Source organism: Diadema antillarum, unplaced genomic scaffold (assembly GCF_040938485.1).
Source record: "Diadema antillarum isolate AM-2024a unplaced genomic scaffold, OU_Dant_1.0 seq00001395_RagTag, whole genome shotgun sequence".
In the NCBI taxonomy this organism is placed as follows: Eukaryota; Metazoa; Echinodermata; class Echinoidea; order Diadematoida; family Diadematidae; genus Diadema; species Diadema antillarum.
The window spans coordinates 79,614-150,456 of record NW_027272150.1 but is presented as its reverse complement, the minus strand read 5'-3'; the positions used below and the strand labels follow the sequence as shown (position 1 = coordinate 150,456).

The 70,843-nt window shown below is 38.1% G+C and overlaps 1 protein-coding gene across 1 annotated transcript; it reads right to left on the bottom strand.

The window, feature by feature from the left end:
* Positions 1 to 16,688: 16,688 nt before the first annotated feature.
* LOC139708996 (junctophilin-2-like) lies at positions 16,689 to 56,075 on the bottom strand. Its single transcript, XM_071620963.1, has 2 exons — positions 55,273 to 56,075; positions 16,689 to 16,857 (listed from the first exon to the last, which is right to left on the bottom strand). The coding sequence occupies exons 1-2, from the start codon at positions 56,046 to 56,048 to the stop codon at positions 16,689 to 16,691; spliced, it is 945 nt and encodes a 314-aa protein (XP_071477064.1). The 5' UTR covers positions 56,049 to 56,075.
* Positions 56,076 to 70,843: the final 14,768 nt, after the last annotated feature.

The following is a 70,843-nucleotide window of genomic DNA, read 5'->3' as shown; positions in this document are numbered from 1 at the left end:
ACTTCAGAGCCTCTTTTCTCAGTAAACTTTTCCACAGTATGTGTTTGCTTTTCAATGTTTAGGTGGGTTAAGATAGTCTATTTGACTTGAGTTATACATCACGTTAAAGCTTAAAGTCTGCTCTGTCAGAATCTGTCCTTAGCCAGAAATCCATATCTGGTGACTTTTTGTTGATTCTGTGGTGCCGGGTCACATGTGGAAGAGGGCATTCACTTCTCAAGATACAGAAATAAAGATTTTTTCCCCTTTGACCCTAGTTTGCATAGCCAAGATATCTCTGATCTAGACGTTGTTATTCTATGGAATTATTCATTCAGCATCGTCTGTGTGTAAAATATGGGGATGACAGGACAAATTGCTCCCAAGAAAAAAAAAATGGCAGAAAGGAGAATTAGTAACAGTAAAATGTAAAGATAGGAAGAAATCGGACATGATGCACAGGTGTAAGGTGACGGTAACAAGTCGTCTTAAGGGGGTCATCCTATGAGACCAACACCAACGAGTCATACGGTCCATGAGACCGACATAAAAAATAGGTCCATAAGTCATACAGCCTTCGCTTCCTTATTAGATATCCTACCTGCCTGCTAAGACATTTTAGAGTTCAATTTGTAATTTCTATGTAACTATAATGTGTGACATTCAATGGATGGAAACATTTTATTTTGCAATTCACCTCGATTTGTGGCGTGTGTTTGTAAAATTATTCTCCTAAAAATGTCACATTTTTCATGAAATAGAATTGCTGTTTTCATCAATGCATCTTCCTTTTTCGAATCCTTAATGGTACCTTAAAGACCTAATAAAATGCGTGCAAAATGTTTTAATATGCAAAAGAAATGTAAACTATAGGTCATGATTATCAATGCAAATATATTTTCAGTGTCGTTCCGTCTTTTATTGCTCCTAGAAACTCCCCCAAATATCACATTTTTGGAGGACCTCGTTGCAGTTTTTGCGAAAAAATATGTCACGTGACCAACACCCCTGAACCGACTGATGACGTATAAGCACAGAGTTGTGCTCAGTTAGCAGACGCCGCTCAGCACTAGCACTTAACTAGCTTGGTACACGTGCATACACGTTAGCTAGCCTGGCCAGGCCCGGGCTCGGGATGTGCGCTCCCGGTCGACCCACTGACTGTCGACATGTACGCATTAGTAACATGTACATTATCACTAAGTTAGCTTGCACAACGAGCATAATGTCTTCCCCTATATGGGTAAACTTCGACATTGATGATGATGATGATGAAGACTGCAGCTCTGACGATAGCGGAGAAGAAGAGGAGGCACATGAAGTTGTTGAAGGGGAAGATGGGGAGGGAGAGGCAGTCGATGAACCAGAACGTTATCGTGGAGCTGCACCTTACCGATATGAACCACCTGCATCTCCCCGCTGCCAGTGCAAGAGCGAAATGAACATGGCACCAAGTCCGAGAGTAGACCTCACAGAAACAATCGCCTGGGAAAATACAGAGTGGTATGTGTGGTATGCCCCCATAGTTTAACATTAGAAAGGTATAGGGCCTATTGTATTCTACACAATTGACACTGTAAAGTTGTACTAGTACGGGTAACTGTTTGTCTAGTACTAGTAAGTACATATGTAGTAGCAGAACAGACCCAGCTCGCTCACAAAGTGAGCGGCTACTCCGGCCGCCGCAAGCGGTGAGCGTCCCGGCCGTGGCCTAACCTGTCGGCCAGCGCTAACAAGTTAAACTAGAAGTCCTTTTTGCCGCATTCACGAGTATTATACTGTGGAAGGAAGCCCCACCACCGTGCTTATCTACCGATGAACGCCACATAGTGGGGCTGAATTTAAGAGTATAAACAGGCGGGTCGCAGAAGTATTAGTACAGACACGCAGTGGTGGGGCCTATTTCACGAGTTTGCCTACAAATCTATGAAAGCTTAGCGTTGTCCGAGTGCGAAGTATCCTTTCTCGCCACAGTCTTCATGGTCTTAAAAGTGAAAATAATGGATATTCAAGTGTACCACAGTTGTAATCTGTATTATTGGCAGTATTAAATCCGATACAATTCATTAGATATTCTTTTGTCCAAAGAATTAGCCAATGGCAATAGTGCAGCGCAGTGCTAGCTATGCGCTCGCTAGCTCGCTCCCCCCGCCAGCGCTAGCCGCCGGCCGGTGCTGTCGCTGCGCTGCGCTAGCCTTGCTAGCTCGCTGGCTATGGCTAGGCTGGTCGGACAATCGCTATCGACAACTCCAATCTTTGCGACGTCATCACAATTTAGAAGTGATAGTGCGCCGCATGCGGCGAAAGTATAGAAAGTTTTCCAAAACCGAGGAATATTGCATCCATTATGTTAACAAATATAGAACAAAATTCCAGAACAGTAAAAAACACCCGCACAAACCACAGAATTACTTAGAATTTAACATTTAATATCATTACATCATTAAGAAAACAATGTCTAAACCATTTTATTAGGTCTTTAATAGACGATTACATTATCATCTATGAATTTACACTAAATCAACACCTTTGCAGATGACTACGCCCCCCTCCAGATCATGTAGAAAGCAGGTGTGCATGGCAACATTTGACCATTTTGTGAAATATTTCCATGTAAAACTTCATTTCACAGCTGGGTACTTTTCTAGTTGGTTGATCTGAAAGTCCATATCATTTCTTTTTTTTTTCTTTCTTCTAAGTGAGTGTAAATGTGCTTTGAGGAAAGGGAAACAAGGGTATTTGGGCATTTTTGAATTAATGTGGAAAGATCTGATGCACACTTTTACTGAATTTTGTTAATTTTTTCATAAACACTCAGACACGCAAACACAATTAAAGATCTTGAACCATTTCAGGGATTTAGAGGGAGGGCAACTGACAGGGTAACACCCTAGCAAACTCTCCTTTTCAATCTCTCATTTCTTCCTTATGCCATTATCTGGACACCCTATATGATTAACTGGTCTATAAGTAGCGCTGTTCATCCTGTCGGTCTTGTAAGCCTTCTTTGCCTAGTGTCGGTCTTGTGAGCCTCTTTCATGTAGTGTTGTTCTCGCAAGCTTTGTTTGCGTAGTGTCGGTCTCATGAGCCCTTATTGTGTAGTGTTGGTCTTGTGGGCTTTGTTTGCGTAGTGTCGGTCTCATGAGCCTTTATTGTGTAGTGTTGGTCTGTAACACAAAAAATATCCCTAAATCAAATCCTATGATTCAATTTCAACTAATACTCTAGGTGTGATCCTGATATCATATGAAACAACAGGAAAAAAAATAATTATGAAAGCCAAATGCCAGCTACAACATGGTCAAAAGCTGGGATTCATTCATGCATATGGCACAACGTGCCTGGTTGATACCATTTTCTGACTATTGCTAGTTACCTCCGCCAAACCACAAGGGGTCCGCATCATTTGCCTGTTTTTGTCGTGTGGGTAGGTAGGTGGACCACTTCACCTGGTTAACATCCTGCTTTTTGCAAAGAATGAATAAAGTGGATTCCTTTATGTACAGGAGTTGAACGTGGCTAACTCACACATGGGACCTCCATTTAATGTGGGCTGTGCCCCTTAACTCTTCATGTGCCATGGTGGAAACCCCCTGTTTGCCACATTTTTCTGAGATACCAACGCAGTTATGCTTTGAGAAAACATTCTGCTTTTTAAACTTATGTAACTTTTATACATTTCTGTTAAAACCTCTACATTTAGTTAGCAAAGTTGTAGAGAAAATGCCAAGCCTTGCTTTGACGTAAATTGTGTGGCAAATATATGATTGTATATATGACTGTAAATGCATGACTTTTGCACACAAAGCAGCAACAGAAACTCAAAATTTACACGCTAATTCAGTAGGGAACACTTCTTGCTGGTGAAATAAAGTGCAAGCTATACATGAGAGGAACTCAATCGCGACAAACGCTTTCATTGTACTGTGGTATTTGGCGACTTATCGATCGGTTTGGGCGGCTTTGTGCGTTTGAGCAGAATATGTGAAGTTGGCATGCCGTCGACTGAGTCGGGCGTGCGAATGTGGCACATAAAGAGTTAAAAAATTGTGCTATTCTTGCTACCACGGAATCCATTATTACTTGTGGCTTTCAGTGCATGGTATATTTTTGTTCAATAGGTGACCTGTAAAACACAGTTTACCTTGATCAATGGGCATTAACATGACATTTTCATTTTGACGGACTCATAATCATACAAACTGTGTTAAAAGCTGTACAGCATAACTCCTTGTCATTAATTACATTTTGTTTTGGATAGCAAAGTTTCTTCTTTAATGAATTGAATTCTTGAAATGAATGGTATGTCTTAATTAAACTACAGCAAAAATAAAAAGTTATGCATAGGCTGGCTTTGATGGTCCTGTTGCACTGCTTTCATGTTGGGTGAATTACATTAGGTAAACCACCCTGCTGATGCATACATTTGTCACTGACACACCATGCTGAGCAAATGTGACCCGCTACAACAAAAGGATCCTAAAATCGCTGACGGGCGAGCCACTCGTGGCTCAGAAAAATGCTATTTTCAGGCCTTTCCTTTGATCATTTAGCTTCGAAATTTCGGCAGATGATAGAAGATACATTAGACTACAAAATTATGTTAAAAACAGAAATCCAAACGTTTTGACAGATTTTGGTGATCTGACTTCAAACTCGATTTTCTCGACTCACCCGTCAGCGACTTTAGGATCCTTTTGTTGTAGCGGGTCACAAATGTATGATGCAAAATATGCCAGGGAAATGTGTTAATAACAAAAGAGTGTGTATTCAGCGTGTCATGAAAAGTTATAGTATACCAAGAAAAGTATGGTCATACATGGGACATCATGATGTCCTGTGCATAACCACAAACCTAGTAGGCACACATCTTGTAGCATGGAAGTAAAAAGACTATTTCTGCAACATGAAAGCAGTTGGCCAATATGCATAGACAGATAGTAAGATAAGTGAAGGGATTATTTGACAGAGAGGTAAGAACAAAACAAGCAAAGTATAAAGATAAAATGGGTTCAAATGCATGTAGAATGAGGTTTACACTGTATAAAAAAAAAATCAGATTGTTTAATGACAGGATGGATGGAAAATACAATTCCTGATTCATATTTACACAAAGATTGGTAGGTATGAGAAATTTGCAGAAATTAAGCTACACATCACAGTGAACTGCACTTAGGTAAATGTAGAAAGATATTTTCACATACATAGAAAAAAGGGGTGAAAATAGAAAAAAAAGGATGAATACCTTCCTGGCTACATAGAGGTAGGAAGGTCAATAGAGAGAGGTAGATTGATCAAGTGAAATTTGCAGCTAGAAGTGAGAAAGAGAAAGTAGTTGTAATGTGTGCATGTACAGTAAATTGCACAAAGTAAGCTGATGTAATGAGAGATGATAACAGAGCACAGGAGATAGAAGAAACGGGATGTGCTAGGTTATCTTACCAAGGTTACTCATCATGGACATGCCTGCAAAAAACACAGAAAACTATTGAGAACTTCATGAATAATGCTACACATGAGGCTGGGGGCTCTGTAGAGTGACACAACCCTCACATATCATTATCCTATGACACTGTAAGATGTGCATACAGATGTAGTACTGATGAGTTGTTGCCGTACGTACGCCTCGTGTGGACAACACAAAACTGTGCAGGGTGGACACGGGGTATCTTGTGTTAAAAAAAGATGTGCTCGTGTTTTCTCAAGAGCATTGCGTTTGAATATCATTATCTGTCAGTCAAGTGACGTATACATTGACTGGATGTACTGGACGAAGTGCATCACCAGTGTGATGTGAACAGGGACATAAAAAATATGAAATTATAAGCTTTGTTCCATCATTTTCTGCACAAGAGCAAAACAAACTCAAAAGGGAACATTTTACCAACATGCAACAACTGTCAACTGAAGGGAATGAGCCAGAGGCAGCCAATATGCACAACTGAAAGCAAAACAGATATGGTAATGAGAGTAAAAAATGATTTTATACAGTGTTTTGACTGCCAAATTTACCAAAAAGAGGTAAAATTATAAATAAAACAATACCAACACCAACAAACAATCAAACAAACAAAACATGGGGATAATTGTGACAACAGAAGCTCCCACTGGCCAAAGGAATAGCATTATCCACATATCTGCTTTGGATGGTAAATAATTGGTCCATTTCTTAACTGGAATGCACTGTAATACACACATTTGCAGAACTTATGTAAAATTTCTAGTGACTTTCAAAACTCAAGTCACTCAAACATTTAAAATCAAAGCAATTAATAATTTCTTTTTATCTTATCGAATTTCTAACAGTCTTTAAAAATGTAACCTTGTTACAATTACAAGACACTGTGTTGTTTCATGTGATACTGAACCTACTGAGACACTACGGTACTGTAAGTTGTTCTTTTGCACAAGTAACTTCCTATTTCCAGCATCCTCAGCTCTGCCGAACATGGCTCAATGGTTCCTGGTTGTGCAAATAGTCAGAAGCACTGATTCATGTAACAATCAGATACTGACATTTTCCGTCTCTTTTTTTTCCCATCCTGCTCTATGCAGCTATCATGCAGAGAAGACAAGTAAATGCATACCATATCGTAGACCTGACAAGTTGTCAGTCTGACAAACACTGTAGTAAGTCAGTGACCACAAATTCTCAGCAAATCAAATATCAAGGATTTTACTGAAATTGTCAGAGACTGACAACTTGTCAAGGCTGACAACTTTCATGAAACAGTGCCCTGAACACCAATGATCAATTGCTGACTGATAGTTGCAAACCATACAACTTGTTGGCAATGCTGGTGGGTAACATCACATGTTACATACGTGTATTTAGGGCATTTAAGAGGCAACTTGATGTTTGCAACAGATGACTGCATCCCAATTGCCATCAACTGTGACTGTGCTGTCTTTTGCTTACAGTGCCTCTGACTTGACACATGGTGACAAACTGCGTCTTGCACAACTGCAGTGCAATCTGGGAGCTTATGCCTGGTCTGTGACATTCAGTGTGATGGCAAGCTCGTCATGCAAGCGAGGCCACAAAACACTATTCATGCATATTTTGAGCTATCTGCATGTAATGGCTTGTGTTCTTGTATTGAGTGGGAAGGATGATGGTCTTGTAGCTATTTTGACTTAATGCCACTTATACCAAAATGGTGTCTCTTATTAGCTATCCAACAGTGATTCATTCTGAGATGTAGACCAATGTCTTTACGCCGAAATCTGTCTTTAACGGAAGTTGCCCACATTATAATGCCATGCAAGGCTTACAGTCCTGAACAGAGCGAGCTAATTGTAACTGTTACAGAAACATTCAAAACATGTAGAGAAGGCAAAGCAAATTTCAAGATTTTGTTTTTTCACAGCTAACAATATTGGGCATTATTGATAGAGCTCAGCAATTTGAAATGACATGTCCTTTGAGGCCAAATTCAATGGTAGTTCAGGAGTGAGATTCCACTTGTGGCGGACAATACACAATGTCCCTGTAGAGCTAGGTCAAACATGCTGGCAATTAATATTGCAAGATGGATTAGTTAAGGTTGGTTGCATCTTATCTGATGATGGCTGGGATTTGGATATCCAAGGCAACAATAGTTACGTTCAGACGGGAGCCCTTAACCTCGAAGTTAGGAAACTTCGAGGTTAGAGCTTGTAGTTAAGGACCGTGAAGACGCACTCGTAGTTAGCAAACCTCGAGGTTTGCTCAATGTTTCGAGCCACGAGAAATCTTATGGTTAGCGCTCTAACCACGAGCCGCGGGGGGTCCCCACTCGTAGTTAAGCACCGTGTGGACACAAAAAACAACGAACTCAAAGTTAAGAGTGACCTCGCCGTAAACTCCATCCCCCACAATTTCCCTCTGCTTCCGGGTCAACCTCCCAAACGTACACCACAAATACACTACACGTGAAAAACCTATGACGCACGACACAACATCATCTTTTCTTCCCATGCGCTTGATCTCTGAAACTGAACATGTCGAACTCGCTACTGTATTCTATATTCTTCTCCGACGCTAAAAAAATTTTTTCGACGAATATCTTCATTAAGGCATAAAGTCATCAGTGCAGTGCTATCTCTGCATACCATAACAGAGAAAAAGAGTACCTGTAAGCGAGTCCGACAGGGTTGGACTAAAGAATAAATAGACACCTTGTTAGCAGTGTGGGCTGAAACTTCCGGTTTTGTGGTTTTAACATCGAGTGGGACCCACTCGTAGTTACAGGGGGGGGGGGGGGGGGGGGGGGGGGGGGGCAGAAGCTTAACCTCGAGGTTTCATAACTTCGAGGTTAAGATTTGTCGTGTGGACACACGTTGTAGTTAGGGGGCAAGAGCTACACCTCGAGGTTAGGGCCTGCCGTCTGAACGTAACTAATGTAAAGTAGGAATGATTACATTAAGGTGTTTTTGTAAGATGTCCCAGTAAAATAGCCGACTGGTACACCTCTTAAAATGAATAGGAATTTGTGCTTCAAGTGATCTGCACTGTAAGAGTACAATAGAGAGGTATATCTAGTGGCAGTGATGCTTGGTAATTAAGGCTAATTATTCCAATCCTAAACAATTTTCATACAGCCCCAGGATTTAATATGTACAGTGGCAACATACCTACATGCAGTTCCTGCTAAATCTTTACAAATTGTCTTGATTGCAATGGTCATCACTTCAACAATAAGATCAATCACCACAACTACTCCGACAAGCAAAATTACCTCTATTCTAGTAATCATCAATATAATCAAGAAATAATGCTTATACTCACATGTGTATATCATGGTCATGACTGAACATGTTCTTCTGAAGACTTATTACTTCTATCAATGGAAGATTGGTAAATCGTGAGGTCAACTGCAATTTCCCATTTAGTGTAACGCTGTGACACCCCTTGATCATTCTATCAAAGATCACAAATATGAAGTCAGCAACAACTCAAAGATATTGTTATCACGGAAGACAATCGATGGAAGATTGTGTTATTAGTAAGATAAGCCAATAATGAGAAAAGAACAATGCAGTTGTTGTGAAAAGGAAACAAAGAGTTTCAATTCCTTTGTATACCAGTAGACAACACAATTCACCTCAAACTATCTAAGTTTAGTATTTAACAGTTGATATGAAGCAACTGCATTGTGCTGTTAGCACTCACAGTACATACTAGGCAAAGTAAAAACAGTTTAGAATGACTTAATAGAATGGTATTTTCATCTCCATTTTGACACTATGACACTTATCATTGCTATGCTAGCGACCCTAGACCTAAATATTTTTCAAATTTTGAAGAGCTCATGATTTATGGCATACAACATGTTGTAGAAGAGCTTTCCTCTTTCAGGTATCTTGAAATTGTTTATTGTCCCCCCCCCCCCCAAAAAAAAAAAGTGAGAAGGAAACAAGAGCATCAAGTTTGCTCTAGCCTCTTGCATATCCTTGATGTGGCACCATTCATGCTGAATGTTAGCCACTGAGCAGAACAATCAGAGCATATCAATAGACACAAGCATTGATTGTCAAGACTAACACACCCATGTGGCAGCCACTAAAATCGAAAACACAGCGCATTACAGCTAGGCATCCACTCAAACAGGAGCTACTATGAATGTGCAGTACGTTGCTTAAACTTGCCAATTCTCAGACCAGAATATAAGATAAGCAGCACACATCAACCCTCTCATCCATTCTAATAGGGTCATTTTTCCTGCACAAATGGAATGGGAAATCAAGTCTATTAAATTTAAGGACATGCTTATCAGTGCAAAGCTTTCTAATATATAACTGCTGTTTACTATAGTGCAAAACACTTTCTCATAATCTGGACAAGGTGAATGGTGTTTATATGCAGTATTAGTTTCCATCACTGCACATCAATATCTATACATAACATTCTTGACAGCAAACTACATTGTATCATACAATGCATCATATGCAAAAGAAATGAACAAAATCAAATCATTTCTCAGAAACACAAGTGAATAGGTACACAAATATCAAGAATTATATGTGACGAGAAAAAGAAAAGTAAATTTGTGCATAATTCTATACTGTGCAAATGTGCTTTTAAAATGTGAAATAGCCCTACTGTTTCTTTGCTTGATGTTTTCCTGACCAAGCAAAATCCCCTTAGAAGTTCTTTTTTTTTTTAATCAGTCATACACTGTGAGTTCAGCTAATGACAGAAAATTGACTCTGATAACATGATGTGCAAACTTCTGGAGAGGACACTCTTTTATGATTGCACTGAACATAGTGATTGAATTGCTTGATGTTGCAACGTATTACTATTCTTCCTTTTTTTTTTTCATCACTTCAAAACCCTCAAACTGAAATGGTCATTGCAAAATATGTTTGTACATATCCTTTAATCATAATAAGAATGCAATATGAAAGAATTGTGTCAAAATTTCTTATACCAAAAAGACTTTTGTTTCTGTACTTTGCAACTACAGCAAATGCAATGCAGTGGCTCTCAGCAATCAGACTGCAAAAGAAATATGAAGAATGGTGTGTAATAACTACAATTTAAATAAAAACTTTTATGTTGTAGCACCAACTGTAAAAGTGGTTTCTTTCGCCTACAGATACTTTCGCGGTTTCCATTGGTGCCGACTTTTTCGCGTGTGTTTAAGTTCGCGGTCGGCAAAATCTGTGAATTCACAGTCGGCAAAAACTGTTTCATTTTGCACATGAAAACCCAAACTATTATCAAATTATTCTTTTATTTATCATATAGAAATTAAAATTAAATGCAGGCTTACCTAAAATCCCGTCTCTCGAGTACTTTATAACATGCTTGTACCATTGCGTGGTATCATCGTGTGTGTGTGTTGACCATCAATACACTCAATGCGCGGAATCTTCGTGTGTGCATGTGTGCAATAGTGTTGTAACAAGTGGCAAGTTCAAAACATTTTCGTGTGATGTTAAATTCGGGGTTCAACCTCAAAGTGCAACAAGCGCGAAAATAAAACCACTGCGAAAGAAACCACTTTTACAGTATCATTTTCTGGAATGACAAGAGGGTGAAACTTGCACAAAGAGAAAGAGTAGGAAGAGACAAAAATGTTGAAAAATCACACAAATTCACAAACTTGCAAATCGAAGGAAAGAAAGAACAGTAGGACATTTTCATATGTACATCATTATACATTTTTAGGGAGGGAATAAGATCACATGTAAATGAAATGCATCACAACTACAATTTCCTCCATGACAGAGGAAACCTAAAATCAGATGAATGCATCTGACCATCTGAGGAGCTTGATCAACTGTGATGGGCAAAATGCTATCCAAAATGAAAGAGAAGCTATGGGATTTGTGGTTAAATGTCATGTAAATTAAATGAAAGCTCCCGGCATTTATAGAAATATCATTCCCCCCCCCCTTCAAAATGCCAACCATGGGTGATTGGGAATGCAATAAACTTGATCAGGAGAGCAGTAAAGCCTTTCGTATTTAATGGGCTATATCTTCTTTGAAAAATCCACTGTGGTGGGAGCCATGATTTCTGGCAAGCTGCCTAATTATCTCTTTACTGGTTGAGTCTGTTTTTCAGTGTCATCAAAAACTTGGAAATTAAATTGATTATTCATAAAAATAGATAGATGCCTAATGTGCTAGCTGTGGTCTTAATGCCTGTGACTTAATCTGAGAGATTTGCTCTCATTCTTTTTTTTTTCACAGAAAGAGAGAAACCATCAAGTGACAGACAGATAACCTTAAGTCAGACAGTCAGTCATGGGTTTGCTTATTTTGCTGCTACTTCTATTTTGTGGTATTATCTATATAAAAACTCCTCTAAAAAGTTTGGGCATCTTAGCTCGATCATTTATTCCTCCCTTTACTTAGTAATATTCAATGCATGTTTGGTGTTAACAGGAAGTTATTTCATTCTCTTTACAATATACCCAACTTGTTAAGATTGTGCCATAGGGAAAAGAGCATTGTTTCAAAATATGGGATAAGGTCTAAATATAAAAATGAACATCAATGGTCTTGAAGAGGCAATAAAAAACATGTTCTTTTGTATTGATTTATGTCTGTAGTTCTCAGCTGGTTAGCCATGAATGCCAATTTCAATAGTATTCTGAATTTACAGGACAAATTCATCTTTACATACATGTGGATGGAGAGAATGCAGCAATATCAGTAGAACACATTAGTGAAAGTTTGAAGAAAAGAGCATTGTTTCAAAATGTTTGAAAATAATCAGACAATCCATTCAAAAATTATGAACTTTTGAAGTTTTGGTGGCACCATTGTTGGATGAGAAGACTACTACAGTTTGTGATGTCACATACATATGATATAAAGAATACAAAGAAAATTCAACATACTTTCACTTTTCTCACATAATACAAGAGCATCTGACTTGCTTCTTTCAGAAGGCAGGGGAAATAATATTACACTTGTAATCTGTATCTGTAACAAACAGAGGTAAACTGTACTTTTTACAAAAAAATGAAAATTTGTGGAATTCTCTTTATATTTTCCCTTATATTTTGTCAGTCTCCCCCTCCACCCACCCCACCTCAGGTATTGTGGTCCAGGTAGCCCCCCCCCCCGAATGGTGCCCATTTGTACACATGTTACCTTATATCTCAAAACCAACAACAAGTTGCACGCTAGATTTTATGTGAGTGACTCAAAATAGGTAAAACGGGTCACCCTAGTCAATTTTTAGTTTTTCATATTTTCTGAAAGAGCAATTCTTCTTCATAATTCTAAAGCTGGGGATCATAAAATGAATAGGAGATATATTTTTTTAAACAGTTCTTCTTGAACATACATATACACATATATATATATCTATATATATATACAGTCAACCTCGCGTAAGTCGACATAATCGGGACTGAGAAAAACACATCGACTTACGCGAAAGTCGACTTACGCGTAAGTCGACATTTTGTCGACTTATAAATGAAAACTAATTTCCCCTATACAAAGTAAGATCACGATGCGGATCGCCACCCAGATCTTACTCCTTTTGCCGCCAAAACATACCTACTGACATTAGCAACAGTTATGTTTTAGTTCATGCATAAATCTCGCGCGAATTAGTAACGACAACGCACAATTTCCAAATTTCTTGAGAGATTTTGAGGGAGCGGGATCGGAAACCTGGGCCCGTTTCGAGATACTGTACGTTTTATATTTGATTTGAAAAATCAAGCGCATATTCCTCAAATTGCATGCAACGTTGCGATTTAAATTGAAGTGCGTTGCTGCGAAGATATGCGTGTGAATTAATATGATTCTGTCGAGATAATTTTTCAGTGCCGACTGAGTTGAATAGGATGTGTGATTTTCCCTCCCTAAGTCGCCATATATGTTTTGCTTAAATTTCTATTGCCATACTCTGAAAATGAATTGTTCTCGCTCTCCGATTCGCAACATTACCGCTCTGTACGGCGCGGGCCAGTCTAAAATAAAAAGAAGAAAAGTTTGTTAATCCAAAAACGACATGTTTACTAACCTTCGTAAAAACAAATCTCTTTCCATCGTCGGACTAATTTAACTTTGGACTGAAATTTAAACCTTCGGCATCGCGAACTGTAACAATAATTTGCTACTATTTTTTCATTGACATTTCTTGAAGTAGCATGCGTTTCGGTAGTTTGAAAAGTTTAAATGTTGCGATGTCTTTCCCCTGCTAGTGCAGACTAAGTTAGGTCACGGCGAAAGCTCCGCTACGAAATAGAAAATAATGCAAGTCTTTTCAACAATAACACACTTTCGTATAGATTTTTATGCGTTTAAACGCAGTTTCTAGTTTCGTACAAAAACCGCAAGTCTTTTCTGAAAAGCTCTTGCGTTTTAAATACAGCGTTGCTTGTGATTTGATGAACTTGCATTTGATTTTTAGAATTGCGTTTAAACGCAATTGAGTTTAAGTTTCTTACAATTTTCTAGTTTCGGATGATTATCAAACGCAAGTCTTTTCAGCGTTCCGTGTGATTTGATGGACTTGCATTTGAGTTTCGGGGTTGCGTTCAATTTTTAATTTTGCGTACGAAATAAGAAATAATGCAAGTCTTTTGAAAAATAACGCACTTCCGTAGATGTTTAGAGATGCATTTAAACGCAGTTTCTATCATAGTTTCTTATGAAAACCGCGAGTCCTCTCTGCAAAGCTCTTGCGTTTGAATACAGCGTTGCGCGTTATTTGATGGACTTCATTAAATTTTAGCGTTGCGTTTAAACGCAATTGACTTAAAAAAAAAGTTCCCTACAATTTTCTAGTTTCGTATGATTATCTAACGCAAGTCTTTTCAGCGTTCCATGTGATATGGTGGACTTGCAATTGCATTTGATTTTCAGAGTTGCGTTTAATTTTTGATTTTGCGCACGAAATAAAAAATAATGCAAGACTTTTCAACAATAACGCACATCCGTAGATGTTAAGAGATGCTTTAAAACGCAGTTTCTAGTTTCTTACGAAAACCGCAAGTCTTCTCTGCAACGCTCTTGCGTTTGAATACAGCGTTGCGCGCGTTTTGATGGACTTCATTTGATTTTTAAAGTTGCGTTTAAACGCAATTGAGTTTCAGGTTCGTGCAACCATTTTCTAGTTTCATATGATTATCAAACGCAAGCCTTTTCAGGAACGCACTTGCGTTCATGTGCAAAGTTGCTCTTGATTTGATACACCTGCATTTGATTTTTAGTTGCTTTTAATTACATGTAGTTCATTTTAATTAATTTTCTAAAAATGGGACCAGGTTTCTAATAACGCTTCGGAATAATTAACGTTAGAATATTCGGATAAACGGAAAAACCTATTTCATGTTCTGATAATGATTCTCTACTAGGACCTATAGGTGTACAAAATTTGTGCATTTTGAGAGTAACGAGGAGAAGAAAAAGGGGGAAAGTGAACTGCTTTGGGTACTACATGTAATTCTCCGATGTAAATGAGTGTATGCCCTTTCTATTCCGGCGTACAAGACAATGGACGCATGGCGCGAACCCGTACCCTACCGCGCCGTACACTAGCAAATTACCGAGTAGAAATGCTGCAAATCGGAGCGGGAAAACAATTCTTTTTCAGAGAATGGCGATAAGATTTTGAGCGAAACAAATTATGTCGACTTAGACGAGGGAATTAACACGTATTTCAGCTCAGTTGGTACTAAAAAATCAGGTCGACTTACGCGAGTTGTCGACTTATAAATGTCGACTAAGACGAAGAAATTTTCAAGGAATAACAAAGGCAAAAATCGGGACTTTTTTATCGTGTCGACTTAAGCGAGTTGTCGACTTATGCGATGTCGACTTAAGCGAGGTTTACTGTATATATATATATATATATATATATATATATATATATACACATATTATATACATATTTGCAGAACAGTGTGATTAGGTATGTCTTAGAGGCCCCTTTTCATTTCTTAAAAATCCTTAACACACTCTTCACTTTCAACTCTAATAATCTTTTAAGGATGATGCTACTGCTTTGAAAGTTGGCAGAAGTCATGAGTAGAATGTCTTAATGGAGCACACTCAATTTCAGCTGAATCTGATATAATCCCTTCATTGTTGTTGCAATGGTGTTTTACATCCTGTTTCTTTCTTTCTTTTTTTGTCCTATTCATTGCACTGCTAGCACAGCTTGGTAAGATTAAGCGCTTGAATTGACCCTGCACTTCAGAGCCTCTTTTCTCAGTACACAATTTTCCAGAGTGTGTGCTTTCCAATATTTAGAATCGAGTTGCATCATTTTAAAGCTCAAAATCTGTTCTTTCAGAATCTGCCCTCAACTAAATATATCTATGGCTGGCAACTCTTTGTTGGTTTTATGATGCAAAATATATGCAGTATATTCTATCATACCAGGACAAGTGATAATACCTGCCAAATTTGGTAAAAATTTGAGCATGCATTCTCAAGAAGAAGTTGGAATTGTACAATTTAGGCTCCAATTTGCACTCATATTATCAACTTAGCTCTATCACTTCTGGTTCTAGAGTAGAAGATTTGTAAAAATTCCTTAATTTTGGATTTTTTTATCTTAGTTTATTTATTTATTTTTTTGGGGGGAGGGGCATGTTGCCCATTTGAACAAATTGAGATCCTATAACCCTTGGGATGCTACCTGGAGGTTGGATGAGAGTAATCGCGATAGCTCACATGAGCCTTTGGCTCAGGTGAGCTAAAAAACAATGAAGAGAATATAAAAAAAAACCCAGTAGAGTAGTACATCAAAATAGCAAAATGGAGGTATTGGAATCATCTTTGGCATTTTGAAGCATTTAACTTGAAAACTAATAACTGTCTTGGAGATAAAATTGGTTAAAGCATAGAGTTTGTTAAAAGTTTGTAATTTCCAAAATTTCAAAGTTTTGCAAAACAGTCTCTTCATAAAATTGCTGAAAGTGGTCTCAGGGAAGATGGATGTCATCCTAGATCTACCAGAGGAGGATGGTCAATCATAAAAATTACTTGTACAATGATTGTTTTCATATAATATGTGTTTTCCAATCTTTTCTAATCCTTCCTTATATAAGAAATGCAGGCATGGAAACCTCGTTATTCCCTTAGTATTGTCATAGATCATAAATATCAAGTAGTTACCTACCCTTGACTCTGATGATATTCCCTGTCAATGTGTTGTTCAAATTTATGCCGTGAATAACATCATCAGGAAGTATGTAGTAATGGCAATTTATTTTGCATGGATGATGGGAGAAGGGTGCTCATCAAAGGAACAAGGTAGAAGTAATTTTCAGCGGAGAACAAAGAATGTTACCTCTAGGAGGGAGGGTGGAGGCCAGTTCTTTTGCCCGGCTCCTGGCCTTGATTGACTCTTCCCTGGCTTCTGCTGCAGCTACATCTGCCATCTCGGCTTTCTCTTTGGCATAGGCAGCCCTGTGGTAGGTTTGGGGGAGGTGGAAAGTATCAATATAGTGTAACTCGGGCCTGACACTTCAGCAAGCATTCAGTATACCTGTTTGCTCTCTAAAAAGTAGTTTTACCTCCCATATACATTTCATTAACAACAATAAACCATTCCAATGAAAATATGTAATGAACACAGTCAACAATACATTGATTGAGACAGATCCAATATGTACATGGATAATATCATGAACATTTACAGTTAAAAACATCTAGACTGCACATTTCACTGCCTATACTATATATATCCTCGCTGCCAAGCTTACCAGATATTCTGAGTTGGCAGCAGAATGCTCAGACAAAGTTAGGAAGGTCTTGTGTTTTCTATTTGAGGTTGGCTGTTGCAGCTTTGTGGCTTCCTTGTTGCAGAAGTGGTTTCAAGATTTGGGTTTTTCAAACAGAGAGACTAAGCATGCTTGCAGAGCTGCATCCGAGGTATCGAAGAAGAGTTCTGCATGCATTCGGACCAAGTATGTCCAGAAGCGCAAAGTAACCAGCATTTGAACAATGTTATTTTCCCTTTTTTTTTCTTTCTTCTGTAGCCAGTGGGGAAGGTGGTGCATTGCATTGCTGGAGTATTGTTCATAACGGGCCGAAACTCCCAGTGACTGGTGGAGAAGAACTGCTGATCCCCCTGGTAATGCATGAGGTTTACTAGTATCTCATGTTTATTTAACTTATGTGTGTGTGTGTGTGTGTGTGTGTGTGTGATCCATCCTGTCAAAAGGAGCCACAAGTCTTCAATGTAGGTTTTCTCGCAGTTGGAGAAACAGCTAGGAAATTTGGTACCAGAAAAAATGAACATGAACAAGAGGTGGACGCAGTTACCGCATCCTACTTCACAAGAGGGAAGAGGAAGGAATCCACCTCCTATATGCACAAGTCGGCAATCAGTGACCACATTAGTGGGGTGGCTTAGTGAAATTATCGTGACACGGCGGACAAAAGCATGATTTTTTCACCAAAGGTACTTCATGATGTACCTTTTCAAAAAATAGGGTGCTCCAAGAAAATTGATGCTGGGAAGGAGGTCAGAGGTCAAAGGTCAATGACCTTTATTTGTGAAATAGGTTTTTTGGCTATTTCTCAGGTCAGGAATATCCAATCTGGATAAAACTTGGCAGGAAGAATATTGAGAACAAGTAAAATATTTTGATGGAATTTGGAGTGAATTTTCAAAAGGTCAAAGGTCAATAAACTTTTTCTAAAAATCATGTTTTTGTTTATTTCTCCAGGTAGGAAGATTCAATTTTCACAAAATTTGATATGAACGTTGTATAGAAGGTACCAAGAGTATAAACCAGGGGTCAAATATAATTGTTGATTTGTGCGTTGCCATGGCAACCCAAAACTAGGGTTTTTAATTGAAGTTAGTTTACAGGAGGCTATTTTCCAGTTTGGAAGAGATTCCATTTGAATAGGTACAACTGATCGACGGGATGTATAGAGGTTTGAAATACTTTTCATTAGTGTTAAGTGGTATGTTGCCATGGCAACTACATATATAGATTTTGGTTAAACTTAAAGGAGACTTCAGAACTTATGAATTTGAAGAGATTTCCATCAGGGTTGGTATAATTGATCAACAAAAAAGTCGCCAGACAAAGATTTGTCACCTTTATAGCATGTGGGTTGAGTGAATGCAGCAACAGTAGTAGAACACATCAGTGAGAGTTTGAGGAAAATTGGACAATCCGTTCTAAAGTTATGAATTTTTGAAGTTTCTGCTCATGCAGTCGAGGCTGGATGAGAAGACTACTATACCTTGTAATGTCACATGTGTACAACGATATAAAGAATGAATAAAGAAAATTCAACATAAATTATTTTCGCTTACAAAAGGATACTCGACTTCTCTTTCAGAAGGCAGGGGGATTAATATTACCCTTGACATACGTCAGTAGCAAGTCAAAGAAACTATGTGAACTTTATTCAAAAAGTATGGTTTTGTGAAATTCTCATTTTATTTTCCTTAGAATGTGCGCATGTGACATCATACACTGTAGTAGTCTTTTCATCCAGCCGCGACTGTGCAGATACCTTAAAAATCATAACTTTTGAACGGATTGTACGATTTTTTCCAAGCTTTCTGTGATGTGTCCTACTTATATTGTTGTATTCACTGAATCCACGTGTGCATGAAGGTGGACTTGTCCTTTAAGGACAGATTCTGAAAGAGCAGACTGTAAGCTTTAAAATGATGTATCAAAGGGATTCCCCTAACCTATCTAAATAATATTACCGGTACTGGAAAGAAAGCACACACTCTGTATAAGTATGAACTGAGAAAAGAGGCTGCATTGTCTATTTTAGCGTTAAATCTTTACCAAGCTGTCTCATGTCATTATGTTCATCTTTTCTTCCCCCCTCCAATTTTCATTTGAGTTTGTCATTATTAATTTTTGATGATAAGAACGATGCCACAAGGCATTGTTTCTTAAGAATGCTTCAACTGCTCCTTCAGGTCCAAAATCTACATCAATATATATAATTTTCCTGATCTCCTCAACATTTTCCAAAAATAAAGCATTCCTATACACCTTTTATGCATTGAGTCCTCCTTTTTGTGGATAATTAAAGGCAAAAACTCAAAATTAGTGCTTGAAAATTATTCTTAACCCGTTGAGGATGAGTCCCGAGTATACTCGGGCAAGTGTCTATGGGAAATGCGTGTTGTAGCAAAATCAAACCTTCCTCAACGGGTTAAGTGTGAGTTACGGATAGAAAGAACCTCTGTAAAAAATGAATCTGTATAATCAATGTTAAGCTTTGTTAATAACACAAAATGTGAACAATATTTCTATGATAACATTTTCCAGACTAAACCGTCCGCATTTATGCTTTAATGAGAAAAATACTGATATCTCTTTATGTGTTTGCTTTGATTGCAAAAACTGTATATGGTAGGATGTCTTGTGATACAACAGGGGGGCATTTCATGAAGCAGTTTGGTCAGATATTTTTCTGACAAACTGTTACAAACTACAGAAATCCTTGCATCTGATTGGCAAAGAGCAAATTTGTCCGACAACTTGTCGGACAAAATGCTTCATGAAATGCCCCCAGACCTACACATATTATGCATAAAATGTGATATCCTGACCATTTTTTTCAAGTCACTCTCCCAAATGTGTATATATAGGACCTTCAAGTTTTTCTTGTGTTTGTTCCTGGCAGATTACTAGTACACAAATGCTCCAATCCATGATGACCTAACGGAAATTAAGGAAATTAAAATGAATATACTGAAAACCAAAACTACAGATACTAATAACTTACTTCATTCTTCTCTCCCCACCCCACCCCACCCCTTCTTTTTGGTTTCTTGATATACTAGTAGATCTAGCTGACTTTGATAATTGTCATTATGTAACATCATCTTCAATTGACAAGGCGATAAAACTTAACAATCATTTCATTATGCTGCTGGTGGACTAATGGGGTTAGTTGAACTATATTGTTTTTAATGTACTATACTTTTTCCTCCTATCAATCACAGGTATTTTGGGTGGAATGTATTTTGACATAAAGCATCATAGAATCAACCGCCTTTGGGGTCGGGAATTTGTCTATTATATTGTGATTTAGATCTATGCCGATTTTGTTTTATTTCTATCAACTTTTTAAACTTCCCCATAGACTTTGTTCACCAGCCAACTACATCCCACCCTCTTTGGATAATGTGAACCAATCAAACATTGCTTTTACTTTTTAATAACATGTCTATACATAGCTATCAGACCAAAAATATTCAAACCGCTTTAAGTCTTTATGAGTGAAATTACAAATATCAATATATTTTTAAAAATATTCAAATTGTCTAAATTCAACTTCATCTATGAAAACAGACTTTTAACCTTTTTAAACATTTGAATAACCCCCATAAGAAATAAGAAACATATAGAGAGGGGAAGTGCGGACTATAAAAATCGCTTACGGGAACCAGGTAATCCCTGCGCTAAACCTATGGAATTCACACAATCTTGGAGGAAACGGGTTAAATTTGTTAGGAAATATGTAGGGCAATACCCAAAACCTTAAGTTCTCAATGGAATATGCTGCTCTTCTACTGGTAAACTAGTAGTTCTGGGAGAAAAAAATGAGCTGTGACATAGTCCTACACCTGGCTCAGTCATTGCCCAAGATTTAAAGTATCTGAGCCAGAGTCATATGTCACTCTTTGCCATTTCTCTACAGGAGGTAGACAGTACTAAAAAAAATCCTTTACCAGAAATCATATCAAATTATTTAATGAAAAGGTGCTTAAGAAAACTGGACTATTCCAACACACCTCCCTCAGGTCTGCAACACAGACTAACCACCTGTTACCATAGGAAAACCAGTAAAAATGGTTTATTACTGTAAACATGCACATAATATGTCGTATTATGGGTCTGAATTTTAAGACTAGCAACCATGTAAATTGCATTGCATTGTACAGAAACCTGGCGAATGCCCTGTGTATAGTCTTTGAATTCAGATATTATTGTTATGTACAAATTAAGGGCATTTTCTCATTTTTTCTGTTAGCGGATTTCTTGGAGCACCCCCTAATTTTGATCCTCATATATATACAAATGTCTGAGGAAAAAATGACACTTTTGTCCGGCGTGTCACGATTATGAGTATATTTGTCACTAAGCCACCCCACTACATGGTCAGTGAACATCACCACATCAAGTGGAAAAAGTGTTTCATCCTAGCCAGAAACTCTATAAAAACCTAACGATGGATAGGGGAAGCCATCCACATTCGCAAACAAGGAAAAACTTTCAACCGAGACCTGGGGCAATACTCACTTTCCTCAATATACGATCCCATTCTCTCAGATCGGCGTGCGCCAGCTACATAGGCTAGTGGGAAGACAATCCTCTCACAGCGTTTGATCTGAAGAAGCCTACAGATCCAGTAGGCAAAACTCTCATCAAAAACAGGTAATTTGCAACTGATTGTGACAAAATGAACTTTTATCCAGTTACTTGAACTAGAGCACTCGCAATCAAGCACATGTATCCCCCGAACCCGTCTCCCATACCCCATCTGGATTACTTTTTAGGCCAGGATGTTGTATAATATGGCAACTGTCGCACGATACAATAAAATCTGACAAGAAATGAGGCTAGTACACTGTATATATAGCACATACAAGGAATATGACATGTCATTCTATAAAAGTTTGAACAATGAGAGTGCTGGCAATGAAAACTTTTGTTATCTAGAATAACTCCCCATAAACCTCCATAGCAAGTTTGAATAAAATCCGAAAAGAAATGTGGCTTACAGAGCATATACAAGAAATGTGACATGGCCTCCAAGTCGGAACACTGAGGGCACCGTCACCACAAACTGTTGTGTCCTTCATATAGAATGACCACCAATACACCTCTTTAGCAAGTCTGAGTAAAATCCAGTAACAATCAAGTTATTGCCTAAATAGGGTCTCAGCATGCATTTTAGCAAATTTTGACATGATCAGGGTGACCTTTGACCCTGTAAAAGTGGAACAGTGAGGGCAGCATTATCAATAGGTGTAGGTGTATAGATTTGATTATGATACATTTTCATACCAAATTTGAAAAAAATCGGTCAAGAAACAAGGTCAGCGTCGCACACACAAGCAGACCCTGTTAAATTTACCTTTTCATGTATAAAGACGGAACAAGCGAGGGCACCAGCACCAAAAACAATATAGGCATCTTCATTTAACTATAATGCACCTTTTTGCCAAATTTGAAGAAAATCTGATAAGAAATGTGGCTGATAGAGCACACACAAGTAATGTGCATCAATTCAATTCAATTCAATCATAGTTTATTTCCAATCATCGAAAATCAGAGAACATAGTACAAAGTATACATGTGATGAAATATTGTTCAAACGTTTGCAAAAGATTCATGTAATATATATACGAGACAAATTATAGAACAACATATAACATCGGCATCCAAGTCAGAACACTGAGGGCACCGTCACCACAACCTGTTGTGTCCTTTATGTGGAATGACCACCCATACACCTCCTTAGCAAGTCTGAATAAAATCCATTGAGTAACAATCAAGTTATTGCATAAATAAGCACTTTAGCAAATTTTGACATGATCAGGGTGACCTTTGACCCTGCAAAAGGTGGAACAGTGAAGGCAGCATTATCAATGGGTATAGGTGTATAGATTTAAAGGGGTAAATGATACATTTAGATACCAAATTTGAATAAAATCGGTCTAGAAACAAGGCCAGCGTCGCACACACAAGCAGACCCTTTTAAATTTACCTTTTCATGTATAAAGACGGAACAAGCGAGGACGCCATCACCAAAAACAATAGGCTTCTTTGTCTTACCATAATACACCTTCATGCCAAATTTGAAGATGATCGAAGAAGAACTGCAGCCAGTACAGTGCTCACAAGAAAATCTCTGCGGCGGATGCGGACGCGGCGCAATGAGGCCAAATCCATAGTATCCTCTGAACTCTGTTCGGGGGATACATTAGGGGGATCACATGTACACCAATTAGCAAGATACAAATCTCGAGATTTGCATCACGATCAGTATCTCGAGTTTTTTGCACGTGTGGACAGAAAAAACCCGAAAATTAGCGCGATAAGCATTGCGACGCTAATCCCAAGAAATCTTGCGCTAGTTCCTCAATTAGCGGGATAATTCGCCCCACGCTGGTACGTGTGAACGGTCGGGATTAGAATCTCGAGTTTTTATATCCCATCATGCAATGCACACATCACAACAGCGAGGCCTCTGCGAAGGACAAAAGGAAGTGCGTGCAGGCAGTGATAGAGAAGGGCGCTGTGTGACCCAGTTTGCAGGCTTTGCTGTTATCTCGATCGGCAATTAGCGAGATAATTCTGTACATGTGGAAGGTTGCAAAAAACTCGAGATTTCGAGTGCGATCGCTATCCCTCTAATTTGGAGCATGTGAACGGTTGCAAAAAATCTCGAGATATAGAGTGCGATTGTCATCCCGCTATTTGGGACGTGTGAACCCGGCTAATGATGTGCAGCATCAAATAGCATTCAATGCACTATATAGATAAAAACTTTTGATGGCATTTTACTCCTGTGAATCTTGCACCTAGTGAAATTTGTGAAAGCTTCCTGTAAGCGAAAATTTCTGGTTTTACAGTCACTGTAGTCCCTTTGTAGTGGGTTCACTGAAGTGTCATTTCTTGTTCTTCGTCCCATTCATTTGAACTTACTTTGCCAGGTGGTTTTGACACTTAAATAGATCCTAAGCTTCAAAGCCTCTTTTCTAAGACTCTTTAAAGCATATGCCCTGTTTTAACAAATGTTACTCCAACAATGTCAGGAGAACATCCAGAGAATAAAATTCCTTGCCTCGAGCAAGAAAACCGCAAGAGGGAGTGAGAAGTACTGCTTTAACAGACATGCACTGGAAACCTTCGCCGCGTAGGTTTCTGCGAAGGGGGTGTGTCCACTGATGCGACTACCTCGCCCATTCGCCAGTGCCACCCATTTTTTTCTGGATATTCCACATCTAGATTACCAATTGTGTTAGCAAACAAAATGTGGTTACAATTACTGATCTAAACTACATATAGATCAGTGGCTACAATATATGCACATGATCTGTCCACGGCGTGTCAATCATTCTCTGTTTGCAACATCAAGAGAAGGTTATTGCAGGAACGTTCTAATAGAAGGGTTGTCGGGTAATGTCACGGTAATGTCGAGGTAATGTTGGGGTAATTACCCCAGCTGGCTAGGGTAGAATCTGGCAAAAGTTATTGCAACAACATCAGAGCAACATTTTGCGGGGACCATTTTTACAGGCAGGGTAAAACTAGAAATGTCGCTACAGCGACTGGTGTATGCCTCCGCCATAATGCATGGTTCTCCTTATAGGTCTATAGTACAATGTGTTGACAATGTGTGATGACAGTTTCACACAATTGGCAAAATATTAAAATGACAGGTTTGCCACAAATGTGCTGAATGTTCACTTTCCTAGAAGTAGGTTCAATTGGATGAATGATTAAAATGTCAGAGTGCAGGTATTTGGGGGAACTGATGATTTTTACTTGACTTTTGACCCTTTTTTTAAGTTTATGCATTGAGTAATTTTCAAGGTATTGAGAAAAAGTATAATTTCAGCATCAAATGGTAAAATAGTATTATCTAAACCTGGCCTTTGACCTTTGACCTCACAGTTCCAAAGAGAATCACTGTTAGGTAGAACATGCATAAATATGTAAGTTTCATGATAATACCTTGAGTTACTTTTGAGATATGGAGGAAGAAGTGCAATTTAGCACTTTCACTTGACCTTTGACCTTTTGGCAAGAAACTTCCCACAGAATATATATTGGGTTATACATGCATACATCAAGTTAAAAAAATCCTTCAGGCATTGCATAAATATAAGGAAAGTTGTGATATTTTGAGGAGTTGACCTTGACCTTTGACCCCCTGACCTTTGACCCATGACCCCCAACTTCCCTAGATAATCACTGCCCATCGGTACATGCATATATACTAAGTTCCATGAAGATACCTTGAACCCTTTGCGAGATATGGAGAAAAACATGAAATTTCAACCTTTTTTCACAAAATAACCTGTGACCTTTGACCTTTGACCCAGTGACCCTAAAATCCAAAGAAAGTATCATCCCCCCAGGATATACCCTCATACCAAGTTTGATGCAAAACCACCTCACTGTTCTTGAGATATCGACAAAAGCAAAACGGGACGGACGTACAGACGTACGGACGGACGTACGGACGGACGACCCGAAAACATAATGCCTCCGGCCACTTCGTTGGCGGAGGCATAAAAAAATACCTGGGGGGTGTTTCATAAAGCTGTTTGTAAAGTTACGAACAACTTACGAGCGACTGGTGATCAGTTCTGATGTGCTATACTTATCAGAATTTCCATAATTCAGCACCAGAACTGATCGCCGCTTGCTCATATGTCGTTCGTAACTTTACGTACAGCTTTATGAAACACCCCCCTGGACAATATCCTCACGTTTTTGCGGTAACTCTAGTTGAAAGGCTCTGTTAAAATGGGACTTGAGAGTCTGCTCCTTATTTGCCTTTAACTGAAAATCCATGCCTTGCAACTTCTTGGATATTTCTTAATTTATTTTTTTATATATTTCAATTTTTTTTTTTTGATGGAGGGTCGCATATAAAAATAGAGAAAAGATGAGTTGAAAGGAGTTCTTTCACATCTACTACAGATTCCTTCAGGCAGCATTACTCCTTTTTGGGCATTCCCCCACTCTCTGTGATATCCATTTGCATCCAAAGGGGTCTATACTTTGATCCTTCTGATTGCATTTCATAAAAGATGTTAAAGTAAGATTTATCAAGAAGGCACACCTTTGATACTTTGCAACTATTGAATGACTGTGCATTGGTATTTGATTAAAAATCCTACAAAAAAGCAAAGGCATTTTTTTTGAATGTCTGTGTTTACTCCCCCCCCCATATTGCTGCATAACTTATATTACAGCACATGTTTTGAATGATGTTTTCATACTTTCATAGTTATATCAGTGAATTCATAACAAATAGGAACTTTAATTGATAGCCATATATTTGATGATTTAGGAACAGAATAATTTTAACATTTCTCTTCAAATCTTTACTGCTCACCACAACTATATGATCACTTTGTGAAGAATGGGCTGTTGACAATGTATCCTAAACTTGTTACTCTTCTCACTGTGACTCTGAAATTTGTCATCAAACCATTTCGGTACCTATCTACAGCACAAAATTAATCGGAGTGAGCTTCAAGATTACATGTGCCAGTTCATGCTTTTATCAACAAGCTGTCACAAGTGCTGCTGATCTAATACACTAGCCCAGTAGCGGATCCAGGCAGGGTCACAAGGGGCATGTGCCCCCTTTAATTCTTAAAAACTTACATCTGTATCATTAGTCTTTTTTTTTACTTGTCAAATTGTCTTTGACATAGCACACTTTTTCATAAGTTTTGGGTTTACTTTGCAGTCCCTCACCACAATTTGGCAACTTCTTCTTCTTTTTTGTTTGTTTACAAATCAACTATGATTGGGGACAATATGAACAAATCTAGACCCAAAGCCATATTAGAACGCTGTGAAAATGCTGCATTATGGACCAACACGTGCTTGGTTAATATTAAAATGACAGGTTTGTCACCAATGTGTGCATGTTCACCTTCCTTGAACTACACACTTGTAGGTTGAATTGGATAAATGGCTATATTGTCTAAGAGTACAGGTATTTGGGGATTTGAGGATTTTTACTTGACTTTTGAACCTTTTATAAGTTTAAGAAAGGAGTGAAATTTAGCACTTTCACTTGACCTTTTGACCTTTTGGCAAGAAACGTCTAGGAGAATCTCTATTGGGTAATACATGCATACACTAAGTTTCAAGAAAAATCCTGCAGGCATTTAATAGATAAAAGGGAAATAGTTAAATTTTGAGGAATTGACCCTGACCTTTGACCCCCTTACCTTTGACCCATGACCCCTAAATTCCCTAGATAATTACTGCCAGTCAGTACATGCCTATGTGCAAAGTTCCATGAAGATACCTTGAACCATTTGCGAGTTATGGAGAAAAAAGTGAAATTCTAACATTTTCACTTGACCTTGACTTTTGACCTCACGACCCAAAACTCTCTCTGGAGAATCTTTATTTGGTAGTTCATGTATACACTAAGTTTCAAGAAAATATCTTTATGTATTGCATAGATATGGGGGAAATAGTGAAATTTTGAGCATTTGACCTTGACCTTTTCACCTCGAGCATGTGCGCCCAAAAGTTGATAGGTGCAACTTTGCCCACTCATACATATACATGCTAGTTTACACTAGGATACCTCTAACGGTTTTTTAGATACGCTGTCCACAAAACTGATTACGGACGGAAGGACGGACGGACGGATGAAAGGACTGACGGACGGACAGACGGACAACCCGAAAACATAATGCCTCCGGCGACAATTTGTGGTGGAGGCATAAAAATTGCTTCAATTTGAATACATACAGACGTAGTCCAAATATTGACAACACAATATGTTTAACATTTGGTTCCTCCAATATGTTTATTAGTCCATTTCTGTCCAAATTGATGACTTCAAATGATTTGGTCAAGAGGAATCTGTGAGAATGACAACTGCTCTGTATGATGAATTTGAAACCAGTGCACATGTGCTAGCCCGTAGCAGTGTAGCCTTTTGACCAGGCACTCTTGCTGAGCGACATTGTGTGGCGCTCGATTGCTCTCTGCTGGGCGTGTTTCACTCGCCACTACACAGCGAAAGGGCCTTGTCCAAAGGCTAAAAACATTGCGACTTTCATGTATATTCATATCGCCAATCCGCAATGTGCCACGCAAAGGTTGTTTTTCTAAAAACGAAGGAAGGGACAGGGGTATGGAGATGAACTTGTAGAAAATTGTCTGCAAGACCATGGGATCAATCTGGAAAAGAGCAAGTGTGCAACTGGTATGAATTAGATACGGAACGTATGTACAGTTTTAAAGTAAGCCATTTGCTTGTAAAATAGGACACTTTTAGAGGGGCTTAAATTTGTGTTTCTTTTTTCATCGCGCAGAGACACCACTCTGTTGACTAAAGGCACTCCCACAGTATAACTGTGTAAGGGAGCGCCCCGGGATTATGCTCAAGAATGATATAACTACACTGTAAGTGTGATCTGGCCGATGGTATCAGATCTAGGAATGCTGAGGCTCTATGCTTTTAAATTACCTCTGCGACATAGTCATGCTGTTTCTCCGTTCAGAGAGCTGTAAAGTGCCCGATGTGCCCACAAATACCTTGATTTGACTGCCATTCACAATCAGACTGCCTTATCTGGGAAAAATAGAATTATAACAGCTCTTTGTTTCATAAGTGGAAATTAGACTGATTTCTCATTGCTTGGTTTTGATATCATTGCGTTCATGCCTTGTCTTTTTTCTGTGTATAAAGATTGATTAATTTGTTCGCAAGAACTAGACAGAGTCCTCTTCTTCTTGTTCTGTTAAGATTATTATGTGTTATAGTCTGTATTTCTTGGTTTTCTTGTGTACCTGCTTTGGTTTTCTCTTCCCCTTGGTTTCTTCTTCTTGATATTCTATTTCTGTTTCATCTGCTACTTCTTCAGCCTTGATGAGTGTAGCAAAAACTAGGCAGAGCTGTATCATTATAGACTGCCTTTTCCCCGATTTTCTTCTTCCATCCATTATTTTCATCATGTAAATATCAACTATCTACACCTCATGTACGTGCCAGGGACTGACTCACATATAACGTAAGTGGGAACTGCTGTCTTATCACCATTTTTAATGCCGAGTCGTTCTACTCTGCCAACTCTTGCCTCACTGACACTATGCATTGGTCCCACTGGTGGAAGTTGATGTGTGGTTCTGCCGTGAAATCTGCAGATTCCTGCCACCATGCCGTGCATGCCCACCATCTTGCCCACTACGACTTCTGTACCGTAGTGTATCTTCGTTTTCCCTGTGATCCATAATCAATCGTTATCATGCCTTCAACCAAAAAATCTGCTGATCTATCAATTGCTACTATCATAGACAAACTTCTGGGAAATGATGGATTTCTTGCCAAAATGCATGAGATTATGAAAACAGTTGTCAAGGAGGTCGTAGATGCGATGTCAAAATCATTCTCTAACGACATTGAATAGAACAGCGGCCAGGTACACAATCTACAAGTACAACTGCAGGAGAAAAGAAAGGAGATTGACTCCCTGTCATCCCAGTTGACATCCTGTGTACATGGTCTTTCTTCTGTGGAACATCAGCTACATGACCTGCAGCAGTATTCGAGAGGGAATTCACTTCAAATCTTTGGCCTGAAGGAATCTCGTACTGAAACAACTGAACAGCTGGCCCTTGGTGTATTCCGTGAGCGTTTAGGTCTGGAGATCTCTGCAACAGACATCGACAGATGTTATTGAGTAGGCAAAACGCAGGATGGCAAGCACCGTGGTATCCTTCTGAAATTCTACAGTTACAAGACACGGAGCAAGGTAATTACTGTTAGAAGGAAGCTCAAGGGCAGTGGTATCTCGATCAAAGAGGGCCTGACAGCCAGAAATCAAGAGCTCTACACTAAAGTCTACACAAGCAAGTAGGTCGCGAGTGCATGGACAGCTGATGGCAGAATCTTTGCACAACTGAAGACGCAACGGGGTCAGCCATCTCCCAGACCATGTGTAATCTCCTCAGCCAGCGACTGTACTCGTTTACAGTTGTAAGATGCCCTGAATGGTTGACCTTGTACATATTGTATTTTGTGCTCACATGTCACGTCATTACTCTCATTTCTTATATGTATTGATTTATTGTATCAGTAAGGGTCCTGACGTACATGTAGGTCCCCGGTAAGTGTCTTTTTATGCATCGATATTAGCAAATTTTGAACTCTTTTACAAGCTTTGAATAGTAAGCAAAAATCAACGTTGGTGAAGGTGATGGGACAAACTATCACTTCCGAGGCGATCTGGATTTAGCTATCTTTCTGAAGTGCAGCTGATTTTTCTATTTATACTCAGATTATGTAAATGTCATTATTGGATTGATATACAGACCACCTGGCCAGCCTATTCTTGCCTTCAAAGACAGTGTTGATACAATTCTTTTCAAAATTGCAAATGAGTGTAAATCCTGTTTTATGATGGGAGATTTTGATATAAATCATTGTAATCAGGATGATACAAATTCTATAGATTTTATACAATACATGAATTCCTATGCTTTTTTTCCTGTTATTTCTAGGCCAACCAGAGTCATAACTGAATCATCATCTTTATTAGATAATATATTTGTAAATAAACCATGCAATATTGATGTGTCAGGTATAGTCACTTACCCTGTAAGTGATCATATGCCAATTTTTCTTATATCTAATGTGACTTTGCACACACAGAATGTGAATGAGCCATGCTCATCTCTGGTACGACTTATTAATGAGAGTTATATATTGCTGTTTTATGAAGAATTAGCTGTGATTAACTGGGATGACACCATACACAATTTTACAAATGATGTTAATGTGTTATATGATACATTTTTTAGAAAATTTTTTTCATTATACAATACATGTTTTCCAACGGTATTGACCAAGGGTAATAATAGAACAAAAATGAATCCATGGTTTGATAAGAATTTAAGGAAACTCTGTCGAAAAAAAAAGTTTATTATTCATAAATTTGTAAAAAATCCTACATTATATAGAGAGGCTGCTTATAAGAAACAGAGAAATATTGTTGATGATGAAATAAGAAAAGCTAAGCGTGATTTTTATGGTAAGAAATTTTTGGGAGTAAAAAATGATTTGAAGGGTACATGGAATGTTATTAATGGTATTCTGAAAAATAAGAGTAAGACTGACTCCCCATTACTGGTAAAAGATAACACGTGTGTTTCAAATTCTGTGGAGGTGCCAGAGTTATTTAATGAATATTTTGTTTCTGTTGGTGAGAATATTGCTAAAAGTATTTCATCCTCAGTGAAAAGCCCATCTGATTTTCTTATTGGTGATTTCCCAAACTCATTTTTCTTTACAGCCATAACCAACTCTGATGTAATTAATGCCTCATTAAGTCTGAAAGATGGCAAAAGCCCAGGTCATGATGACATTAATACCATGGTTTTGAAAAAGTGTATACATATTATTGCTCCAGTATTGGCCCATATTTTTAATATGTCTTTGCAAACTGGTTGTTTTTCCAAAAAAACTAAAGATAGCTAAAGTTTTGCCCATTTATAAGAAAGGTCATATATCTCAGTGTGAAAATTATAGGCCAATTTCTTTGTTGTCAATTTTTGGAAAGATATTTGAGAAGCTTGTGTATGCTAAGTTAATGTCCTTTATTGATAGATATGATAATTGAAAAAGAGCAGACTCTTAGCTTTAAAATGATGTATAACTCATATCAAATGGACTCTCCTAACCTATCTAAATATTGGAAAGAAAGCACAAACTCAGGAAAAGTGTGAACTGAGAAAAGAGGCTCTGAAGTACAGTGTCTATTCAAGCGCTTAATCTTTACCAAACCGTGCTGGCTGTGTGATGAATGGGACAAAAAACAGGAAGTAAACCACCAGAGTAACAACAATGAAGGGATTATCAAATTAAACTGAAATTAAGCATGCCTCATTAACACATTTTGTCCATAATTAATGCAAACTTTCAAAGCAGTAGCAGTGTCCTTTCAAAATTTATTAGAGTTGAAAGTGAAGAGTGTGGACAAGGTTTTTCAGAAATGAAAAAGGGATTCTAAAGACACACCTAATCACACTATTCTACCAAAAATGTTCAAGATAAACAGCTAAAAAAACACACTTTCCTGCCTGTTTTATGATACCAAATTTTAGCATAATGTAAAAGAAGACCCGCTCTTTCAGAAAATATGAAAAAGTCAAGTAAGGCTAGGTTGACCCATTTAACTTATTTTCAGTCCTCACGCAAAATCAGTGTGTGCGACTTTATGTTCGTTTTGAGGTGCACGGTCACATTATACTGAATAAACAATTCGGATTTCGATCTGGACACTCAACATATATGGCCTTACTTGAATTCATCAATAATCTTAATACAGCTTTTGAAGCTGGTGATGTAGGTGTTGGGATCTTTTTAGATCTGTCGAAAGCAATAATTCTTTTGATATTGCCAATGTCTTTAACTCTTATTTTTCTCAAATAGGTGAAACGCTTGCTCAAGATATCCCGGAAACAGAGCAAAATTTTACTGATTTTTTAGGTCAATGTAATTCTAATTCTATTTTTTTTATTCCATCGAATAGGTATGAAATTATCGATATTGTTTCTTGTTAAAAACAAGCGCAGTTCCGGTTATGATGATATTGATAATTGTATTCTTAACCCTAACTAGGCCGTGGGGGGGGGGGGGGGGGCCTCCGAGGCCCCCCCCCTCGACATTCCGCGTGATGTATCGCAAGCGCAAAAAGCTATCGCCGCGATGTTTCATGACTTTTTTCTTTTGAGTCTCCCGCATCTTTTGACACCAAATTTGCGACGCCCGGGGCGCGGGGTTCCAAAGTTACGCATAAATATGTACATGCATGTCAGACCAAAAATTGCTCAAAAACGTTAATTCGTGTACAATTTCAATGCAAACTGTGCTTACTGGCAAATTTCATAAAAGCATGATTATTTTGGTGTTTTATTGATTAGAATAAATGAATAACATATTTTCTTGTTCAGAGCAATGTTGCGGACAAATTTCATCGAAAAAACAATGAAAAACATAAAGTTGAAAAAACAAAGAAATACATAAAAAATTCAAAAAAACAATAAAATATTTTTTCTGATATCACAAATTTTTTTATTACATTTGCTAAGGACACTAAAAAGAATATTTACACAAAAAATGTGCCTGTTTTGAGCTTTATTTTGTGATTTATACCAAATAGTCTGATTTTATGCATCATCATGCATAAATTAGCATAATTTAGCATAAATGATGATTTTTTTTGAAAAATTAACTTCATGGTATTTTAGATTACATCATAGGCGATGTGTGTGCCAATTTTCGTCGCGATCGCGCGGTCGACGGCCGAGATCTGGAGGGGGGCCTGGGAGGCCCCCCCCCCCCCCCCCCCCCCCCCCGGCTCTATCAACTACCTAAATAGCCCGGCCTAGTTAGGGTTAAAGGAGTTATATCTGCAATTGCAGACCCCTTGACCCATATCTTTAATTTATCAATTTCTCATGGTATATTTCCTGACAAAATGAAATTGGCGAAAGTATTACCAATATATAAGAAGGGGGATAAACTGGATGTCAGTAATTATCGCCCAATTTCTTTATTATCTTCATTGTCTAAAGTTTCAGAAAAAATAATTTATATTAGAATTGTTAAATTTTTTGATTTGCATAAAATTTTCACAAAGTCTCAGTTTGGATTTCGAGAAAAACATAGCACTATTCACGCAATCCTTCATTTCGTTGATAGCGTGGTTAACGCAATTGACAACCACTCTCATTTAATTAGTATTTTTTTGGACTTCTCCAAGGCCTTCAATACAATTAATCATAACATTTTACTTTTATCGCATTATGGAATATGTGGGAAGCCTTGGAGTGGTTTAAGAGTTACTTAGGTAATAGGAAACAGTTTGTTACAATTAAAGATAATAATTCAGTTATAAGAGATGTCAAGTGCGGTGTTCCACAGGGTAGTCTTTTAGGGCCGTTGTTATTCATAGTTTATATCAATGATTTTTCTTCTGTTTCTGAAGTACTTTCTTTCATTCATTTTGCAGATGATACCACTGTTATTATTGCTCACAAAGATGCTGATATTTTAGTCCAAAGAGTTAACACTGAACTGTTAAAAGTTACTAATTGGGTCAGGGCTAACAAATTATCATTGAATGTTGAAAAAACAAAATATATGCTTTTCAGTAACACTGTCGAGGTATTGAATTCTAATATAGTTTTAGATGATTTTAACTTAGAAAGTGTTTCAGACTTTAAATTTCTTGGTATAATTGTTGACAATAAACTCTCTTGGAAAACACATATTGATTATATTTGCAAAATCATTTCACGTAATATAGGTATTTTAAACAGATTCAAATTTTATATTCCTCAAAAGTCATTACTTATGTTATACTCCACTTTGATATTGCCTTATTTGAATTATGGAATTTTAGCTTGGGGAAATACTCACCAGACCCTTTTGAATAGAGTGTTGTTACTGCAGAAAAAGGCCCTCCGTATCATTTGTCATTCTCCTACACGTTCACATACAAATTTACTGTTTGCGGCTAACAAGTTACTAAAAATAAATGAGTTGTTTTTATTCAACTTAGGTCAATTTATGTACATGTTTAACAACAGTTTACTTCCGTCTATTTTTGATTCAATGTTCCTAAAAAACCAATCATTTCACTCCTACCCCACTCGACGTTCAAATGAATTTCACTTACCTCTTTTCCGAACAATTTTAGGGAAAAATTCTTTTACCTACACTGGTCCAAACTATTGGAATTCTCTAAACCACGATATAAAAACAGCTCCCTCTTTGTATTCATTTAAACGGAAATTAAAATCTTTTCTTTTGCAATTTTACAAGAACATCTGTAATGAATCGGATTAGCTTTATAAGTTCTTCATGCTGATACCCCCTTTGTATAATCCGCATAGTTGCTTTACATTGTCGCTCGTACTGGCTGACCATCACCAAGTTCGTGAATAAAGTTTCGGGTTAAATTAGTTAGGATTTCCTTCGAGATCTGCTCTCTATACGCTTATATAATGAGGGAGTTCTTTCCGTCTTGTCCCGTTTTTGTCTAAATTTTGTTTGCCATCGTCCAACCCCATGTATCGTTATCTCTGTTGTGCTAGTCTTGCTTCCTGTCGTATATAGCCTGTCTTTTGCGCTTAACTAGCCTCGTTGATGTCCCTTTGTCGCTTCATGTCTGTTTACATGTTAGTGCTGTCATTATGTGTTTTTTTCCTTTTCTATCTGACTGTGTGGGCTTCCATTTCTATTTTCATTTTGTCTATTTCTATTTTTACTTTGTCAATTGTTTTAAACATTTCTTTTTTTCTCTTTATTATTTTCTGCTGTTGTTGCTTCAGTCATTCTTGTTCTGTTCTGATGCCGTTTGCTACCAATATTATCCACTGATTCTTTCTCTCCCGAGGGGCCCACACTCTACAAGCTCCGTCTTTTTAGTGGGTCCCTCCGTTTTTCGCCTTGTGTACGTTGTATATTCCACTTTATTTCAATTTACTTCAGGCAATGCAATGTATCTTTACTGTAAGTATATTAAGGACTGCTTTACTTTGTTAAACTCACTTTGTTTGTTCCTTTATATGATTCCTATCACTGAAGAATGAGTGATGTATGTCATGTTATTTTTTTTATCGTCGAAAAACAGAATAAATTTGAATTGAATTGAATTGAAAGCCTTTGACACTCAAAAAATATATCTTTATGGCATACGTGGAATTTCTTTGGAGTGGATTCAGAGTTATTGAAGTAATAGACAACAATTTGTTTGTATTGATGGCAATAGCTCCACATTTTTAAGAATTACTACAGGCATTCCCCAGGGATCAATACTAGGCCCTTTATTACTTTTACTGTACATTTGAATGATATACAAAATGTTGGTAGTAATTTGAGTTCATTTTTTTTTTCAGATGATACAAATGTATTTATATCTGGTAGTAACACCACCCATATAACATCATCCTAACAACTGAAATACCCAAACTTGAGCAATGGTTTTTAACAAATACGTTGTTGGTTAATATGAAGAAAACAAATTGCATAGCATTTAAACAGAAAAATAAGAGAATACCAGATGATATAGCTGATGTTGTTATAAATAATCAAAAGGTATTGCGAGTTTTTTTACATCATTTCTTGGTGTTATATCCGACGAACATCTTAATTGGGCGCCTCAAATAGATGATGTTCTACATAAAATATCTTGTGCAACAGGTGTAATCTATAGTATAAGATATTTGTTATCGTTAAGGATTTTATTATATATCTATAATGCCACTATATTGCAGCATTAAACATATCGTTCAATGATCTGGGGCCAATGTGCAAAATCTCTCTTGAATCGTGTGTTCACACTCCAGAAAAGGTCATTATGTGCAATAACAAATTCTTATCCTTCAACACCTTCCCAACCTCTGTTTAAAAGCTCCAGCTTCTTACTGTATTTGACATCATATGTAAATTACAAACCGCCTCATTTATGTATATGAAGAGATTGATAGCAAAACGCAATAAGCGCCAAAATATTGTTTTTGTAGATGTTGCTTTCAATCCGTTGTTCATGGACGTAGGAATATAACTGCATAATTATTTTTTTTTGCAATTCGAATCATATCTCCAGTTTTTAGTATTAAAAAAGTCACTTTTATCGCAGAAGGCGATAAGCGCCACCACTCTTTCACCGCAAAACGCGATACATCCACCCGGCCAATAAGGGTCCTCGATTTGTCCAACATGGCGGCCCCCATGCAGTTACATTACGCGTCACTGCACTGACTAGCTACATATTGATAGCTAGCTGCGCCTTAGGCTGAGCTTCCTACTATAAAGAAACCTTGCTGGCGCTAATTTGTCACTCTCGCCGTAACTGTGCTAGTTAGTTTAGGCCTAAAGCTAAGCCTAAATTAAGGCGTCAGGATCGGACAGAAATAATCATGTCCCCTAACCCAAGAAAACATGGAACCTGCAAGGAAAATCATGAGCGAGAAAGACTCAAGCGAATGCGACATTCATTGTGCGTATGTGTGTATATATGCGTGTGCGTATGTGCATGTGTGTGTGCGCGCGTGTGGGCAAGAGACGGTAAAACACGCGAGTGTGCAGTGCTGTTTTACATGTGTGTACACCTTTCTTTGCTCCTCTGCCCTTATTCTCAATTGTGCAAGTGTGTGTGTTTTTGTGAGTGTATGTGTGTGCATATATGTGTGTGTTTTTGTGTCTGTTGGTGTGAGTGTATGTGAATGAAAGATTAAAGAGCAAGAGAGTGGATAATTTAGCAATGTATAACATAATTTTGTTCCATTGCCCTTATTTTTTTTTTGTATTTCACGTCTGTTTGCATGCAAGTTTGTGTGTGTGTGTGTGTGTGGAGTGTGTGTGTGGGTTTGCATGTTTGTGTCTTTGTAAATGTGTGTGTAATGCATTTACCAGCTGCCTAAAAAAACCTCTAAAAATAACAGACTCCACAAAGAACTTCTCCAAAAGAACTTTGAATGCGTTTGTGCGTGTGTGCTTGTGTGTGTGTTTGTATGTGTGTTTGTGTGTGTGTGTGCTTGTGTTTGTGTGTGTTTGTGTGTTTGTGCATGTGTGCGTGCGTGCGTGTGTGTGTGCGCACACATGGGAGAGAAAGAGTGCAATGAATGTATTTGAAAACCTAGTCTTTCTTCATGCCCGCAATCTGCACTATGCATGCATGCGTGCGTGTGTGTATTTGTGTATGTGTGTGTGTGCGCGCGTGTGTGCGCATAGCTAACTTTATCTATGTCATTAAAAAAGATGTTTGGAATTTGTCTCCATAAGAGAGACCTCGGTATCTAGAGAGAGAAAAAAAAAGGTTTTCGTATAATATTCTGTAAACATTATTGTCAGAATAATACGCACGATATTTCCTTTTTCATCTCAAGGCTAGAACTATCCAGAGACAAGGTTGGGTCATGTCCCTTTTTGGTGCACGGTCGTTAATTCTGAAGTGTATTCATGTTTTCTTTTGACAAAATTATAGAATGTTATAGTCCTGGCATAATCATGAAATATTGTGCAGAATGTAACGTGACAAGTTTCAAGGTTAAAGGTTTGGGGTGTTTTTTTTTGGTGGTAATATCACATTTTGATGAATAAGAGGGCAGACGATGCAGACGAGACACTATTGAAGGTATGAGTGATCAAGAGAATGGTCTGTTATGCCTGTTCTTTTTTTTTCTTTCTTTTGGCAGACGTAAAAGCTGTCTTCAAAATCAGACTACTCCTCTTTTACATCATGAGCATCTGATAAGCAGACAAAAAAGTGAAAAAATTGCCATATAGGAACACCACTGCTTTAAAATATATTCTACTTTGTTCTTCACCTCTGACGTGAAAATTAAGCTAGGATTTATATAATTAGGAAATGTTTTGAATATAGCCTAGGGTGTATAGGAGAGGTTTATCTGCCACATCTTGGTATGTGATTGGGATGATTCTAAAGAGTAGATTTATTCATTGTGGTGCATAAGTTACTTTACCTGAATCATGCACGGACTGTGTCTCACCTTATGCCCTGACAATTTCGCTGTCATTCCTGGAATTAATGTGCATACATCTTTTGTAAGTTATGGGCAAAAATTACTGAGCTTTGTGAATGTGATTTGTAGAAGCTGTGAGATTATTATGTTCATTGACATTTGAAGGGGTTTTGATAAACTTTACAACTTTGCTGCTTTACTCCCCAAACATACAGTGGGTGTGAAGTAGCTCCTCACATGTTATGTTCACAAACCAGATTTTGGTGTCAAGAGTTTGGCAGTTATTCATTCATTACCACATTGCAATACGTGCTCAAATATGCCCATGGTTTGCTATGCATGCAAATTACAATCAAGTCTGTGGGATGAAGTTGGTTATTTTGTATGCGTAATCATGCCCTTTTTTTTATTAAAAAAAAAGGTCAAATTCAAATGGTTCTCTAAGGCTACCTAATTGTGGATGAGAGTTCTGTCTTAAATTTGTGGAATTTTAAGGCCTCTTTTATGCAAATTATATGCAAACTTCTGAGCTTTATGAATGTTGTTGTTGCTCGTAGCAGTTTGTGAAATGGTATGCCCATTTACGTTTAAAGGGGTTTTATAGCCTTAGTTTGCTGCATTATCCCCAGAACATACAGCGAGTGTGAAGTAGCTCCTCACATGCTATATGATTAAGCCAGGTTGGGGCGCCAAAAATGTGGGCAGTCATTCATGCATTACTATAATGCAGTCTGCTCAGACTTGTCCATGTTTTGCTATGCGGGCAAATTAAAATTCATTTGGTAGGTGAAGTTGTTTGGAAATATATTCTGTATGCATAGCCTTTTTTTTTCAGTCAATTTCCAGTGGATCTCCAAGTTCAGCCATATGTGGTAGAGAGTTCCGTCTCAATTTGTGGGTTTCTAATGCCCTTTGATGCTGAAAAGGGCCCTAGCCTGTTTTTTTTTTCTTTTCCTTTTCTTTTCTGCTGTGCAGCGGGTATAAAGCAGCTTCATATATAGCATGTTCACGGAAGAGCTAAATTCTGGCGCCAGAATGTGGGTATTTGTTCAGGTATTACCATCTTGCAGTTAGCTCAGATGTGTTCATGGTTATGCATTTTGTATGCAACTACATTGTACGAGTGAGGACGTGGCGAAAGATGTTTAGACACTTAGACATGCCTAGCTGCTCTGCAGCTGGTGTAAAGCAGCTCAGTACATGGCATGTTCACGGAAGGGCTAAATTCTGGCGCCAGAATGTGGGCAATTGTTCAGGCATTACCATATTGTAGTTAGCTCAGATGTGTTCATGGTTATGCATTTTGTATGCAAACTACATTGTACAGTTGAGGATGTGGTGAAAGATGCTTAGACACTTATAACTTATAGGTTAATTTTTTTTTAAAAGTCAAATTCTTATGGACTTTCAGTTTCACCTATAGCACCGCAGATGGAAGTTCCGTCTCAATTTGTGGAATCTAAATTGCATACTTTTATTTGTATTCCACAAAAGGGAGAAAATAGTTTCTTGGCAGTTGTGCATGACGGGGTTGAATGTTAAAACAGACAGTCCTGTAGTTCTAAACTGGACTGAACCAGTTTCTCGCAGATATTATGCATACCATGCATGTAAATTTTCAGGCTCTGGGGGTGGTGCTTAAGTGTGACACTAAATTCACACAATGTTTGTTGCCCATTGATCTGGGTTTTGGTAGTGTGTTGCACCACACCCAAAATGTACCCGGTACAAATACTTGGTTCAGCAGGTTTCACATCCATCATGCATGATTTGAATAATCTGTTGGTAGTTAATATAGGAAGTCATTATCATCCATCCGGGTCAAATCAGTTCATGCATGTCACGCAGGAAAATTTTTGTAAGTTATGTGGGGGTAAAGTATACAGACTTAGCAGAAACTCATTTTCTGTACGGATATGCATGGTGGAGGGCCGCTTTCAATCATCTCCTTACGTTATGGAAAGTTGGTTAGTTGTCTTGGTTTGGAGGTTTATTTCTGTAGTGTTTGAAGTTGTGTACTGGGTAGGTATATATGTTGTACATGGGTATTAGGCTTCTGTCACCGAATTAGAGATTGGGATAAACTAGGCTGTAATAGGAGGGAGGGATGGGGGTATGTTAGTGTATATGTCAGGGATTGTAAGGTTAAGGGCCTTGGTGTGTTTCGATGTCTGATACGTTGTATGGGGTGTTGTGGTTGTTTCTGCTCGCATTCAGAAGCGTTTATGATATCGGCAGTTTGTTTGGATAAAAACAAGCCCCGTATCGACTGTGAGTGGAGGTGTCCGGTATCAAAGTTAATGTTGTTACAAGATTTTCAAAGGAGATTGTATGCTGTTTGGGCAATAAGGTCACAACATTTGGGAATGATTATTTGTTCAAAATGGCGGGTTTAACTTTAATTTCTGTAAATGTTAGAGGGTTACGGAACAGGAAAAAAAGAAACAGAATTTTTGAATGGGCTAAAAGTAAAGGAGGGGATGTTGTATTGTTACAAGAAACGTATAGTTCACCCGATATCGAAGTTTTGTGGAAACGAGATTGGGGAGGTGAAATGTTTTTTAGTCACGGCTCAAGTCACAGCAGAGGTGCTCTAATTTTAATAGCTCCTGGTGTTAATATTAAAGTTGATCAAATAAAAGTTGATGATATGGGTCGTTATATTTTTTTAAAAGGAAACATTTTTGACTCTCAGTTGTTATTAGGTATGTTTACTTTCCAACAAGAGATAAAACATGGGAACAAACTGAATTTCTGGGAAAGATAGATGCACTTATATCAGATTTTTGTTCTTGTGAATGTTCTCTTATTCTAGGAGGAGATTTTAATGCAATTTTGAATGAAACTTTGGATTATATAGGGCCTAAAACACCCTCAAAGAGTAAATTTATACATAATTTGGAGTTTTTTTCTTAAGAAATATAGTTTAATAGATATATGGAGGAAAAGAAACCCGGGCAGTAAGCAATTTACTTTCAAACAGTTAAACCCTTTAGTACAAACTCGTTTAGATTATTGGTTCATATCAGACCACATGGTGCGATTAGTAAGAAATTGTGAAATTTTGACATCTGTTACTCCTGATCATTCAGGTATCAGACTAGAATTACAATTTGTTCCGGAAAGCTATAACTGTAGGGGCAAATCGTATTGGAAATTTAATAACAGTTTGTGTAATTATAAAGAATTTGTAGAAGGAATGATAATGGATATAGAAAGTATTATGGAAACGTGGGAAGATGCATTTAATGATAAATTAGTTTTTTGGGATTTTTTTAAGAATGAAAATGAGTGAATATGTAAGAAAATATTCGAAAGGAAAAGCAAAGGAAAGGCGAATGAATATTGAAAAGTTAGAAAAGGAATTAAAAATTTTAGAGCAAGATTTATTAATTGCTGCTACTTCTTTAGAAACAAATACACAATATGTTGAAAAGAAAAAAATGTTGAGTGAATTATATGATAGATCATGAGAAGGACTCAAAGTTAGATCACGAGCAGCCTGGTATGAGGACGGGGAAAAGATAAAGAATATTTTGAACAATTATTAAAATCAAATAAAAAGAAAACTACAATATATGAATTATATAGTGAAGATAATTCTGTCATAAAAGATAGAAATGAAATTTTGAAGTCAATTCGAAATTTCTATGAAACATTATATTCAAAGAAGAGGGGTGCAGCAAAAGATGTTTCAAATGAAAGTAAAAAAAAAAGTATTCCAAAGTTAAGTGAGGAAAGTCAACAATTTTGTGAAGGAAAGATTATTATAGATGAATGTTATGAAGTTTTAAAAGAAATGAAAAATAATGAAAGCTCCAGGTAATGATGGGCTTTTGGTTGAATTTTATATCATTTTTTGGCCATATTTAGGCAGGCACTTAGTTGAAGCATTGAATGAAGCGTATGATAGGGGTAATTTATTAGTATCACAGAAGCAAGGGACCATTACATTAATAGAAAAAGATGGTAAAGATCCTCTTTACATTAAGAATTATAGACCGATTACACTTTTGAATGTGGACTATAAAATTCTTTCAAAGGTTTTGGCGAAGAGAATGAAACAAGTTTTGAGTGAGATAATACACATGGATCAAGTGGGATACATGGAAAACAGAAATATTGGGGAAGCTATTCGATTAATAGACGATATGATTTTTCACTGTCTGTCATATAGTATAGGTTGTTATTTAATAGCTGTTGATTGCGAGAAGGCCTTTAACTCGGTATCTCATTCGTTTTTATTAACCGTCTTGAAAAGTTTTGGATTTGGCCCTTCTTTTTGTTCTTGGATAAAGACATGTTGTACTGATATTAGCAGCTGTGTAATGAATGAGGGGTTTTCAACCGGTTATCTTAGAATTGAACGGGGTGTGCGTCAGGGTGACCCATTATCACCTTATTTATTTTTAGTAGTCATTGAAATATTGGCACATGCTTTGAGAAATGAGACTACCTTGAGAGGGATTGATCTTGGTGATCTTGAAGTAAAGCAGATACTGCATGCTGATGATATGACAATTTTTATAAGAGATAAAGAGTCAGTTAGGTTATTACAAAATTTATTTCAGATTTTTTCGGAAGTCAGTGGTTTAAAGGTTAATATGGATAAAACGAAGGTTTTGGTTATTGGTAAGGATGAAGAGAATGTAGCACAATTTCAGTTTGGAAGTATAGTTACAGAAATTAAGATTTTAGGGATTACATTTGCTTTAGAAAGGAAGAGAATGGAGGAAGTTAATTATAAAGAAATATTACATAAAATTAAAAGACTTTTGGGATGGTGGAAGCAAAGAGATCTCACCATCATGGGGAAAATTCATTTACTTAAAACTTATGCTTTATCTAAATTGATTTATGCGGCGTCATCCTCTGTTGTTCCAAAATGGTTATTTGATGAAATTCAAAAAAGTTGTTTTAATTTTGTGTGGAAGGGCAAGGATCGCGTCAAACGAGCCATTATGTATCAGGATTACAAGGACGGTGGATTGAGAACGATGAATTTTGAACTGTTTGTGAAAACTCAAAGGGTGGTGTGGGTAAAAAGACTTTTGTATGGAGAACGAAATATGAGTTGGAAAGTATACTTTGATCACGGTTTTAAAGCAGTAGGAGGTAGAATTTTATTTCTTTGCAATCATGAGACAAAAAAACTTTAACTTTAGGCACCATCGTTTTATTTAGAAATGTTAGCTGCCAGGGAAGATTTATATAACTGCAGAAGTTTTGAAGAAGGGAAAATTAATCCAATTATATTTAATAATAAAGATTTTTTATTGAGAGGGAAAATGACATTTGATGCGGATTTATATGAGCGGAATGTTTATCATTTAGAACAATTACTTGATAAACAATCTATAAGACCAATTAGTTATTTTCAAAGTTTAGGTTTACAAAGTGAAAATATTGCTTATGTATGGAGTCTTTGTGAGTCCATTTTGAAAAGTGGGAAATATGATGGAATTTCATGCAATTGGTATGAAGTAGATGTCGATGATTTTAATATACCTTTAAAGTTTTTTGGACAAATTACAGATTTAAAAAAGATACAATCCAGGAAGATTTATTCACATTTCGTGTCTCTTTTAAAGCAGTCTTACTGTTTAGAAATTAGAGATGGACACCAAAAATTTGTTTTCGCTGATAAAAGTATGAGAGATATTCTTGTAAGGCCGAGAATTTCAACTTTGATTGGAGATTTAAGAGAATTTCAATATAAATCATTACACGGGGCGATTTATACCAAGAAACAGCTCCTAAAATTTGGTTTTGTGGCTGATAATTTATGTTCCTTTTGTGGAAAAAGCTCTGAAACTTACTTGCATTTATTTTGGAACTGTGAAAAAGTTAAATCTTTATGGCATGATTTCATTGAGTACTTTCAGTTAGAAGAGTTACGTAATTTAGTTTGGCGGGATATACATATTGGTTTAGAAGGAACTTCTCACAGAATCAAATTGTACAACACTCTTATTCTTATAGTTAAATACATGTTATATAAAGCGAGGTCACAGTTAATAACACCGACATTGGCAGAATTAAAAAAGACTTTAATGATATGTCGAAAGGAAGAGAATGATATTGCCATTAGAAGAAATAAACCGGGTTTGCATTTGCTGAAATGGGAATGTTTAAATAATTTGTTAAGAATTAGTTTATTTATGCACTCGTACTTCTCCCCTTTTGTGTGTGTTTGATCACTGACTTTTTTTTCTCTAAATATTTTTGAGTTCAGAGATAAGTATTGTGTATATAAAATATATATGCAGGTATGTGGACATGTATATTGTGTGTATAATATGTGTATGTGCATGCATGTATTGTGTGTGTATGTAGCATAATCATAAGCATAATTAGTATAATTATTTATGTTCTGAATGCCAGCAGAAATAATTGTGTGTTGTGCTAAGTGAATGTGTGTGCAGAGGGGGGGGGGGGGGGGGGGGGGGGGGGTGGATGTGTGTCTAAGTGGATGTGTGTGTTTAAGTGGATGTGTGTGCAGGGTGGGTGTGTGAATGGGTGGGTGGATGAGAGGGAGTGTGTCTGTCTCGGGTAACGAGGTGGATGTGGTGTAGAGGGTGGGGAGGTGGTTTAGAGATGAGAGGGACGGTGTCTTTTTTTTTGGGGGGGGGGGGGGTAAAGTAATTAGTTGAAGTTTAGGTATGGTGGAAAGGTGGGAATGAGGGTGGTTTTTGTTGTTGTTGTTATTGTTCTTTCAATATAATAGAAATTTCATTTCCTGTTTTTCTAGTGTTTGGCTAAATTGCCTACAATTGCATATGAATTTTTCTTGTTTGTTTTGTAGTTAAAAAGGAATGATCGGATAATTCATTCTATTTTCTGCCTTAAAATGAATTGAATGATTATTCTTGTTTTATGGATTATAGATTATGTCTCATAATTGGAGGAACATTTATGACAGATGTTATGTAGAATGTGTGTATTTTTTTTTTTGGAATTGTTATATTTTCAAAGGAAATGGAATTAATAAAAAGATCACTGAAAACAAAAAAAAAAAAGTATGTGTGTGTTTCTGTGTGCTTCTGATCTACCTGCTGCCCAAAACAACTCCAAAGTGTTAACTGAAAAAAATACACTTGCATAACGGACAGCTTGGATTTATTGCATTATGCAATAAAAGGACATTATGGATTTATTGCATTTTGATAAAAAATCATTCAAATTCATTGATTTTCCCAGAATTCTTGCATACTTAGATTTTAGCTCGTTGTGTGATTTTGATATTTTCATAGAGCTCAACAATCAAGAAAAAAATCATGGGTTTTATTCTTCAAGAAATATTCGAAATAGAAAATCTTATTTTTCTCAATTCAGTGAAAAAGGATTTATTGCGTTTTGCAATCAAACTCTTCATATGTACACTCACAATTTACTACCCTCTGTCTTTGATAATATGTTCAAATATACGAGAGATCATTTATACAACACTAGACAAACTGGTGACCTATATTTACCTCTTCTCAGATATGTTACATCGCAAAGATCTGTGAAATATCAAGGAGTACATGTTTGGAATTCTGTGCCTGATGAAATGAAGTTATGTCCTTCCCTTGCCTCTTTTAAACGTACACATAATGCATATTTGTTGAATAACTATAATTGAAGTTTTTGCAGTAATTTAATCAAACGTTTATGTGATGCCTGCAATGTATATCTTTGTTATATTTTTTTCACTCATAATTTGCCTGTTTTATCTGTCTTTCTTTCCCTCCTTTTAAGCATATCTTATAATGTACATAAAATCTAAAGTGGGAGTCCAGCCGTAGAAAGTCCAATGGCCTCTGCTGGCTCCTCCATTTTCTCTCTTAGAATTTCCATTTTCACTCTTTTTTTTCTCTTTCTCTCCACTATGTGTGTTTTTTTTTTTTTACTTCTTGTACATGTGTACTGCTACCTAATGTACTGTTATTATTCTCATTTTGCTCTTTGTATTTTTAATGAGAATTTGAAAATAAATGAAATGAACTGAACTTCTTCATCTTCCTATTTGACATTTGCCTAGCTTGAACTGCCTCTTAGTCGACATTTGCCTCTCTTGAGCCGTCTCTTGGCAGACATATTAGTCGCAGCACAACAAGGGTATTTTATTGGCTGCATCAGCGAACACAATTTCTTTTATGGTGGTTAGAGCCATATTCTGTGTAAGTGCAGGAACAGCACAATTGAAACAGAGCATGGGTGTAAATCCGGGCATATTGCATGACATTCTTACGCCTGCCTTCAGAGAATTAACAGAGCTTAACAGTATTCTATCTTTTAGGAATTGTACAGATAGTTTTCTCAAGCACTCGCTCGTGAAAATAGTACTACATGTATCCGCATGATCCAGATGTTGACAACGTTTTAATAATATAGCCCTACATGTATACATGCTATGACACACGGAACTCGGGACCATCTGAAAATTACGTATGATAACAAACAAACTAACAACAAGAACAACAACAAAACTATACCGTTATAATTGAACCCCCCTCCATTTCCTGAATCATTGAGCAAACCATGATGACTCTGATGACTCAATCAGGATATATCTATGGGCACACACAGGGATGATCAGGGACGTTGATCCTACGGGGGGTGCAAAGGGGCATTTGCCCCGCCCCATGGAAATGCTGGGGGTAAGCAAATCATTTGTCCTCCAAACAATTCCCGAGATGAGGACAAATCTCGAACTTTCTTGATGGAAAATTGTTTAAATACCACCAAAGGTGTACAACAGATAGCTCCTCCACAATATTGGGGACAGACATATCATAACATATCATTTTGCTCCTCCTCGTAATTCCCAAGATGTGGATATTTTCTTGCTTTTTGATAGAAAACTGTCTAAATATTTCACCCGAAGATGGCTGAATTTCAATTCTGAAAATACAAAATCTCCCTCGCGTGAGAGGGGGATACGCCTACCCACTTCCATACCCTCCCCTTTCGGTACTTTCTAATCAATACACTTTTAGATTGACAGATTTCCAAATGTTTCATCTAAAGTGTGCACCAGGTCAGTCACTTTGGTTAAAAAATGCAAAAGTTCCATGGGGTGGGTGGGAGGAGATGATAACTATTATCTATAGATACTTTCAATTAACAGAGGGTTCCCCCCCCCCATAGATTTAGTACACTTCTGGGGTTGAAATTTTCCCAGATTCCATCATAAATGTGTTTACGAGATATTTTCATCTTAATTCTAAGATTCAGGCCCCCATTTGGACCTTCCTAACCAACCCCCCCCCCCACCCCTGCCCCCAAGAGGGGCACCCCTGGATCTCCTATGAACAAACTCGAAACTACAGTCATTAATGTACTCACTCATAGTATTATCTTAGCTGTATAACTTCTGATTCTAGAGAAAATTTTTAACGATTCCTTCATTTGGGGGGTTTGGGCCCCCCTGGGGGCCCCCTGGGTGGGACATGGTGCCCATTTTAACAAATTGAGATCCTAACCCCTTAGGGATGCTACCTGCCAAGTTTGGTGAAAATGGGTCATGGGGTTCTAAAAAAGAAGATAAAAATGTACAATTTAGGCCCCATTAGGACCCCTCCTCACCTCCCTCCCCTGGGTCCCAAGGGGGGCACCCCTGATTCTGCCATGAACAAACTTGAAACTGCAGTCATCAATGTACTAACTCATAGTATTAACTTAGCTCCATCACTTCTGGTTCTAGAGAAGAAGATTTTTAAAGATTCCTTAATTTTGGGGGATTTGGGCCCCCTGGGGGTCCCCTGGGGGCCCCCTGGGTGGGGCATGGTGCCCATTTTAACAAATTGAGTTCCTAACCCCCTAGGGATGCTACCTGCCAAGTTTGGTGAAAATGGGTCATGGGGTTCTCAAGAAGAAGATGAAAATGTACAATTTAGGCCCCATTAGAACCCCTCCCCACCCCCCTCCCCTGGGTCCCAAGGGGGGCACCCCTGATTCTGCCATGAACAAACTTGAAACTGCAGTCATCAATGTACTAACTCATAGTATTAACTTAGCTCCATCACTTCTGGTTCTAGAGAAGAAGATTTTTAAAGATTCCTTAATTTTGGGGGATTTGGGCCCCCTGGGGGTCCCCTGGGGGCCCCCTGGGTGGGGCAAGGTGCCCATTTTAACAAATTGAGTTCCTAACCCCCTAGGGATGCTACCTGCCAAGTTTGGTGAAAATGGGTCATGGGGTTCTCAAGAAGAAGATGAAAATGTACAATTAAATGCACAAGCTTCCTCTTATGCAGGGGTTTCGATCCTGGAGGGCTAGGGGGCAAACAGGTAATTTTGTCCCCAATAATTCCTGAAAAGAGGAAAGTTTTCCTGCTTTCAGAAAACTGTCCAAATATTTCACCCATTATGCACCAGATCCTTGACTTTCAATTCTGAAAATGCAAAATCTTGTTCACGTGGGAGGGGGATACCCCTTCCCACATCCTCCCCCATTTCGTTGCCTAATACTAGTACACTTTGGAGAGTTGGGCAAACATGTCATTTTGTTCCCCAATGATTCCCGAAATGAGGAAAATTTCCTCTGTTTTTTGACAGAAAACTGTCCAAATATTCTATCCAAAGTGTGGAACAGATCGCTGAATTTTAATTCTGAAAATGCAAAATCTCTCCAGCCTGGGAGGGGGATACCCTCTCCCACAACCTCCCCCATTCGGTTCTTTCCCTATAGACTTAGTACAGTCTCTCCCACACCCTCCCCCATTCGGTTCTTTCCCTATAGACTTAGTACAATTTTAGATTGACAGATTTCCAAAATGTTTCATCTAAAGTGTGCACCAGGTCTGTCACTTCAGTTTAAAAAAAAAGCAAAAGTTCTGTCAGGTGGGAGGGGATATCTTCTTTCAATTAACCTTTTCCCCGCTTGGCTTCCGTTTAAAAACTTTGGTACACTTTCGGGGCTGACAGCTTTCCGAATTTCATCAAAAATGTGTTTATGAGATATTTTCATTTGTATTTGTATTCTAAAAATGCAAAAGCCCCGCGTATGCAGGGACGTCCATCCTAGAGGACGAGGGGGGAGGAGGGCAGGGCAAACATGGCATTTTATTCCCCAATGATTTCCGAAATGAGGACAATTTTCTCTGATTTTTGACAGAAAACTGTCAAAATATTCTATCCAAAGTGTGCAACAGATTGCTGAATTTCAATTCTGAAAATGCAAAATCTCTCTGGCGTGGGAGGGGGATACCCCCTCCCCCGTTCAGTCCTTTACCTATATGTAGACTTAGAACACATTTAGATTGACAGATTTCCAAATGTTTCATTTAAGTGTGCACCAGATCTATTACTTCAATTCTAATGAATTTAAAAGTTCCCTCTTCCTCTTTCAATTTACCTTTTCCCCGCTCGGTTCCCATCCATTGATTTAGATTCTGCACACTTTGGGGATAGACAATTTTCCAAATATTCCACAAAGGTGTGCATCATTGTCACAAGGATGCTGCTAGGATGCTTCTGATTTAAACTGATCCCTGTATGCTTTGCCACTCTTCCCTGATGTTGAATTGGGATAGATAGGGGTTCAGATCATGATAGTAGAACGGGGACTTAAGTTCATTATTCAAAGTCAGTATTTTTACTGTTAGTCAAAAATAAGAGGTATCTCATTTGTCTTTTTGTGTATATTACAACCAACTTATCCTGGTCTTTTATTCATTAAATAACAATGTTTAAAGTTAATGTCTATCCTCTATCAAAAAGTGCTCTCAATTTTTCAACTTTTAAACATGATTTTTCAAGAAGTCCTTACCTTGGCAGGGGGGGATCCCCCCCTCCCAAACCCTCATCCCGCTCGGTCTTTTGCACTCTCGCTGCTTGCACCCCCCTTCAAAATCCTTGATCTGCCACTGCTAGCATGGAATGTAGCATAGTATATTTAGCTATGACAGCCTCTTCAGTTTCCTGTGTAAAATCAATGAATGATCCATGGATGCAAACTGATTCTTTAATCACCAAAGACAGGTAAGCTAGTTCACAGCATTCATCAAGGATTTTGGACACATTGACACAGATATCCTTTGGCAGCACAATAACAGGGGACCTGCAGAAATGCTGGAAAGTTGAAGGGAATGCATGGTTCTCCCAATAGGTCTACAGCATGTCTTGAAAATGTGTGACAACAGTTTCATATCATTGGCAACAAATTAAAATGACATGTTTGTCACAAATGTGTCGAGAGTTAAAGGGGATGGCTAGTAGCTGATCACTGGGAATCAGTGGGAATGCTGGCGGATAATTGTTCCAATCCTTGTGGGATTCATTTAAGGGTACATTATGTATCTATTGTTGTGTGAAAATTATTTGCTTCAGAATGGTCTCATATTCAAGTAATGTGCAGTTTAATGTTTCCAGGTTAGCATGCCCGTACAGTGACAGGACGATCGTTAACGATCACCCCGTCACTGTACAGGCATTATAGTCCACAAAGTTACTAGTATTAATGATCTGATGGCTCATTCAAACATATCATTTCCATGATCAACTAGAACTATCACTCACTGTGATTAATATACCCCCACCCACAAATGAGGGAATTACTAGCTCAACCAGGATTATATTTTTTTTACTTTTTAATAGAAAAAAATGTTACCATGGCAATGCACTGTTCAACAGTGAATAAATGTATTGCTCACTGTTAGTCACATGTCCCACATCTCAAGGCAAGTGCTCAAAAACTGAGTGGGCAAGATAAATAAACTGACAATTTCTATGGTTTTCATTAAATATTGTGTTACCATGGCAACACAATGTTGGACATTAAGAAAAAATCAAGTTTGCACAACTATACCGTATGTCCAAAAAAAATTACAACGGGGCCCTACGCAATAATATCTTTAAAAATATGGCATCAATCTAAATACAAATTCAGGGTATGAAACTATAACTCATTGCCCACATCTTACAGAAAACCCCACTCGATTTGCTTCAATGGTCAAAGAGAAATGAGGAATTTTGTAGAGGATGTCGGGAATCTCTTTTGTCCAAGTTCTGTCTATTGTTCACACACAAAATCATCGAAGTGCTAAACTTGAAAGAATCAAACTCATGACATGTTTTACTACAATCCCAATTTCTCTGTGACCACTTAACCAAATCAAATAGGGATTTCTGCAAGATAGTGCTAAGATGTTATATTTTAAGACCCTGAAGTAGCATTGTAAAAAAATAATCAGATTGGATGTTATCAATGCGAAAATCTGATTGTAATTACAATCAAATTTTCGAATTGATAACATCCAAAATGATCGACCTGTCTCAGTGCTACTTCGGGGCCTTAAAATATAACATCTTAGCTATATTTTGCAGAAAACCTCATTCAATTTGGTTAAGCGGTCACAGAGAAATGTAAATTGTTGTAAAGCATGTCATGAGCCTAATTTTTCCAATTTTAGCAATTCAATGCTCTTGTGCGTGAATAGAGAGAACTTGGACAAAAGAGATTCCCGACATCCTCTACAAAATTCCTCATTTCTCTTTGACCACTGAAGCAAATCGAATGGGGTTTTCTGTAAGATGTGGGCAATGAGTTATAGTTTCATGCCCTGAGTTCGTATTTAGATTGATTCACTATTTTTAAAGATATCATTGCGGGGGGTCCCGTTGTAATTTTTTTTGGGACATACTGTATATCATAGCTGTCACATGTGCCAAATTTCAAGCCAAATGCTACAAGGCTGAGGGGCTTAGTTGAATTCACAATATTAGAGTATCATTTTCATTCAAAATATAATGTTACCATGGCAACACATTTTCAACATTGACAAAAGACAGTTTTTGCACATCTAGGTAATGTAGAGGTAATGTACCAAATTTGAAGCCAAAATGCTCTAAAACGGAGAGTTACGAGAATCAAAATGTTTGTATAATTTTCAGTCAAAATACACTGTTACCATGGCAACACATCGTTCAACAATGATGAAATATGAATTTTGCGTTTCTCTGTACTAAAGTGGTTGCATGTGCCAAATTTCAAGCCAAATGCTCACAGACTGAAGGAGTTACCTGAATCTACAATATTTGTGTATGATTTTTCATTCAAAATATGCTGTTACCATGGAAACGTATTGAGCAACAATAACAAAAGGTTAAGTTCATACATCTACGTACCATAGTGGTCAGGTGTGCCGAATTTCAAGCTAAATGCTCAAAGACTGAGGGAGTAAGCTGAATCCACAATATCTTTACGAGTATGCTTTTTGGTAAAAAATGCTGTTACCATGACAATGCATTGTTCAACACCAATGAAAAATTAAATTTGCACATCTATATGCTATAGTGGTCACATGTGCCAAATTTCAAGCCAAATGCTCCAAGACTGAGGGAGTTAACTGAATCCACAATATTTTTGTATGATTTTCATTCAAAATATGCTGTTACCATGGCAACACATTCATCAACAATGACGAAAGATTAGGTCTACACGTCTACTTACTATAGTGGTCACTTGTGCCAAATTTCAAGCTAAATGCTCACAGACTGAGGGAGTTACCTGAATCCACAATATTTTTGTATGCTTTTTAGTGAAAAGATGTTGTTACCATGGCAACGCATTGTTCACCACCGACGAAAGATTATTTGCACATCTATATACTATAATGGTCACATGTGCAAAATTTCAAGCCAAATGCTCAAAGACTGAGGGAGTTTGCTGAATCCACAATAGTTTTGTATGCTTTTTAGTGAAAAAATGCTGTTACCACAGCAACGCATTGTTCAACACTGACAAAAAATTAAGTCTGCACATCTATATGCTATAGTGGTCAGATGTGCCGAATTTCAAGCCAAATGCTCAAAGACTGAGGGAGTTAACTGAATCCACAATGTTTTTGTATGATTTTCATTCAAAATAAGCTGTTACCATGGCAACACATTAATCACCATATGACAAAAGATTATGTTTACACATCTATGTACCACAGTGGTCATGTGTGCCGAATTTCAAGCCAAATGCTCAAAGACTAAGGGAGTTAGCTGAATCCGCAATATTTTTGTATGCTCTTTATCTAAAAAAATGCTGTTACCATGGCAACACATTGTTCAACACTGACGAAAGATTAAGTTTGCACATCTAAATACTATAGTGGTCACATGTGCCAAATTTCAAGTCAAATGCTGTAAGACGGAGGGAGTTAACTGAATCCACAATATTTTTGTATGATTTTCATTCAAACTATGCTGTTACCATGGCAACGCATTGATCAACAATGACGAAAGAGTAAGTATGCACATCTACATACCATAGTGGTCACATTTGCCAATTTTCAAGCTAAATGCTTAAAAACTGAAGGAGTTAGATTAATCCACACATTTTTGTATGATTGGTAAAAAAAACTGCTGTTGGCATGGCAACAGATTTATTAACGCACATATCAAAAGTGTTTTGCATAACTACACACATTGATCGCATATCTCAAATTCAAACTGAATTGCTACTGAGAGAGTAGTTCGATCCACAACATTTTGTAAGATTTTTATGAAAATCTGCCGTTGCCATGGCAACACATTATGAAATACTCATGAAAAAGGTGTCTTGCACATCTGCCTGTGATAGCGGTCACACATGCCAAATTTGAAATTAATTGCTCAAAATATGAGAAAGTAGTTCGATCCACAAGTTTTTACGAAAATTTACCGTTGCCATGGCAATGTATTATGCGATATTCACAAAAAAGGCATCTTGCACATCTATCTTTGATAGTGGTCACACATGCCAAATTTGAGGTCAATTGCTCAAAAGATGAGAGAGTAGTTCGATCCACAACATTTTGTAAGATTTTTTAAAAATTTGCTGTTGCCATGGCAACTCATTATGCAATACTAATGAAAAAGGTGTCTTGCACATCTTCCTTTGATAGTGGTCACACATGCTAAATTTGGGGTTAATTGCTCAAAAAATGAGCGAGTACTTCGATCAACAACTTTTAATAAAAATATGCCATTGCCATGGCAACGCATTATGCGATACTAACGAAAAAGGAGTCTTGCACATCTACCTTTGATAGCAGTCACACATGCTAAATTTGGGGTCAATTGCTCAAAAAATGAGAGAGTAGTTCGATCCACAATATTTTGTAAGATTTTTTAAAATTTGCTGTTGCCATGGCAACTCATTATGCGATACTGATGAAAAAGGTGTCATGCACATCTTCCTTTGGTAGTGGTCACACATGCTAAATTTGGGGTTAATTGCTCAAAAAATGAGAGAGTAGTTTGATCCACAAGTTTTTATGAAAATACGCTGTTGCCATGGCAACGCATTATGCGATACTAACGAAAAAGGTGTCTTGCACATCTACCTTTGATAGCGGTCACACATGCCAAATTTGGGGTCAATTGCTCAAACATGAGAGAGGAGTTCGACCAACAAGATTTTGCAACGGACCAACCGAACGGCCATCCAACCTCAGAGTGATTCCTATATACCCCCATACACACTATGTTATGTGTGGGTGGGGGTATAACAAGCATAAAATTGTACAATTTGATTGACAAACTGAATTAGAGGATGAATACAAGAAATTTCCCAGATAAGACTTTTGTTTTGTTTTGTCATGGTTTAGTTTTGGTGAAGGACTACAAAATATATTGCTTTATGTATAAAGCTCTTCCTAACCTTGATATCGCTAGATCAGCCTTCTGCCTGGCTATGTTTGCTGCCTGTCCTGCGAGTTCGACTGCTCTCTCCACTCTGTCGCTGATCTTTTTTGAGCCAATTACAAACAGTTTCTTCTTTCCTGATGCAACCAGCATGTTTTGTTTCCACTTTCCCTCCTCTTTGTGGCCATTGGGGTATGTTAAACAACCATAGCCATGTCGCTTGTTGTTGTGCCACTCGCCTGCATACTGATAGCCATCTGATCGCTGGCTGGTCCCATAGCCTGCCCGCTTATCCTGTTTCCACTCACCCATGTAGACTTCAGTGACATCATGTGATGCTTCCTCTTCCTGCATGTGGCCCATCTCACTTTCAAAGCATGAGGATTGCACGGAGCTTGTGCTCATAGTACTTTCGTTGCTCTTGAGTGAGTCCTGGTGCTTAAGGTTGTGCCTCAGGGAGGCCACACTAGCATTGTCCCCTGACCCTGACCCTGTCCCACTTCTATCTTTCCGCCTCTTGCTGCGAAACCCGCCCATAAGAGTCCGACTTTGGCGCCGGCCTTCATTCCGCCGCATAGTGGTGCTCTTTGTGCTCTCTAAATCTGACGTGCAGTCATCTGAGACATCCAGTGCGAAGCCACCCCGTTGGCCAAAGTTTTCAGGTGAGGTGCTTGCAATGGAGCCATTTTCATGCTCACTCCGTAGCGATGTGAGAGACGTTCGCAAGGAAGGCCTGACGATTGAAGCCATGCCATACGGAACACTGTTACGGATTCCATACCCATGACGCATGCCACCTGTCCACTGGCCCTGGTAAATTCCTGGAATCACAATACACAAAGACATTGTTATTCAAAGAAGAAAGAAAGTTAGCCTTTCATGGCATGTGCTTGGTTAAATCAGAGTGCAGCGCTACTGAGCATTTAGTATAACAAATACTTTACTTTACTATTACTCGCTCCACGTAGTACCAGAAATACTTTCTTCAATTTCATATAATGCATGTGCAGGTATTCAAAAATTAACCATTACCTCAGGTGTGACATTATTTACATTTTTTTTCACAGGGCAATCATAATCTATGGAAAGTGGATGGATTTTTTTTTTACTGATGTAGATAACATGATTCTCACAGATGTGAATCTGAAGAGTTGACAAGCAAAGCATGCCACAGACAAAGCTAGAAAAAGATGTTTATATATATATACATATATATATATATATATATATATATATATATATATATATATATAATATATATCAATTTATAAAGCGCAGAACCTATAGACATATATTCTTCTGCCCTGCATATCTGGAGATTTCATGCAAAAACCAGTGTTTTCTCCAGTGCCGTAAAGTAAAATACTTAAGATTCACCTTGTTTTGTTCATGGAAAGAATATCCAGAGGCTAGTCCTTTGTTTTGGATTTTATAAGTGTCATCAATTAATCTGTTAAATTCTGACACTTGGAATCAACCAGCAACACTCATATGTTACAAGTCATTCCACTGAGCCAAATCATCCCCTTTCCTACTCTCAGGTGTTGATTACGAGGACCAGTAATGATCATCTTATCTCTTACATGTGCCTTTACATTGCATTATCCTTTAATGCTGCCTTCAGTCTCGCAAAATAAAGAATGAGAAAGCAAAGAAGGCCCCACTCAACCCAAACCCCACTCACTACTGCCCAATAAAAGCTGCCTGACAGCAGACATGCTTCCTCTTCCTTTTGCACGCATCTACCAAAGTCCAAGCAAAAGGGGAAAGGAGGGAGGGTCTGTTCTCACAGGTAAGAGTTTATCACTTACAGATAAGATGATCATTACTGATCATCCTAATCTGCCTCTTGATAAACTCTTACCTGTGTCTTTATAATGCAGAATAGCACAGACCCCCACAGGCTGTAATGGAAATACAGCAGTCAGTCCGCAGCCCGAGCGAAAACGCACGTATTTATTCAAGTCGTATGCACGACTGAGCGGTGCTTGCATACGTAATAAGCAGATACATGGTCATGAATAAATCCATGTAGAACGAGTATTTCTTGTCAGTTTTCGACACTTTTAGTATCGACTGAAAGAGAAAACATTACCAAATATGCTCATGATCAAAATAAAATGGAAAAGAAAAATATAGAATATCAAAATCTCTCTCGAAGTTCGGTACTGTATTCAAAAATATTCCTTCACGTTTGACGCCAAAAAACTAACCTGAAATCTTTCATGCCCCTCTAAAATATGGTGACAACTACGTCCGCTAAAGTATATAGTATCACAATAAGGGCACGTTTTCTCATCTTCATTTCAATACGGGTCAGGAACTAGCAAAATTCAGAGACATGTCTAGCGTCGAGTTTAAAAAGATTATCCTCGCGTTCGCACCGGAATTCCGGGTCTGTGATTGGTCGAAATCTGTCGCAAGATGCGGCGTGTCGCATTGCGTAGTATCCATTGGCTGCTGACTCAATGCTGTGAGTTCAAAAACTATGTATCAGATAAAAGTGTCATTGATATGAGTAATAGCTGAATAGTGTACAATTGAGTTGGAGGTAATTTGAAAATGAAAGCCTATATTAGTTTCATTAAATCCATGATTTTTTTAAATGTTAGGTTCCAGATTGTGATCGAATTTTCACTCACTATGCAAAACTTGAACTTTACACAGGAACCAATGATGTGTATGTGAGTGTGCACTCACAATGACCTTGAACAATGGACCTGGCTGCCACCTGTCCCAAGCTCTGCTGCAAGGCACATGAATGCTTTATCAATTATTCATGTGGATTGCCCTGAGCACTGCTAGTCTGAATTCTTGACACAGGGTGAAATGCATGCACATGAAAGAAGTAAGCACATGTTTCCATGTGCTTGCACACACCACAAGGCTGCGGAACTGAAAGAGGCTTCATGTGCTACCACAGGAATCATATAAAAAGAATGAACTTGGAGGAGCCTAAAGGGTAGCCAGCTTGAATTGGTCTAAGAGGGCCCTGAAAAACAAAGGGGCCCAAAGAGAGCTGGTTTGATTGAGGCACCAGTTCAAGGCCAGCACAGGCTCGGCACCTAGTCCTCTACAATTACGAAGAAGGTGGGACGGCCAGAAGGAAGACCTCGACTGGGCCCATAGAGGCTGTCTGATTCTTCACCAAGAAGGGCGCCCATGGGGACCACGTGAGTGCCTGCATTTTCCTAGCACAAAAGCCTGGAACAGCAGATTTAGAGCATGGATCAAGCTTCAAGCTGCAACACGATGTTGCAGCTCGATCCATGCTCACCTGGACTAAAGTTGAGAGCTTAAAGGAACACTGACTTGTGCATCTCCTACCCATGCGAGGAGGTCAACGTCTATGGTGCAGTAACATGGAAGGCGATGCATCAGGGGACATGAATAAGGTTCACCTGTGGAAGAGTAAATGCCCCCCAAAAAACTTGTAAGCACCGATAACAGGGGCGATCATTGCACAGAGAGGTAGTTACTCCTGGGTAACAAGTCTGCGATCACAAATCATTCTCTTGGAAAGAGAGAGGATAAGTGCAAAGTGGAAATTACACAAAGCCACACTAAAAGGTCAAGGGTCAGCCGGCAGAGTACAATTGCAGGGAGTTGAGGGGTCCAAAACATTCTGAACAGACCCCCCATCCCCACCAAGGTGCATCTGACTAGAGTAGGGAAGGCAGGAGGGCTTGAGAACGACAGACTCATAACAACAGTTCTCGAGATGACCATGGTCATCACAATGACATGGACCTGAAGTGCTGGGACTTGGAGAAAAGCTGGAAAGAGGGATGTCTACCTGGCGAAAAGTAAAAGAAGCTGCTGTAGATGCAGGAAGCTGTAACAAAGTACCATCAGGTCCCCAAGGCTGGTAAGGAGGCACAGGAAAAGACCGTAACCTTGGCCCCCCTGTAAGGGCAGAGAAGGGAGGAAAAGCTGCCATAGCAAGCCTGCGGGTGGCAAAAGCAAATACCAGTTGCTGTAGGGTCATGAATTAAAGGGACTGTACAGTCCCGGTTGAAGTCAGGATTCAGCTTGTAACATTTTGCGAGATATTTAGTACCACTCTATGAAATGTTAAAGACCATACAATTCTAAGGGGAATCAAAAGTTTATTTGATGAAAATTGGTTTTAAAATGACTGAGATATCTAAAAACAAGGTTAAAAAAAAGAGATCCTAATAAAAATTGTGGCCTGTCAATTTTATTAGGATTGCTTTTTTGGATATCTCAGCCATTTCAAGTCCAATTTTCATCAAATAAACATTGAATCCTTCTTGAAATTACATGCTCTTTCATATTTCATAAGAGGCTTCTCATTATCTCACCAAAAAAACATTATAAACCTGAATCTTCATGTCAACCAGTTCTGTACAGTCCCTTTAATGCACGCTGGTCAGAGGGAAAACCCCCTGGACTAGGGCATGCAAAGGGTAGCTAGATCTCAACCTAAGTCCCTTTTAGGGTGGCAAAGGCAGGAAATGCTGCCATTGCGAGCCTATGGGTTGCGAGGGCAGAAACCAGTTGTTGGAAGGTCATGATTTGATGCTCTGAAGGACCTTGGAAGTAAGCAGTGTACTATACAGACACTACCAGTAGATTGGCCAATGTGGTCTCTGAGCAGGTGACAGGAAGCTGAAAGGGTCCCCAAGACACAATGGAATAGAGATGTAGCCAAGGAGAAATCTCCACAAGGCTAAAATTCCACTGATTACATGAAACGAAGAGCCTCTCGCAGCTGAGAGCACAGCAACACCTTGGATCTTACTACAACACTAATCACTACAGTACAACCAGTGGAGGAGTTAATCCATTATCGAATGTCATATCGCCAGACGAAAAATACGAGGATGGCTATAAAGATGGCCAGTCTTCACTGTGGGCATTAAATGGCCCCAATGATCCAGCACTTCCCATGTGTTGGCATTAAGTTGTCATTATGAGATATCTTTTTCACTTTTCTCTGTTTTGCTGAGGGGCGGAGTCCACTGCAAAATACACAGGATGTCAATATCCAAAAATCCCTGTCACCAGTGTTGTGTTTGTATGAATAAAGATAACCTAACGGTTGCACGCTATATAACCCTCAGGTAGAAAGTACATGTTCACTCAATAGCTTCAGGAGTAGGACTGATTTTATTCAGTTTGCATAGCCACAGTAATACACAGCAACATTCAGGCTTCCAGAGATTGGAATGTGGTAATATAAACATGGATATAAAAGAGCCCTTGTTTTAACTAGAGGAGGGAGAGAGGAGCTGGGCTTAGAGGGTGTTTCTATTATCAAAGTGATAAAAATTCAAGGTGTTGCGAGGCGATGCGAGGTGATTTGCGGTGATGTGCGGTGATGCGCCGTAACACCTCAAATTTTTTCCTCAGTAGAAACATACTGAGTAGTATAGGGATAACTTGTCACAAAAGTGTCCTTTATTCTTTCAAACTTACAGCTCAAATAGTGAAAAGTAAAGTTTTACAAAGGAAACGATGAGCTTAGAGCAGTAGTTTCAGAATTTCTAAGGCGGTATGTGATCATAATGAACAAACAGCTCAAAGTTTACTTGATATTTTACGCTTGTATTCCCTCAAATTATATAATTACAGCTAAATACTGAAAACCAAGTTCCTTTCAGGAAATGTATGGGTTAGTATACTTTTGACTGATTGCATTTGACAAGGAAAATGCCATTTTCACAATAATTTTTGTTTTTCAAACCAATGATGTGACCTTTTTAAACTAAAAAACAGCTCCAGATCCAACTCTATATGTGTGGCGCTCTGACAAAATGAGTCATAAGTCGCTGACCAAGTTAGCTGACCAAGACTATTTAGTGCATGACCGTGCAGCTGACATGTGAGAGGTCAAGTCTGCAAAGAATTTGGCTAACAGCTTTGCGAAGTAGCAATGCTAATTACCTATTTGAATGGTGTATTCTGAGGAATTCTGAATAAAAGAAATCAGAAGACACTGTTTAAGCCTTGTATCCGAGTAAACCCCGCATCAACGAAACCTCGAACAATGAAAGGTAAACTTCCTGCTATCAAGGGGTGGATGATAAAAGTATTTTTTCTTCACCATTGATAGCAGACTCAGCGACGTAACGGAGCACAGTGTTGGAGAATCAGCAGTATGTCTGCTAATTTGTAAAAGAATTTTTCAGTCCCCTTTTATGTTCATGTTTTGTCGAGACAATAGAACCACAGTCACGGACGCTAACTTACTCTATCTCCTACAAGCTATCCTTACTATATAAAAGGTGAATTTTATGAAAGGTTGATCCCGATTCAGCTGTTCTTACCACAGCCGTTTATATAATAGCTTATCAAGGAGGTTCTAGAGCTGGAGTTCCAACTGGCCATAATTATTCAAACAGTTGTCAGATTTCTAAGGATGCACAAAAGAATTCCACAGGTGCACAGATATTGTACCTTTGACGTTCGATGTTTGAAGCCGCCATCATTCTGGGCAATTAGAAGAAGGATGTTGAACTCTAACATTATATCGGGTATATCTTGCTTGTTTATTCATTAAATTACATTAAATTTGTCCTTCTGATAAAACACTTAGAACAAAGGTCAAACTCGTCCAGTAATACCTGCAAAAGCGTAAATCGGAGCTGTATGTTGTGAAAGTATTTGGAAGTACACCCTCTTTGAATGCCGATTTTAACATTTTTCCGCTAAATTCCGCCAAATGAAAATGATATGGAATAATTTTCAACAATAGTTCTTTATAAATCAATATGTCAGATTTGTGCCCAGACATGCCCATGTCCAGTAAACTTGATTTTCATTTCATTAATTTCTTTGTGATTTCTATCCGCACATCCCCTGCCGATACCTTTTTGTATTGCTCATGTTCCATAAGTAGGGATGGTGAAAAGTTATTACCATCATAAAGACATATCTTTCCTAGAAGGTAGCTGGTCGTTATGCAATGACACATGAATCAATTGTCTTCCTATCTGTGGGGCAGTTCCAGTTTGGTACACACTTCAAATATTTTTGAGTGGCGGCTTCGAACATGGTTTCAAAGGGAATATAAGAGTTGTGACTCCATTCTCTTGAACCTCCTTGAGCACACCTAGCTTTTAACCGTTTACCTGTACTGGATAGGCAGGAATACAATCTTATCGCAATCATAGCAATTTGATACCAGAGTGATACACTTAACTTTTTCATCGTTTCCCCGATCAAGACCACAGTCATTAGAAAAACAAACAAACAAACAGACAGACAAGCAGTTTCATATCACAACTTACAGATTATGTGTTTCATGTATGCATAGGTCATCCCTTGATGGAGACCCTATATAGGCATTTGTTGATATTTTCTGTAGCGTTTCTTAATAAGTGCTCTCCATTGTGTTCTGATTTTGAATAGTGTTATATACATATTATTCTGTGACTGAAAGCCAAATAATAATGATAACAAGTATACCTTTAATGAAATGTTGATCAAGGAGGGAAGGGAACTTCAATTTAAAGTTAACATAGTTTATAGAAACTAGAAATTGGTGCTCGGCGGGTGGTGCGGCGGGTGGTGCAGCCGAGCACATGTATCCCCCGAACCCACAGCATCATACATCATCGCAATATATAGAGCTCACACAGAAATTCCATAAATAAATACAGTTATCATGGCAACAATGATCCTGTCCACATTTTGCCTCTGGGTACCAAATTTGATGACAATAATATGATGCAGCGGTGTAACTCTGCAGAATCTAAAGTATCCTCTGGTAGTACCTGTGAGGGAATACAATTATAGAGTAATCTGGATGCATTGTAAACCTAACCCTTTTCCAATCTGCGATTTTGATGAATTTGGGATAAAAATGTATAATATGGCAATAGGTGACAACAGGTATCAATGCAGACAATCTTTTTTGGGGGGTTTTGTTTCCACTTCTGATATTTCATTGTTTAGTTAACTGACAAAGCGGGTTCCATGACAAATGCTGTGATGACAAATACTCCAGCAAGGAATCTTAGTGTTGAAGCGCACATAAAGCTTAACGCTTAACCTAATCCAAATCTTTAGTCCGCCTTGAACCTAACACCCAATCATACCCACGATTGGAGAAAAGAAACGCAGCCGGTAAAGCGCTCACAAGGAAATCTCTGCTATTCCCACAAAAATTCTCGTTACCATGGCAAAGATGTCTCCGCCCATATCAAAAACAATAGGCGTCTTCTTCTTACCATAATACACCTTCATGCCAAAGTTGAAGATGATCGAAGAAGACCTGCAGCCAGTAGAGTGCTCACAAGCAGACCCTATTGGATTTACCTTTTCATGTATAAAGACAGAACAAGCAAGGGCGCCATCATCAAAAACCATAGGCATCTTTGTCTTATCATAATACACCTTCATGCCAAATTTGAAGATGATCGAAGAAAAACTGCAGCCAGTAGAGCGCTCACAAGCAGACCGTATTGAATTTACCTTTTCATGTATAAAGACAGAACAAGCGAGGGCGCCATCACCAAAAACAATACGCCTCTTCATATTACCAAAATACACCTTCATGCCAAATTTGAAGATGATCGAAGAAGAACTGCAGCCAGTAGAGCGCACACAAGCAGACCCTATTGGATTTACCTTTTCATGTATAAAGACGGAACAAGCAAGGGCGCCATCATCAAAAACCATAGGCATCTTTGTCTTATCATAATACACCTTCATGCCAAATTTGAAGATGATCGAAGAAGAACTGCAGCCAGTAGAGCGCTCACAAGCAGACCCTATTGAATTTACCTTTTCATGTATAAAGACGGAACAAGCAAGGGCGCCATCACCAAAAACAATAGGCCTCTTCATCTTACCATAATACACCTTCATGCCAAATTTGAAGATGATCGAAGAAGGACTGCAGCCAGTAGAGCGCTCACAAGCAGACCCTATTGGATTTACCTTTTCATGTATAAAGACAGAACAAGCGAGGGCGCCATCACCAAAAACAATAGGCGTCTTCGTCTAACCATAATACACCTTCATGCCAAATTTGAAGATAATCGAAGAAGAACTGCAGCCAGTAGAGCGCTCACAAGCAGACCCTATTGGATTTACCTTTCATGTATAAAGATGGAACAAGTGAGGGCGCCATCACCAAAAACAATAGGCGTCTTCGTCTAACCATAATACACCTTCATGCCAAATTTGAAGATGATCGGAAAAGAAACGCAGCTGGTAGAGCACTCACAAGGAAATCTCTGCGGCGGCGGTGGCGGCAGCGGACGCGGCGCGAGGAGGCCAAATCCATAGTATCCTCTGAACTCTGTTCGGGGGATACAATTAAATGGCATTTACATGAGGCAATCATAACATTCGCACTGCTAATTGTCAGCTCTTACTTTGGATATTACACACAATCACCTGCAAATATGCTTTTAATATTTTCTAATTTCTTGAACCTTGCTTTTTCATTTTTTAAACAACTATTGCTTGTAGCATTTAAAAAGCGTAAAACAGTCTGCTATCGCGCAATTAACATAGTGTTGCCTTTTGCTTCGTCACTTAAAAATTGGTAGGGTGACGCTAAATGCTAAAATATGCGATGATACATGACATTTCGTTTGTTGGTTTTCGTCTTTTCACTCCAAAACATTTTGACTACAATTGCAGAGGTATTTATCTACAAGACTAAATTAATGGTTTACAAAAGTGATCATTAATTTAGTAAGGATTAGTCAAATGAAGTCATGAATATACTTTACCCATTACGGCTAATCGAACTACGGCATTGTTGAGGTAATCACACCTTTTTATTTTTATAGTTCAAAATAATTTAGAAAATAATCAAAAGAAGAATTATTTTGTACAATTTCTCAAAATGCTCAGAAAATGGCGTGAGTCAACACTTTCTATATATATATATATTGCATACAGCAATCTTTACTGACCTATGAACCCAAATTTTCTAGCTCTATCATCCCCCCTACCCCCCATGATGGCATTCTGGTAACTTCAATTGCGTTTTGAAATCATACACCGAACTACTTACAAAGCAGCTATTACCTTTATAGTTCGGTTAACAAACGAGTCTTTCGGATTCATGACCTCAATTCGTAATCGTAACCGCACATAGTAACATACACTGCCGATAACTGTTAAAAAATTTCAATGGCTATAATATCGATTATAGCGGAAAATAAATGAGAAACGATCACCTTCACACATAGGATACCTAACTGATGTTGCTACAAAAATGACACATGGTTTGACTACTGTTTCAACCAGATTGAAGTAAAAAAGAATGGAATTTACTTCTGATGATAATACGATGCTAAACACTGTATTTTTTACTGTATTTGGTAATGTCTTTCTGTGCGCTTTACGGACGGAAAATAAAACAGATCACAGATGCTAATAATTGCTACCACACAACACATTTCATATATACATTTTTCAAATACAATGTAATGTTATTAATATAATGTATAAAACTCTGAATTTGCGAGACCTTTTAGTTATAAGGGTTATTACAATATCAAGAAAAAAATAAAGCATTATATAGGTATTCGGATTTGCTTGGGAGACTAACAATGCTATGGCGATCGTTCGCAGCAGAGACAATCCGCTCCAATAGATATACCACACACTGTAATATGTTTTCATAAATTGAAAAAGAAACGTGAATCAATTTTCTCGCCTATTGAACTTGTTTTGATGTACCGTGCATGATGTCGCTTTTTATCATTTATTCATTCTACTTCAGGAACAAAGCAAATCTCTTTATGAATGTTAGCTGTAAAGATAATATTATCTTGTAATTTACATTCAACAGTGTTCACATTTATATGTAGTACACGTGTCTCCGCATTATTTCTTGAATGCTATGCTATGATCGTCGTTCTGCATTTTCATTTGAAATATCACCTATTCATTATCTGATTTCGACCACGGAAATATGGCGACTGTTTATATGCATAGTAAATATTGGTGAACTTGATGTCTCCTGGCAGTACACATACTAATTTCTAGTCTATCCCAGCTTGAAATGCAATGAAATCGAAAACGAAGTGCACCGACTTCCAGCAAATTTCAGCCATTCTATACAGTGCCAATTAAATGTGGCTATGAAATGAGGCATGTTTTCCGATGGTTCGTTTACCCAAAAGTTAGAAAAAAAATGTTACTCCAACAAGGTTCGTGAATACAAAATGAAATGAGGAAGGCCTGCGTATTAATTCCGAATATTTGTCAGCATATCTGTACCAAACTTCTAAAAATGCAGAAAAAATGTACCTTTAAATGTGGTGTAAAAAAAAAAACCACACACACTAAGTTTAAGCTATAAGTTCATGGTTCTTCATGTTGGTGCTTTATCGTATTACAAAGTGATGGAGTATGATAATAATCATAAGTATGATACAATTTTAGGGACCAAACGAACGTGAAGCTGTCGGGTCTATACATCAGCGTTTGCTTGTGATACGTTTAGTATGTGCAGCATGGACAAGCGCACCAAGCGATAATTACCGTGGACGCAACGATTATAAGAACATGTGCCTAAAATGGCGGGAATTCAGAATGTTATGGCACTTTGCAGCTGCTACAGAACAGACGCGGAAGCAGTCTTTGATGCGTTGTTTTAATTGCCCTGCATCATTAAGACCATGTGCATAATTTGATGTTTTTTTAAGTACACGCAAAGAACACAATCTCGATAGACGACTTCTGTTAATTCACTCAATTTACTATCTCGACAACGCCTTTTAAAACCCGCCTACAGAATGGGTTCCTCAGGTTCTATAGGTATCCGTACTGCACTTGCTAAAGCATCCTCTTTAGTTTCCATTGACAACAACATGGAAGGAGAAAGGAAACTACAGCGTCCTTGGTATTGAAAAAGAGGTTTTTTGTATTACGCATTGCGTGCCTTTTTCTGTCTTTCTGTTTCCTATTGTTTGTGAGTTAAAAGCTTGCGGCAAACTACACCGCAGCCGACACACAATGCGTACCGACTCATTCATACAGCGGCACGGACACAAACGCACCAACGTTTACATTCAGGCTGCCCTATTGGTCAGAATCATTAATAGTAAACCTGTCCTGTGACTGGATAATTATCTTACACACCCACCCAAGCTGTCGCCTTTTACGGTAGTGTGTGCGATGGAGCGTAAACGCCATCGCTAAGCAGGACTGCTATTGTTTCGTCCGGGGAAGACATTGGATCTGAGCTGTTTTTGAGTTTCAAGTGGCAACAGATGACAGAAGTAGTGAAGGGCATTTCAGTTTTGGATAGCAAAACAAAGCGGAATGCCGTTATGTATAACCTACATGCTTCTTCTAAGACGTTGCATCTCCGAAATATTTGGCCACTTTCTCCTTCTCAAAGCAGCAGACCAGACTTGACTCCTGACATGCAGGGGCAATGAGAGCAGTACAAAAGCTAACATACTAGTACACATTTCATGCCCCAATCTATAGTTTGTACTATCTTGATTGTTGTTTTCCTTCCCATACTGCGCAACCTGCCACCCCATGTACAATATGTGACTTCCTGTCCACAGTAAGTTCTCTAACGCATCTCCCCTTATTATCGCATCTTTATCCTCAGAACAGTTTCAGTAGTCGTAAAATACGAGCAATGGACAAAAATTCGCGGTGATGTGAGGTGATATGAAGTGATGCAATGTGTCCCCAGTAAAAACACGCTCTTAGACAGCAAGGACAGGAAAGAGAAAAACTCTTAGTCTTGAGATTCAGACCCAAATCTCAGTAAATAACACAAGGATGAATATCAATTCAATTCAAGTGCAATTAAATTTTATTTCCATACAGTGCTCACGGTTTAATCGCGAGTGGTTGGGAGACAAGTTTTTCTCCCGCTTAAGCGGTGCTCCCACTTAAGCAGTGGCTGGTATTGGCCCGAGCAAACCATACAACATGAAGCCCAGTATGTGAGCATTCCACTAACCATGCAGTTATCAAACCTGCTGATAATCACAGCAACAAGAACATGTACCCTCGTGCTACAACACGTAAACACAAAACAGCAATAAGAAAAGACACAGCAGTCCCATAATTTTGGCTAATGCATCATTGGCACAAATCTTCATTCATTTGATCCCAGAAATAACCCTTTGTAGAGTTCAAAGTACAAATCAACTTATGATGCTTATGAGCCTATCAATGCAGAGAAAGTGGCCACTATAAGTATGCTAACTTCCACTCGCTGTTTAACAGGTTGACACGCACATTACGACAACACTGATTGCAATCATGTGAACACATTTTTCTCATATTTTTGTTGCACTTAAGTGGGTTCCCGCTAAAGTGGCTCCCGATTAAAGTGTGACCACTGTAACACACGTTTGTAATCGATACATATTCACAGATACAAAATGTGCAATGTATTACAACAATAAATGTGCATGTTGATATCTCACAGCTTTGATCTTTCAGAGTCAAGAGATCTACAAAGTAAGGATTTATAGATTGCATACTTTGCAAACATGATATGAGAAACATAAGGAATGTGAAACCTGGAAATTTCATCCTCCATGAACAAGGTGAAAAGGAATTTTTGACAATGAAGGACATGAGCACCAAAACTCATCCTGATAATGATGGAGAAAAGTCAGGGCTGTCATATGTATTTTGTCACTGGAAGTTCACGTTGCCCTACAAAAACTTATACTGTAAACATCAACATTTTTTAGGTGACTGATTTTTCGCGCTGAGTGGCTCAAAAACATATTCACAGGTCCCTGAATTCCCGCTGTTCCATTGTTAACCCACTCTAAATGTGCAAAGAAAATTGTGAAGATACTTTCACTAGTTATAGATTTCGCACTAGCCAGAAGTAGCATGAAATACGGAAAAATAATGTACCATGAAAATTTCTGTATTTACAGTAGTATCTTGAACAGTTGCATCTACTGTGTGAGTACATGTGAGAGAGATCAAAAGATACACTCAGTCAGTGATGTTGATGATGTGTGGTTTGACAAAGCTCCTCTTGGAAAGAATACACTTAAATCTATGATAAAGAAGAAATGTGAAGATGCTAGCTACAGTAAAGAAGTACACATATCATCAGAGCCTCAGAGCTACATGCATCTCCATTTTGGCTCATCCCAACTGGGCCTTGCATCATAATATGAACGTTTCTGGGCACCGATCAGAGACATTACTAAAAATTACCCTCACGCAAGCGAGCAGCAGAAAGTAGATGTCAAAACCTAGTGTCTGCAAAACTGCATGCTAATGACACTGTTGAGATTGCCAAGCTTGATCACCCATTCACCTCAGGCTTGGCAAATGTTGAGATGGAGAAGCTCTGATGGACAGTCAGTTTGATTGTGTATTCATATCCCTGACACATACATTGTACATGTATCCACTTAAAGATGTCATCAACATTCAGCCAAGAGCTCTGACTCAGCTTCTGCCTCAAGCTTCTATTGCAAGCAATTTTCCTCGTGCTAGCAACATTAGTATGAACCTCGTGAATGCTCAGAGCTGCCCACACATCATCCATTTCCACAGTGGATATGTAGTGCATAATATTAAAGGGAACCAAAACCCAAAGAGCAATGTGGATTGAGTGAAAGCAGCAACATTAGTAGAACACATCAGTGAAAGTTTGAGGAAAATTGGACAATCGATGCTAAAGTTATGAATTGTTAAAGTTATGAATTGTTAAACCGTTGGATGAGGAGACTACTAGAGGTTATGACGTATGTGTGGACAACGATATAAAGAAAACATAAAGAAAATTCCACAAAAATTTGACTCACCGCTTTCAGAAAGGAGGGGGAATAACTGCTACCTGTAACGTATGCCAGTATCAAGTTGATGGAATGTGTAATTTTCATGAAAAATTAATCTTTGAGGAATTCCAGTTATATTTTCTGATATTGTTGTCCACACATGACGCCATAACTCTAGTAGTCTCCTCATCCAGCGGTTCCAACACCAAAACTTTAAAAATTCACAACTTTTGCATCGATTGTCCGATTTTCCTCAAACTTTCACTGCTATGTTCTACTATGTTGCTGCTTTCACTCAATCCACATTTCTCTTTGGGTTTGGGTTTCCTTTAAAGGGACGCAGTCCTCACGAAATTAAAAAAAAATATGTTGTTGTTGGTACTTCCAATGAACTACTTTCATCAAGAACAAACTTTGAAATCACCAAATAAGCTCGTATATTTCGGTTAAAAAAGTGTGACTCTGCAAATGAGCAAGTCTTGGCGGAGAGTCATATGTCATCGATGCACAACTCTTTCCAGCGGTGTTCTGCTCGTCATCCCTAGTTATTTATAAATACATGTTTACTATTTATTTTTATATCAATTGTATATATAAATAAGCTCGAAATATTTTGTTTGAAATAATAAAACCACATATTGTCACATTTTATGAAAAAATCAGATATGATCATTTTGAACACTTAAATTGGTTTTCTGAGGCACGGCTGTCAACTTGAGAGTAGGGCATCAATGACGTTGCACCTTTTGGCAGGCTCTTACACGATCGCTTGCAGGAATTATTTTTTGAAAATCGCGTACGGAGACAATTTTTGATGTCCACGTGTATAAATTGGTGAAAGGTTATATTTTTTACTCTTCTCAATTA

Excerpts from the sequence above, each read along its gene's own strand:
- LOC139708996 (XM_071620963.1), bottom strand. The coding sequence starts at position 56,048 with ATGCGTCATGGGTATGGAATCCGTAACAGTGTTCCGTATGGCATGGCT. Across the intron at positions 16,858-55,272 it reads GCTGATCTAGCGATATCAAG|GGCTGCCTATGCCAAAGAGA; the intron begins GTTAGGAAGAGC and ends AACCTACCACAG.